We start from the raw sequence: 72089 nt of genomic DNA on the forward strand, positions 1-72089 counted from the left end.
TATTTTCTGTAGCCTTCACCTTAAGTGTGAGTCAGAAGTCATGATATGCCATCACTAATTATGACATATAAATGGTTCAAGTTTATTAAAATATCTTGAATAGCTTAAAAATTATAAAATGCACGAAATCACATAATAAAAATTCCCTTGTCTTGCTTTGAACAAAACCCCAATGGCAGGGAGTCTGTATGCGGAATGTAACACACCATCTAGTTATGATATAAATATAAGCATACTTTCATGAAATCTCTCAAGATGTCACACAATTATGGATAAGATAAGCAAATGTTAATACAACGACGGAATGATGATGTGTTAACATAATATATCTAATTTAAGATGGTTGTAAAACAAAAATGCATCAAAGATCACATAATAATTTTACATGACACAATAAGTGTTCTTGGCGTGACCTTCAAATTTTTTTAAATTCTAGATTTGGCAAGAAATATATGCATATTGACATGTTACAACAGCTTTGTGGCTACGATTATGAAATTCACAAAACGTTAGTATGTAAAATTGTACAGTGTTGGATAATACTACTTGTAAATAATTTCAGTTGCAGTCAAGACATCACAAGAAAGTGACCTTGAAATGACTGTTACCTTATCTTTCTAGATAGGATCTTGATAGTGGTAAAAGGCGCACCATCCAAACATTTTATTTTCATTGCTCAAAACAACTTCTGAACTACATCCATACCATGAAAAATAATCTTTAATTTGCTACATAAAAAGTGTGTTAATACATATTTTATCTCAGTATCCATGAGAATTTGTTAGCAACCGGTTAGGAACAAAAATAGATAATGTAGATTTATGGTCCAAATCTTAATGAAAATGCAATGAAATTAAATAGGACCATGCTATTGATACATATGACTTTGATATAGCTGATAAGACCATGCTATAGTAACATATGAATTTGATCTAACTGATAGGACCATAGTATTGAAAAAATGACTTTGATCTAGCTGATATAACCATGCTATTGATAGATATGGCTTTGAACTTACTGATTGATCCATGCTATTGATACATGACTTTAATCTAGCTGATAGAACCGTGGTTTTGAAAAACGACTTTGATCTTGCTATTAGGATCATGCTGTTGATACATATGACTTTGATCTTGCTGATAGAACCATGCTATTGATACATATGAATTTGATCTTGCTGATAGGACCATGCTATCGATACATATGACTTTGATCTAACTGATAGGACCATGCTATTGAAAAATGACTTTGATCTAGCTGATTGAACCATGCTATTGATACATATGAATTTGATCTTGCTGATAGGACCATGCTATCGATACATATGACTTTGATCTAACTGATGGGACCATGCTATTGAAAAATGACTTTGATCTAGCTGATTGAACCATGCTATTGATAAATATGACTTTGATCTTACTGATTGAACCATGCTATTGATATACATGACTTTGATATAGCTGATAGGACCGTGATATTGATACATATGACTTTGCTATAGCTGATATGACCATGCTATTGATACATATGACTTTGACCTTGCTGATAGGACCATGCTATTGATACACATGATAGGTACGTGATACACCCTTAAGCTATGATTTACAAGGGGAAACATTTAGTTAGCTTCTGGGTGACAGTTTGGACAAACAAAAATGATACTGACCTGAGAACAAAAAGCTGTACTTACAGATAGGTCCATGAAAATTCCAGAGGTGACAACCTCAGATCATGATGTACAGATAGGTCGATGAAAATACCAAAGTGACAACCTCACATCATGATGCACAGATAGGTCGATGAAAATTCAAAAGTGACAGCCTCACATTTTTTTTGATAGGTCGATGAAAAGTCTAAAGTGACAACCTAATTTAATGATCTACTGATAAGTCCATGAAAATTCCAAAGTGACAACTTGATAGATCGATGAAAATTCCAAAATGACAACCTCACATCATGATGTACAGATAGGTCCATGAAAATTCCAAAGTGACAACCTCACATAATGATGTACAGATAGGTCCATGAACATTCCAAAGTGACAACCTCAAAATCTTGATGTACATATATATGTCTATTACTTCATTTAAGAGTTTGAAAGTTTCCGCTTCAAAACATAATGACCACTTCTGAACTGCAAACGAGAGCAATAGAAATGGCAAATTTGTACACCAATGTCTTACATACAAATGAAACAAAATTTTCATATCACTAATTCTATCAAATTATACCAGTACAATAAATGTAACTTTAATCTGTGAGCTTAACTTTCAAGAACGCACTCAAATAAACTTCAAGAACACACTTGCTAGTTCCGGTGTGTACATTTACAAAACATCACCCATCCAGTAGGTTAGTTTCAGTAAACCTTCCAAGCGGAATAACTTTGGAAGATTTTGTACAAAATTACACAATTATTCATGCACTCTGATTCCAATTTCCTTCAAGACGCACGTAGACACTGTGACTTGTACAGTTTTAACGCTGAATGAATGTTTGTGTAAACATCGAATTCAGTGTAATACACAGTGAGATACAGGAGAAGAAAAAAGAAACAAGCTAGAATCAGACAAATGACATGCCACTGCATATCAACACGCTTCCAATCTAAACAGCTGCGGGTGTAGCCTGATCCAGGGGCAAATTTTCAATACCGTAAATATCATTTTCTATTTTCCCGTCTAGTTAGCGTATACAGGATATATCCGATCTGTGTCGGGCATATATCTAATTTTGTTTCCTCTCGCCCTTCAATCCTATATTTTAGTAATAGGCTGGAGATCTCAACAGTTTCCAAGTGAGGACCCAAGCCCAAGTCTCCTTCATCAAGGTTAGTACTGGGTACTGGAAATGTGTCTGATTTCTTCCCATGTCCTTCAACCGATACATGGTTAGAAGATGCAGATTTCAACTTTTTCTGTGCTATGACTCGGAGGCAAGTCAACAACCATTGTGCCATGACCCACTGTCTGTATTAGATATACTGGTATGTCTAGTTCTGTCTCATGTCTTACAGACCCATATATGGCTGTTGACCAGAGATCTCAACAGTTTCCAAATTGTGATCCAGTGGAAGCATACCTACAGGTATTATACCAAGCAGGACCAGGGATTATATCCCTAAGCTCAATGCATGTCATAGCCCTGGCCGTGACACAAACCGACTTTTAATTTTCCACAAACTATGCTTTAAATATTTAGATTTTTAAAAAAAGATCTATCCATTTTAAACCATTGTGTACATCTTAACACTACCACAAATGCAATTCCAAATACACTACATTACTAATGGAGGGACAGAGTCAAAGAGACGGGCTAAAAATGTATGGGGTTAAAAGTCAGTGTTGTTTTTTATACAAATACTATGGCTCTCAATGATAATTATAAAAAAGATTTCAAACAGAATCAAAACTTTAAGAAAAATCTCTAATTGGTTGACAAGGTACACTTTTTATGAAACAACTTTTCTTAAAATGAGAAACACAAACCAAATTTACATATATTTAGATTTGAATATAATGACATAAGTAAAACCACACGCATCACGATCTCGGCAAGACTTAAAAAAATAAATAAATCTAACAAATTCAACGCTAAGCATACTTTTGATAACTATAAACAACAGGAGATCTACCTAAAACATTATTTTCCATCTACCCTATTAATATATGTTCCAATATTCTTCCAATTTGTCATAAAATGTACATTTTCCATTCAATTGTCATTAGTGTAGAATGAATGGTTGTGAGGTACATACAAGTAGTGAATGGGAAAAGTTAAACCGCAAATTACACATTGCACTTCATCATTATTATTATTATTATTATTATTGGTAACTCCTGATACATGAATTTATATAATTTGTAACTTTTATTCATGGCTTTAAATTGTACAGATTATCTTTTACTTACATTTTTCCTACGTGACTAGTGTCTGTTTTAGAAATATTAAGAGCATAAAATTACATGGAATCTATAAATAGATGCCGACGTATGTGTTGACAATTACTAATATTAATCATAATAATAAGACTTAATGACGAATTTGGGTTAATTTCTCATTGGCTGATGGAGTTTGGACGGTTCTAGAAGAATTATATAATTTCACATTGGTTGGGTTAGGTCACATGAATAGGCAATTTTGAAATAAATTGAGTAGTAAGATCGGTCATTTGGAGTATGTTGTGAAATATAATCGTAATAGAAGGTGTATTTAAGCTGAGCAATCAGATTCATTACTTATTTGTAATCATTCTTTATATTTTGTGCTTCTGTTCTAAGTCTGCAGACGTGTTTTTTATGTTGTACTTAGATATTATTCGAGAGGAAAACATTTGCTTGGACTTGTCAGTGGAAATAGAAAGCGTTCCTTATTTGGACTATAACAGTATCCTCAAACTAGTGTGAATTATTCAAAGGAGTTCTTGACAACGCCATCTTGACAACGTCACGATTCTAAGCTGGCCTTACATTTCCGGTTTTGAAATTTATACAGAATTTTTTATCCTTCAAGACTTTCATACAAAGTTATTAGGATTATTTCGGATTCACTTCATAATAAAAAATTCCTCTCACATTTGCATTTATAACTTTGATAATTAAATTATTTGTTAAGTTTTACAACACTTGCTGGTTTTACTTATTTCTGTTACTCAGTTTACTACCACAGAATCGTAACAATTATTATTATTATTATTATTATTATTATTATTATTATTATTATTATTGTTGTTGTTGTTGTTGTTGTTATTATTATTATTATTATTATTATTATTATTAGGTGATTTCACGGTATTTGTATCAGCAGGGTACCTCGTATTATTAGGTATTCAAAGACTACTAATGTTGGCAAACAACAAAAGTTATCTTCCCTTATGATGATAATGTTTAGGTACAGAATTATGTTCTATATTACGACCCTGGACAGCATCACGTTTTTACATGCATATCTCCATACAAAACATCAATTCCTCTTTCCAAGAACACAAATTTAAATGTATTTTGAAAACAGTAACTGAAGCCATTATTTGGAAACACTGTATGTAAAGTATAGATCTGATCAGGGAAAATAATCCTTCTCCGTAATAGTTACACTTGTGTCAATGTAAGCTAAGTTTACAATGAGTCTAAACAGAATGGTTTCTGATATAAGAGATAAGTCTAAACAAAGTGGTTTCTGTTATAAGAGAATTACTGCCAGGCCTCTGCTAAGCTGGCTTCTATTAAACAATGGTTTTAAATGTCTTTTATGTGATGTGATACCTGAAGAAAAAAAAAAGATAAGGAATAAGGAACATAAACTAAAACAAATTTATAAAGTACGATACCCTGCTGAATGACTCTGCAGTCCATACAATGCGCAGCTAAGAGATGTTGAATAAAGCAACTGAATTGTGGTTTTAAAAGTAAACAGTTATCTGAATTAAGCAATATTAATGACATTATAAACAGTTTCTGGTTACGTAGATAGCATTAAATGCAGTGATGCACTCAATTAAAAGGTCAAAAGGATGAAATTATATATGACACCTTCACTCTCCATGTTAATCTCCAGTAATGATGACTTTCTTCATTATATCGAATGCATATCCATTCCTCATTATAAGAGTAAAATGTCATTGTGATTTTGAATTTGCTGCAAGCATCGACTTTAACGTATGGTACCATCTAGGTTCTATACATTAGCAATCCATCGTTTGTATAATGTTTTTGAGATGCCCCTCATTCTCTCATATCAACTTACTTTAAGCCATTTTCCTTATATATTGGAAGAATCTAGCTCCAATGTATCTTTTTCTTTTACTGTGTTCTATTTCTTCTTTTCTCCGTCTTCTAGATGAACCAATACCGACTATACAGGAGAATTTGCCACAAAACAAATTTCTTCTTATGGGGTATGCATGGGAAATGGAACCATAATCTTCTACGGTAACATCCCCATTTGTTTGAAAATGTTGTATACATTATTTAAGTGCGCTATTTATACAACTCAAAAACGTCGTCTCCTTTTTCTTCCAATTTGGAAATCTGACTTAGAATATCTAAGCAAATCTAAATGCTTGGCATGTACTTGATGAGGCAGAAAGTTGTGTTTTTGTAAGGAAAACATTCCGTTCGAGATTCCTGAAATTTTATATTTCTTTCATATTATGCAGTAGAGTTCCTTTAAGGGACGAGGGTCCTGGGACTAAATATAAATGAAAGGTATAATATACATCGGCTGCGTCCAATATTTGCACATAATCATAAAGGGAAAACGGTTTTACTGTGATGTACAAGGGTTCAAAGGGAGGCAACTCCCATAATTATAGAAACTTACCTTTTTCGGAGTTTATCCAGGACGATTAACTAAATTAGTCCTGTCGTCTGAAAATATAGACGCCATATTAGTAAAGAAACTCTTCTCTGGTATGAAACGCAAACAGTATGACAGTGTTAGTGACAATCCACCCACCCCTGGAACAATTCAATTATAAGTTATAAGTGATTAATGAAATTACTAAGATTGTGTGCATGTCTTATTTCATTTTTAAAATCGGTAGGTGGGCACAAAACTTACCACAAAATGTCAGGGGAGTAGGCGAATTCTATAGTTGGTTTTTCTTGAAGCTTATAAAAGGGAAACAAAATATTGATGTATATCAGATATTTACTGCAATGAGCGGCACTTCCAACGACTGTGAACATCTTAAAACATATCAAACGAAGCCACTTAACAGCTCATCTCACAGAACATACCAAATTCCTTAAAATCGAACTGGATTTTCAAACTGGTCTCGTTGCTTAATTGGACAATGTTAAAAAAAATACCATTGATCCGCTCGCTACATTGCTGGCAAGCACAATATAGAATAGGTGATATGTATGACTGGTAGGTATGAAAGCACTTTATATCGTAACTTGTCATTTACTGAAGCATAACAAATTGTTGACATATTTTTGGACAAGTAGTTGAGGGGAACAAAACTTACCACAAACGGCATGAGACAGCTGATTATGAAACTGCTTTTAAAATATTGTTAGTTTTCCTTTTACGTGTGTTACGAAAAATGCGCGCTAAATATGTAGGATAGTTCCTATTGGAGAATAATAGGGAGCTGTTTGTGTCCTTTTTGTTTGCATTAATTGGTTTCCACCCCTTATTTACATACATGCGGACAATGACAAAGCTATCCATCCATCCATCCATCCATCCATCCATCTATCTATCTATCTATCTATCTATCTCGGAAGTCGTTACTGCGTGGATCTGGAATGTTATCCACTGAAAAAAGTTGGAGCCAACGTATACATTTTACCATTTTGAAAATATGTTAAAGAATGGTCATCAGTCCCTTTTTATATATGTGACACCTTTTATTTGACTAGTCACAATCGAAACAATCGCTGACTTTCCTGTCGTAACATATATTGGTGCTCTCCGCCAGAAGTGAGTCGCCAAACATCATCTGTATTTCTCAGCCACTTCGGAGGTTATTTCAGGATATGACGGAAATACTTGAGTCAGTTTAAAGAGTGAAGCATGACGTTTGATTTTAACCCATTTTTTTTCGTAGAACAGCTTCCAGAAGATTTAGTATCAATGTCTGGTGTCCAAACCAGGAGCGATATTCAAGCCGTGGGGGTACTTTAGCTTGTGTATGCAGCAGATTATGTAGCTTTCGAATGCATCTTTATGTTTCTTTTGAGAATCAATGTCTAAATTTGCCTTTTCTTTTAATGTTCTTTACATGCGAGCTCCACGAGAGCTCGGCTAAATAGCTTACATATAGTTGTTTTTTTTTTTGCAGGCGGTACTGATTCCAGTCAAATATTGCACACTAAGATGATGTGGAAAAATTTTGTCGCATATAAAAAAGAAAATAGAAACAAAGAAAAATGGCTTGTAGTTATCATTAACAGATTTTATTTCATTTAAATTACAAAATCGATTTGACAAAACAATCTTTGTATCCACATATCTCCGTCAAAGCGTACTGATGACGATCGCTACGTCAGAAAATGTCTATCAGTTTTGTTAAAATATGTAAATATGCAAGGCAACAATGCAATTTTATAAAGAAAATATTTCCGAAGCTGTTGCCCTCGATTATTTTTTTTACCTTGCATAATATAACAACCTTGCAATCTGATTGGAAGATCACAGATATATTTTATAAATTGGAATCTCGGAAGCCAAAGAGTCCAAAGGCGTGGCACTGTCAGTTTATACAAATAGCATCCAGGCTAAGTTGTCATCGAGATCGAGAGCGTTAGCGGCTGCGGCGCCCATCATCCAGTTTCGGCCTCCCAACGGTGAACCCCAGTAGGGATTGGGATATTCAGCAGGTGGCATTCCGGCGACCGGCCCTCCACCTACCATGGGGCCCCTAGGACCAGGACCAGATGGTGCTGGTGCATTTCCCATGAGACGACGTACTGAAATATATATATATATATATATATATATATATATATATATATATATATATATATATATATATATATATATATATATATATATATATATACAAAGTAAAGGGATCAGCTATTTGGAACTATTTTGTTAAGCTCGTAGCACACATTCGTGTCGGCCCAGCTGATCCGCGTAGGGATAATATAATAAAATTATATCAGGGAGGGACGCATGCTGAGCGGCGATTGTGCAATGGACCATAAACAATATATTATTTTTTAAACAGTACCACTAATTCAAATAAATCTAATATGAGAAAAGTATGGTTTATGTAAGCAAAACAAAACAAAAAGAGTCAAGCAAACAGGAAACAACAAGAACAACAAATAACAAAAACAAACCCCAACTGATCAAAACAAATAAAGCACTATTTTAAATCAATATTTTGTGTACGACGGAAACCGCATTTTCAAGTGTCTCGTTATGAAATAAGGTACACATCATGGATTGTCCAGCTTAACTTTATTGACCATTGAGGTTCGCTTTACCAATTAAAATGGTACAGTAAAGGGGTGCCCTCATATATGAAAGTGGGACTTAATGCATTGCTCATCTTGTTACACCGGGGGCCCAAAATTCGAAGTGCTTCAACCTATAGCGCATAATATAGTAACTGTACTTGAAAATCTGACATTTATATTGTAATATATAATAATTTAAATTCGGTAAATATGTTACATAATTAAGTTTAGATTTTTCAAAAGTTTAAGGTACATGATAAAATGAACACGTGGATAAATTTAAGAACGAGAATCCGGTCAACAGAGAACGTTTGATTTAATGTAGTTAGTTTGTCTTGGCATACGTCCATTACAAGAAGATTTAGTGTTTAATGACTGAAGGTATTAGGAATAAAATTCCATCAACTTGAGGAAAAATGTTCCTCATTCCTTTTTACTCATGTTTGTCATCAAATATCTCAATTATGATAATGCATGACGGAGACGGTTGCTGGCTTTATTGCTAACATTTTGCAATATTAACCTTCCCCATCTCTCACGAACATAAACATATAAGAATACACAGATTATCGAACCCAATTCACCTTCTGAAAGTGTAATGACCGGAAATGCCAGTTATACGTCACAAATTGATCGGCCCGACTTAGACGCATGCATGAGTACATATCCACATGCACATATTCGTTCAACAAGCGCAGCTCGAGCTGGTGAGTTCCCAACACCAAAGAGTTCACCAAAGAGACAAATAGTGTATACTTTCGGTATTAAATGAATGCGCCCACAAGATCGTGAATCTTTTGACTTTTGACTAAATGTGGTACGAAATACCAAATTTGCGAAGTGACTTAATTATGGATTGCGTATGGTAAGAAAAAGTGCAGCTTGCGTGTTGTGCCTCTGGGAAGCTTTCATCTGAATAAATGTCATCTCTTTCACTTACCGCAGACGATGACTCATTAACTGGCGACTAGTTGTCAGACCGCCCTTACATTTTTCTAGAATTCAAATAAATTAACTCGGTGTGCATGATCGCGAAAACTATCCACTTGTTAAATTGGCATAAGAACGTTTTTGATGTAAGCATCCCGTGACATGAATATCAATAACAACGACTCATTTATTGACGATTTTCAAAACAAGTTCTTTATTTTTTAATAGCCAATGTGCACAATGGAAAAAGAAGAAGAAGGAAGTATCAGTATGTATTGAAATACACAATTACAAATAAAAAGGAGAAGTATTTTAAAACATCAAATTCATAAAGCTAGATGACTCACTTTAATTTTGAAGAGAAAATATCATAAAAATTGCTGACATAAAGTATTCTGACACAATGTATTCTTGAAAATATTGACAACTTTTAGCGTGGGTGGAAGTATGATTGCCCAACGTCGTTTTTAACTCGAAAATTGTTTTAAATTTAGAAGATACCGCGTTACATTTTTAAATATACAATGCATGCAAACATCTTGCGTAAATTGTCAAACTTTGCACTGAATCCCGCATTTGATACTCGAAATATATAAATTAGGAGCGAAATGCTTTTGAAATTTATGACGATTTCATATTTATAGACTAGTATATTGTCTAACAATATATCTATCTGTACGAGTGTTTAGTTATATGTGAGTCACAGACACGTGTATTCTGATACAAGTACATTTACGATTGCAAGCAGAAATTTAGGTCAGAATGTTTGGGTCAAATATAAAATGTACAGTATTTCTGTTTGTTTATTTGCCTCAGTAACGTGTATATTGTTTGGTACTATTTGGTGTTTTACGGCACATCAGCACAAATAGATTATTTAATACCAAGGCAAATTACCGCTCCGGTGGCCTACTGGTTAGAACGTCCGCCTAAGATGCGGGAGGTCGTGGGTTCGATCCCCGGCCGAGTCATACAAAAGACTTACAAAACTGGTACTAACGGCTGCCTTGCTTGGCAGCTCAGCATTAAGAGATTGGTGTTAGGACTGGTCGGCCTGGTGTCAGGATAATGTGAATGGGTGGGACATGTGCGGCATGAGGCCCCAGTGCTAGACATCACTATAGCCCATTTCATGCAGACTTCAGTGAACTTCGTAATTTGGTGGCGCTCACCAGATAATATGTACTTTTGAGAGAGTGACGTATGTAAGGTGAAGTAGTTCGCATTTAAAACATGCACAGTGGAGAGAATGTTTGCATACCTCTATGCTACATTAATGTAATGTGGATGATATTTCTTTTGGATATTGTACTTTTGGAAATTTTACATGATTTAAGCACACTGCTAACTAAAATGACTGCTCCCTTGTGTTAAAAAATCAGTCTGAATTAGTCTAAAGTACACTATACATAGCAGCTATTAAAATAGGGAAAATGAATTTTGCCAGACTAGACAATACCAGCTTCTGAAAGTGCAATGAATGAATTACCAAATATATAAAATGTGAAAAAAAGTTATCGGCTCTTTTTTATACAATTTACCTCTGAAGTTCAGGAAGTGAAAATGACCAAGTAGAGCTAGCACTTTTTTGAAAGGTACACATTTGAAGTAAGGCCAAGCTGTATACTCTATAACCCATAGTATACCCATCAATCATACACCAAAATAAAGGGAATTAAAGGTTCTTTGCATTATACCTAAGATATACAAGGTCTTTTTTAAATAGCCAGTATAACCAGTGAGGAAAGCCGGGGACATTCTTTTTCTTTAAATTCCTAACCTATGCAAAATGCGAAACTGTATAGCGCCACCTTTGCTCGGAATTTTGATCACGAGGCGGGTGGTCAGCTGACTGTAATAGGTGGTGGGCAAAATATGGCTAACGCTTCAGCATCAGCGTCAAGTTCTGTAACTACTTCAACATCTTTTATCGATTTGAAAAATGCATATTCAACAGCGATGCTGCCGCAGATATTTACGAAATTTAATATTGGAACCATCCTGTCTTATTTTCTGGAAACCAGGGCGGATTTCAAACCCATACGAGAGAGTAGCTTTGGGCTGTTTACATCTGGACATGTACATGTAAGTAAAGAAACGGTGTCGAAGTAAACAAATTTGATCCTGGCAATCAAAAGGCAAGTTGTTCAAACTATTTTTGTGCATCCGAAACGTCACTATAATAAAATGCGTTTCATATGAGTTTATCAGATTTGTTTTTGAAAGTCTGTGGATAATTTACATATAAATTTCAATCATTTAATTAATTTTATTTCTGAAATATTTCTAAACAACAATGGACGCCATTTTGTTATGTACATGTACCCACCAGCGTTTGATTGGCTGGAGTATAAAGTAACTCGGGAGGTTATTCGGATAATTACGGAGTAACTCGGTTAAATTCGGTATGAAATGGACTATAAACTGCCACACTGCAGACATCGTAGCGATATGACTGAAAACTTGTTAAAGCTACGTTAAAAATCCAAATCACGCACACACCAAAGCAAATTTTGAGGCATGGCCCTTGCCAAAAGAAACGGTATCTGACTCAAGCTGATTCGATTGTAGTTGTAACGAGTCAGGTGAGCTGACCAATGAATCACCGCGACAGTTAAATAACATGGAAAGATATAACACTCAATGAGATTAGCTATTGTTTCGGTCAATTTGCACACATTAGGAGAGGGTGAAAGGATTAAGTTTTGGACTGGAACGGAATCTGAACAAAAAGTGTTAAAGAAGGTTCACATGTCCATGTACTCAAAAAGACTACACTCAGTCACTGTACCTTTCCTAGCGAGTCCCGCTAGAGATGTTGCTTCAGTTTTTAATCGAATACCCATCTCATTCATAACTTTAAGGGTCGATGAAAACGTTCCATTTGCTCAAACTATGGTTTATGAATTATTTGACATAAAGTTCAGAAAATCAAAGTGAGAACGCTAATCTGTATTTCATTATACTAACTTCTCCCACAACAAAAATTATTTCAGGTGTGTGTGTGTATGTGTGTGTAATATGGATTTTTAACGTAGCTTAAAAAATGTTTCAGTCATATCGCTACGATGTCTGCAGTGTGACAGTTTATAGTGATGTCTAGCACTGGGACATCATGCCGCAGACATGTAGCATGATGTCCCACCCAGTCACATTATCCTGACACCAGGCCGACCAGTCCTACCACTAACCTCTTAATGCTGAGCGCCGATCGAGGCAGCTGTTAGTACCATTTTTGTAAGTCTTTATTTCAGGTGTCTATTTATCAGTGATGTCATCTGACGTGTATGGATTGAAACTAAAACGTCTTCAAATGAAGAATTGTCGTTATCTGATGGATAATACAAATAATAATGTCAATATCTGAATGGGCAATGCAAGTACTAATGTCGATGACAAAATGATTTTTAAAATAATTTCTGCATGAGACTAGATGAAATCACAAGAATATATCATACATTTAATTTTTGTACAAAGTATTTATGCTCAGGATTTTTGGATAGTTTGCTGCTATCACAGAGTCCTCTTTGATAATACCAGGAACAGTTTTGGTAAAAAGTAGAATCAGGGAACCTTTAAATTTGGCAATAATTACTAATGGCTACAAGGATCACTTTGGACTAGATTCAATATTTATTTGCATCAAAATGTTGCTAAATACGCAAGTAGCTAGAAATTATTGTATGTAAACAATTGTATTGTATCAATCATTGGAAGGATTATTAATTTTATTAAATATGTTAACGTCTAGAATAGTGCCCCCCTCCTTAATGGTTATAAGTGTATCCCGCATCAGCAACTCCCGAGATAACGACTATATTTATCTCCATCTTTCCTCACCCCCTACCTTTTGTCTCTAAAGGATTGAGTGAATTATATTTTCTTATTTATATTTGATTAACAGTCATTCCCAATCTAAAATTGATGCATTGTTAAGGTTACACTAAATCTTGTTCCATTTTTATCTCAGATGAACGTGTGTGTGTGTGTGTGTGTGTGTGTGTGTGTGTGCGTGTGTGTGTGTGAGAGAGAGAGAGAGAGAGAGAGAGAGAGAGAGAGAGAGAGAGAGATTTGGAATTTTAACGTAGCTTTAACAATTTTTCATTCATATCGATACGATGTCTGCAGCGTGGCAGTTTATAGTGATGTCTAGCACTGGGACATCATGTCGCACATGTTCCATCCAGTCCCATTATCCTGACACCAGGCCGACCAGTCCTAACACTAACCTCTTAATGCTGAGTGTCAAACGAGGCAGCTGTTAGTACCATTTTGATCAGTTTTTGGTCTGACTCGGACAGGGTTCGAACCCAGAACCTACCGCATCCGAGGCTAACCCGGATGAACATAACAATGTTTTCTAACATATCAAAACCTACACATTTCTTAATAAGTCTCGACAGAAATGCTATGGATCTCATATTGTATGTTCGTATGGTATTCGAGACACCGTGTCTGCAATGGCACACAAGAACTACTACATGCTTGGACAAATTTTGAACCTAACATTTACACTTACATAATTCCATGTTGTTCTGCCTCCTCATATCTTGTCCAGTCACATGACAGGCTAGAGCCAAGGTCACCAGAAATGCCAGAAGTGTCTTCATACTGAGGTTACTGCCAAATGACCAGTTCGTAAATAGAAGAAAAATAGTTCCGTTTAAAACTGACACAAATGTTTCAGGGAATCTCGTGCTTGTGCATATTAAAGTGTGTATTTGTAATTTTATATACATAATTCACATTCTTTTCACAACCCTCAAGATACAGACATAGAGGGTATAGCTTGTACAAAGTCACTGACAAGGTTTTATAATGTTAGTTTTAAAGAGCGTTAAAAAAACGTATTCATTAATTTAAATCTATTACAATTGACGCCATTGACGCAAGAAGAGAAGTAAGAACTTATTCGGCAGCTCACATAGTATGCATGCTTATATGAAATAAAGTTTAGTATCGACTAAGAACAAATATAATGAAAAAGGTTTAAACTTCAAATTTTTCCCAAACAGTAATCTGTCCCAATCATAATTGCAAATAGGCACTTGCATACAAACATAGCCAGTGAGTTTGTGCATTTAGCTGAATTTTATTTTCCACTTGCCCAGCGAGTTGTTATACGTGAACGTCAATCCGTTTCCTTGTACATTGGTCATATGTATCGTGGAATAAGCGCATGGCCGAGCGGATCTGAGCGTTGGCGCATGATAAGTAGGTGATGGGTACAGTTACTTAGCGACGCGAATTAGATTTTTCCTTGAAACAAGTTATACTTTTCTAACCTGTTTGATTTTGTTTGTATCAGTCGCTGTACGTTTGTTTCCTGCATACACATGTGCGATGTGAGTTCTATCGCTTTATTCTTCATTTGGTATAAGGTACCGACTTCGTAATTATAATGTTGATGTCTATTCCTCGCGTTTCTAAATAAATTATGCCATTTCTGTCACCATTCCTCATTCTTGTAAATTTGTCAATCAAATGACTTCGAATGGAAGCCTACACAGAGTTCAGAGTTTCACTCTTTCCGCAGTTTTGTTTATTCTTTTTACCAGAGTTTTGTGAGGAATTCAGAGTGATTATTTATTACTACAAATTTTTCGGCCAGTCCTAAACTCCTGAGTGGCGAATTTGTTCAGTTATATTTTACTGACCATTAACTACTTGAATTTGTTTCATTTTCTCTAGATGCCTACTTACGTTTCACCAATCAGTCTTTCATAATTTTGTCCTTTTTATTAAAATGAAATAACATGGTAAGGGTTCTTCAACGTAAGAGAATAGGATATAAATTGTTCCAGAAACAGACTCTCTCTCTCTCTCTCTCTCTCTCTCTCTCTCATTTTTAACGAGACAATTAATCTGTATAATATCTCTTGACGTCCTAAACATTTCTCTATGCGTTTCCTCAGACTGGAAAATATCTCTTTCAGCTTCATTTTTCATAATGTAATATATTACCTATATAATACACATTTCTGACCGCGCCTCACAGTTCTCATGCAAAATATTCCGTCAAAATCTTGTTTAAATAAACTTACATAGAAAAAACATACAGTGCTGTACTTAACATAAATTCAGCAGCAACATCAACAAAAAAAGATAAAGAATGAAATGTTATAATTCTTAAACGGGCCGTATTTGCAAATACAATTTCGGTCACAAGGGTGGTTGTTAATCTTCAACAATTTTCCACAAAAAAGCATGAAATTCTTCACATTTCACTTTTTTTTCTTCAAAAATATTATTGGCAAACAAATCTTAAGATGCATTCTATAATTAATATATCCGATTCTAAATGTATGACCAAATAATTGTATATATATAAAAAATCAGTAGCAATTAGGCATTTTTAAGCTACGTATATTTAAATACTTACCAGTCGGTAGAGATGTTTGTTCCAACTATTAGGTGAAAGGGAAAATCCAGTATTCTCGGTTGTCTCTTCTTAAATATCGTGTACAGTGTGTCAAAAGTAGCCTTCGGGTGAAAGGAACAATGATGTGGCGTCACTTGTCAGAGTCTTTGCAGCTACCCCCTTAAGGCGGCTATATCAAAGGCGACAAATAATTTATGTTATTTCATATCTAATGTAATTGGGGTCATTAGAGGTCATCGTTCTGCCCCTTGATAAGTATACGTTTGAGTGACACACAGTTTGTAAAGTAGTACATAACTGATTAAAAATGTTAATTACAAACCATAATTGGGGTTCTGACTAATACTGTGTTCAATATATGTTTAATTATTGACTTATTAGACCAGAACATTTGCTCAAAATGTGCACTCTACTAAAATGTACTTGACCATCACACTTCAGATTCTTTCGCAAATTCAACAATTATCCAACACGTCAGACCAAATACGATCAGCGCAGTGGTTAACTCTGAAACGGCGAGGAGCAAGATTAAAATCATAATTTGACATTTTGCACACGATATAATAGTTTGTATATCTATCTCGTCTGTTTAATTTGTGTCCATGATCGTTGATTGTATGGATCAGTTTGCAAACAATAAATTATATGGGTAACTTTTGCCATGATTGTAAACTGAACTGAAAGATAATATCTGCAAACGCAAACTTGAATACTTGAATCTGAGTTCAGAAAAATGGGTTTTCCCTTCGAAATTCTATGGTCTACCTGATTTCTGCCAGGTAGGCTGCTGAAACGTTAGCAAACAGACCTGACCTTGTTTGCAAATTTGATGGAAATTTCCTTTCAGATGACATAATATTTTAAAAAATGCTTCTTGCGACATAGATCAAGCAGGGATTTAAATAAGGCTGTTTACACCAGAATTATTAATTACTATTATAACATTTGTCTAGTGGAATCAGTCTTTTAGTTATGTTCAGTTATAATTTAAAAGGATCTTTTTATTAAAGTTTTCATTGAAATTACAAAGTGTTTATTGACTTTAGGGATAAATCACTTTGTAGGAATTATTGTGAATTCATTTAAGGACATTCTGGGTCACATCGGTGAGATGCGTCAATACTCTTAGTATAATAGACCATGACATTTATTTGCACATTAGCACATTCAAGTTTATAATTCATTTTGGAACACCAGTGGAATTTATTCGAAACACTCTGTACCGTTTGGACTTGCGATAGAACTTTTAGGATCATTCGGAACTTAATTCATAATATTGTTGTTGTAGGGTTTAACGCCATTTTTCAGCACACGATAGGCTATACATGGCTGCCAGTATTAATAGTGGAGGAAGAACCCGGGAAATCCCCGGAAAGAACCACCGACCCTCGAGAAGCTACTGGCAAGCTTTCTCACATACCCACGTGGGCCGAATCCGAGACTCGAACCTACGCAGACAGAGGTGAGATGGCAGTGATCCGTAACGGACAGCGCTTTAGACCACTCGGCCACTCGGGGCTCCCCATAATATTGTAATTTATCTTTTAAATGTTTACTTTGTATTCTAGGTAATTACATTATTTATCGAATTTTACTAAACTTGTTGGCTTCGCTTTTTTGTGTTACGTCAGTTACAACCATGGAGTCGTAAGAATAAATAATAACAAAAATATACTCAATATAATCACGTGGATGCAAATATTTAACGAGTTTTAATATGGAGGAAACATTGTCGGTATCAAGAGATAGTCCTCATTTTTTTTAAAAGTTTCGCGGGGATGTTGAAAATTTCTGAAATTAATACCTGTCGTAGACGATCTACTTGTTGGATTGTTGATGACAAATAGAACCAATGTATAGGGCACACATTATTGATAAAAAAATAATAACAGTTACAATAGACTGACAAAGACTATCTCTGTCTCTTACACAAATTTTAAACAATCGTGGCAACAAATTAAACAGGTCCAAAATGAAATAAAATACACTGGATTGAAAGAGTAGCTATCTGAACAATCTACTTACACATTGCACATTCAATCAAGGAAAATATATATACATACAGTTCTTTGTTATTCCACAGACAATAATATTCCGGTGTTTGAATTTCCGAATCAAATTTCAAGAAATGTCTTTGTCCAAGAATTTTGTATGAGCATTCAAATATTTCCAGGAGAAAGAATTAATCTTTTAGAATCTAAATAATGGGAAAAAAATGAAAAATTTGTCTCAGCTGGTAACAACAGAAAAAAATAAATCACCTTACCTTCCAGTGTATAGAGGCATTACTGAGATTATTTCTGTATAGACAAAGGTATTAAACATGACTACTGCGCAATTCTGGTAAAACCAGAATTTCTAAATAGAGGCTTTATACATTTAAAGCCATTCCCAGTATGAACTTGACAAAAGCCAATCATTTTACTCTGAGAATAAAAAAAAAAGAAGTTGTTTACTACACTCAGTGATGTCTGAACCAAGGTCGGGAACAAATTCAAAAATAGAAACAGTGTTTATATTATTAGATGTTTATGAAAAGAGTCAACTCAAACTGAATTTTCTGAAAATGCCAAATCAAGTAAATAAGATCACGTTACAATAATATGTAATGGAATAATTATTGAAAAAAAAAACAAACAACTAACGAACAGAGAATTAATTAAATCAGATATAAATTAAATCAGATACATGTAACAATATATATATAAATTGTTAAGTATATTTGATTTGATTTCTATTTGAGTTAATTTGATTGACTGTTTCTTAATTTTAATTTTTGTTATTCCATTACATGCTATTATAATGTAACTTTATTTACTGCGATTGACATTGGCCAGAAATTCAGTTCAGTTCTGTTTGACCTGACTGTTTTTCATAAATAACTTTATAGAGACATTGTATCTAATACTGACCTAGTTCATGACATTGATTCTGAAATCAGTGAGAGTTGTAGTAAACAACTATTTGATCATTTTTAGTCTTTCTCAGAGTAAGATTCATAAAGTGAAATCGAGGTCATACTTGGAATACGTGACAAATAACATGTATCAATTAAGTTTTTTTCCAGTGGATTGATTCACATCCGGGCATCTGTTTTGCGTTTTGCGACAAATGGTCAATGTTCAGTGGCCTAGCCTTTGCAAAATAAAAGTATGTTTTGTAGTCAATTATCTACAGAATCTTAAGAGAACAAACAACAATTTAACTCAGTTTTGCAAATGGAACATGCAAAGAGATAACATTCAAACGTTTGAACTGAAATTGAGTTTGATCAAAATGACCAGAAACAAAACAAGAAGACATACGAATTATTTGTAAATGGGTCTAAATCCTTTGTCATAAGTTTAATTCTTTGTACGTTTTCGTCTGTCTAATTAGCAATTTTCCCCGACTGACAACTTGGACAATTTATAAATGAATGCATGACGATTACATGACTTCAGACAGAAGATACTTCACTGTATGTTTGTTACTGTAGCTGTATGTGTCTCTTATCTGCCTTGAGTATAAGCTTCATAACATTGCGATATATCGATTTCAGAAAGACTGCGCTCGAAGTACGCGTGCAGAGAGGAAGAAAATAAGATAAAGAGGAATAACAATGGGTAATTGCTTAATAGTTAAACAAATCTAGGCCGTCTTGTTTCCTACATATAATTACCCCAAATGTGAGCCAGAAATACCAGATAACTGTATAACCTACATTGGCAATAATGATTATTTTATAATGAGATTAAAATGTATTGAGTCAGAGGGGTCGGACATTATGAGGGCTTAATAAAGAAATACACAGTAACAAATTAAAGTTTGGACTGAGTGGAGTTATGCATGCTAAAGTTTCTGGTTGAATGGGCATATAAGCGGCTCAATTAGGTGTTGAAGGTAGTTAGCTACTTGTGAAGTTGATCGTTGGAATTTTAGTGGGTTTGCCTCAACATTGGCAAGGTCACGTAATTAACAGTGACTGCATCGATAGCTCATACAGTCAACAGTGACTACACCAATAGACCATACCGTTAACAGTGACTACACCAATAGACCATACCGTTAACAGTGACTACACCAATAGACCATACCGTTAACAGTGACTACATCAATAGCTCATACAGTCAACAGTGACTACACCAATAGACCATACCGTTAACAGTGACTGCATCGATAGCTCATACAGTCAACAGTGACTACACCAATAGACCATACCGTTAACAGTGACTGCATCGATAGCTCATACAGTCAACAGTGACTACACCAATAGACCATACCGTTAACAGTGACTGCATCGATAGCTCATACAGTCAACAGTGACTACACCAACAGACCATACCGTTAACAGTGACTGCATCAATAGGCCATACAATCAATAGTGACTGCATCATTAGACCATAAAATTATCAGTGACCTCATCAATGTGTCATAAAATCAACAGTAACTGCATCAATAAGCCTTATAATTAACACTGACTACATCAACAGACCATACAATTGACAGTGATTACATCAATAGGTCATATATTCAACAGTGACTGCATCAATAAGCCGTACAATTGACAGTGACTGCATCAATAGACCATACAATTAACAGTGGTTGCATCGATAGGCCATACAATTAAGAGCGACTGCATTAACAAACTCTACAATTAACAGTGACTGCATCAATAGGCCATACAGTTAACGGCGACTGCATCAACATACGGTACAAATAACAGTGACCACATCAATAGACCATACAATTAACAGTGACTACATCAATAGACCATACAATTAAGAGCGATCGCATCAATAAACGAAACAATTAACAGTGCCTGCATCAATAGGCCATAAAATTAACAGTGACTACATCAAAATACTATACATTTAACAGTGACTGCACCAATAGTCCAAGCAATTAAAAGTGACTACATCAATAGACCATACAATGAACAGTAACTGCATCAAAAGGCCATACAATTAACAGTGACTATATCAAAAGACCGTACAATTAACTGTAACTGCATCAATATGTCATACAATTAACAGTGACTATATCAAAAGACCATGCAATTAACAGTGACTACATCAATAGATCATACAATTAACTTGACTACATCAATAGACCATACAATTAATAGTAACTGGATCAATATGTCATACATTTAACAGTGACTATATATTTAACAGTGACTACGTAAATAAACCAAACAATTAACAGTGACTACATCAATACACCATACCCATACAATTTACAGTGACTTCATCAATAGGCCAGGCAAATCACAATGACTACATCTTTAGACCGTACAGTTAACAGTGACTACATTATTAGACCATACATTTAACAGTTACTACATCAATAGATCATACAATTAACTGCGACTACATCAATAGACCATACAAATGACAGTACCTACATCAATAGACCATACAGTTAACTTTGACTACAACAATAGGCCATACAACGAACAGTGACTGCATCAATAGGCCAAACAATTAGCAGTGACTACATCAATAGACCGTACAAATAACAGTTACCACATCAATAGTCCAAACAATTAACAGTGACTACCTCAATATAGCGTACAATTAGTGTGACTGCATCAATAGACCATACAGTTAACAGTAATCACATCAATAGGCCATACAATTAACAGCGAATATACAATTGGCAGCGACCGTTTGAATAGGCCGTACAATTAACAGTGACTATATCAATAGACCATAAAATTAACAATGACTGCATCAAAAGGCCATACGATCAACAGTGACTATATTAATCGACCTTACAATTAAGAGCAACTGCATCAATAGGTCATAAAATTAACACCGATTATATAATTAACAGTGAATACATCAATGGACCATACAATTAACACTGAATACACCAATAGTCCATACAATCAACAGTGACTACATCAATGGACCATACAAATTTTACTGGTCCTGGTAATTTCACTGACGCTGCCAGCTGGTGGCTTGTACAAAGAAGTGTTCATACGTAAAACTTTTGAGGATACAAATTAATATATATATATATATATATATATATATATATATATATATATATATATATATATATATATATATATATATATATATATATATATATATATATATATATATATATATATATATATATATATATATATATATGTGTGTGTGTGTGTGTGTGTGTGTGTTATACAGAGTGGTGCTGAAAGAGATACAAAAAGGAGATTGATGGCAACAAAACAACATAGTTTAGGTGAATAAGATTTGTTTAAACATCGATTGAACAAATTGTTAAATCCCATTCAAACGTTGTAGACAGTAAGGGAAGAAACAACGCAATATACAGACGTATTTTACGACAAATTGAACAGAGTTTAAACCGTGAAATAAATGGTTTAGAAAGCGACATGCCAAATATTTTTAAAAAAAATACAAACGTAATTTAGAATCTCAGCTTCAACGGGTACGCAAGACTACACGAATCAGATCAAGCAAATTGCTAAACAGATTAAATGTCTAAGTAATAATATTTGGGACTAAAAATACTCATCCGAACAAAAAGATAACTGCCAACGCTAATGTCCTGTCAGAGTTGCAGGAAAAAACTATATATCAAAGATATTCCAAAAGATTTCGGATAATAGGATAATAAGAAGTCTGAATATAACATTGGAAGCTATGAAATTTAATTACGACGGATCAATTAGAAAATGAAAGGATCAAAACGATAACATATGTTACATTTGCCTAATGTCCTGTTTTAATTCATCATGCCCCTGCTTAATTTACTTTTGCATGTTTGTATTTTAGCGTCTATTTCCGTTTAAGTCGTATCAGTACTACCATCTAATGCAGTCTTCTTTGTATCGATTTCAAAATTTTAATGTATCTGTTTTCGTTTGTTAATAAAAAAATCAGTTACATCATTTCGTATACGTTTCATCCTTTTGGAGGTTTCGTTTAATACCACGTCGATATTTTAAATTATTCAATTATTTGTATATTCAATTATATCGTATGTATTCGCTTAAAAGTTTAGTCCAACTGCAAACCATACAAAAACTCAGATCTGTCCTTGTATAATGCATCTGTGTATATGCAGTTTGTTAGGAGTAATCAGTGGAACAAACCCAATAGACGCATTATGCAATGACACTACATAGTCTATGTTGTTTTTTGTATAGCTGGATTCGACTTATAAGCGAATGTGGACGATATATTTGTTATTGCTCAAACTCAAAATTTAATTTCTTGTAAATGTAAAGACTGCATATTTTTTGAATTTTCTTTTACTGATCTATAATCTAATTAATATAAGACATTATCAACGTATCCATGTGGGGTTTACATGTTTCGAAAAAATGAAGGAGAGTTAGAGGGGACGTTGTTTTTGAAGCGGATTACAAAATTGATGTCAGCAATAGGAATACAAAATTGCAAAATAGAAAAATGTTATTGAGTGACACTCTTGCTTTTGCAAACAGTATTAATATGGATAATTATTTTAAAATAATTAATTGAGCAGGGTACCAGACTCGAAGTGGCGGTGTTGATAGTGGTGGTGAGTGTGTGGGGTAGATATTGGATACCCTGGTTCATATTTTGAGACGGGGTCATTGATTGTGTAATCATCATGGGGTGTTTCTTTTTCATTTTCCCAGACTTTCCGCTTTTACGTAGATTGTGTTTTCTACTGGGCCAAAGAGTACACATGATAATTTTATTTTGTCAAATGATAACATAAATGTTTATGGAAAACCAATTAGTGTTCTCAGTGGATTAGAGCGTGAGTACATGACAGCTAAGATAGTTGATGGATGCTGATATTCGTGTATCGGGTTCGATTTCAGCTGGGAACGAATTATAACTCTCCAACTTATTCGAATGGCATCTGTTATATTATATTATAATATATTATATTATATTATATTATATTATATTATATTATATTATATTATATTATATTATATTATATTATATTATATTATATTATATAAGTGAGCGCGTTTACGTGTATATATTACGATGGTCATATTCAACACTTTTAAGGAAACTTTTATGCATCATGTTTTGTAAATCAACACTGGTGTCAAGTCGTCATCAAGTATTACTAACTTCTATTTTAAGTACAATCAACAGACTAGGTACAACACTCATTTAATTTTCTCAGTTTTAATAATGCTTGAATGATACACTATTTCATTTTCAAATGTAATGTTTAAAATATATTTCAGCATACAGCAATACAGTACTACTAGAATCTAAGAACGATAACTACTTCTTGTATAGAGTTATCTTCTCAAGTTTGTGCAATTAGATTTTTAAAAAGGAAAGAAACGTGTGAGTTACATGATGTGTAGCGTTGAAAATAAGAGAAATAGTTAACAGAGACAACAACTTAAATGTAGATCAACTGGCCTTAAACACTGAAAATACTGAAGAAATAACATTCCGCTCATGGCAAAATAAAGCTGATATCAATAATTGAATATCAGATAGAAAAAATGAATATTTAGTTATCTTTTCATAAAAGAAGTGCAGTGGCATGCAAATGACATATTGAAAATATGCTAGGATGGGATCCATGGATATGTCCCCACCCCTTAAATTTTGACAATAGTTCTATGAGAAATATTATGATAAGAGAACTGGACTAATTTATGGCAAGGCGACGGATAAGATTTGACAGGAAAGACGGGTCTAGCCCTGTGTAATCCGGATATTAAAACCCTGGATAGACACGAAACTATCTGCACGAAATTAATGAAAGTACACATAAACACTAGAATTTGCACCACCAAGAAAATAAATAAAACAAAGCAAAAAAAAAACAAAAAAACAAAGCACAACAACAACAAAACAACCAAGCGAAAAACGCACAAAACTCACAACATTACTAAACAACAACCCTTAAAGCCTGTAAGTATTTTAATATCAGTGAATTTTTGTTTTGTACTTATATACATCTATTATTAAAAGCTGTTTTAAATTATAAAGGCTTTGGCATCACCTGAATTGAAGTTAGTATATATTTTAAATTTGTAAAAAAATAAATACGAGTGGAAATGTGGTGCTTAAAGCATTTTGTCACTCTTGAATCAGAGGTTGTTTTTCAAACGCTATAGTCCCACAGCTATAATGTTATGTATCATGACTAATGAGCCAGGTGTGATGTTGGTTGTTTACTGGGGAGAAGTTATTGCTTACTGGGGAGTAGTTATTATACAAACCGATGAGTTAAGGGTTAAGTCTGGACAGAATGTTCTGAAGTAAAGATCCTATAAAATACCAATTATAGTATCTTATTAAACGCATGCAATTGGTAATTTAGCTTAGTAAACCCAAAAATTGGTTTAGTACAGTTTTAAATAGCAAACTACCTACCATGTGAGGAAAATGCCGGTGAGTTTCAGTAAAAATAAGTAGTGTTATTATTAATTGTTCACTAAGATTGCTCACGCCATATCATGAAAAAAAAAATGCAAAATTTTACAGCCCAAGGAGATAATGCAATCTAGGTTGAACATACTTTGATGTTGACCTTAATGGGCTAGGTTAAAGTGACTCCTGAGCCAAGTGAGAGGTTGGGGTCTACACAGAGAGAAAGCTACTCTCCAAACCTAGTGTAAACGGGCTACATTCAACAATTATATCTGTCCTATAACTTTAAGAAAATTACACAAATGACATCCGTACGACGAAATGTTTTGAAATTGTAAATGAAAGAAATGAATCAATCATTTGTTAGTTTAACATTAGAACTTTTCTGCGTTCAGTTCCATATTTTTTATATTAATGCTATAAATACTAAAGAAAATTGACACAGAATCATTCTTCAAGAACTAACATAGATAAAAAGATCTAGCGCATTCCGTTAAGTAGTTGGAAATTCGAAACAATCTCTCCCTCCCCCCCATATATATAAAATCATTTATCCGTACGTTGTTAGACCGGGATGACTGTATTCTCCTTTTTATGTTCCTCGTTGTATGAGACTCATTTTACGGTCCTGTTTCCAATATAAAAGCGTTGTACAGTTTAACGCAGCAGGTATGATTTTATAATTATTAGTTTTTAAATCGATTCATTTGAGTCGGAGACTGTGATATCTCTTCTACGTTTTTAACTGCGTTCAAGTATCTTTTCATTTCAATCATGAACTTGATCTTTTTGTTGATAGTTGTGTTTGATATATTATAAAATCGTGTGAAAGCGACGGTGCAAGGCGATTAAAGCTAAATTTTCTTGTGTAATGTTTTATCTGAGGAAAATACCACCTGCAGGCGAGTTGTAATTTATACCACCAACGTATCTTACGTGCCAAAGTACTGAACTGCGCACTTTTAAACGTGTTTTTTTTTCTTCTTCTATCCTTTGGGGGAAATATATATAAAAAAGAAAAGAGAAGGAGCGTCCAGGCAATGAAAGAGCAACGACATAGAAACGGTGAGTAATAGAGAGATAGAAAATGAAAGTAACCAGAACAGCGTTGTAAGGGAAAAATTTCAACGGAAATAAACTAAACCTTGCTCCGATAAAGCGTCTCATGACGAGTTCATTAAGTCAAAATTGCCCCGATTACGCATGCCATGTTCATAATTGTATACGCTGGTAATTGCTCATATCTCTGTTGAACTCTTTTCACCTTGTCAGTAATGATCTATGCAAATTTAGACTATATACATTGTTGAAGGAGAATAAACGCATTTGTACTGGTTAAAAATTAAAAAATTCCCTTGGTTTAAACAATAATATAACTCATCTAGAAATATATAAGTGTAAAATAAAGAAATAACCTTCTGAGAATCGAGGAAGAAACACATTTACTAGAAGATGGGAGATAAATGTCACTCAAACTTACGAGAACGGTAATATGGATCGGGTATATCATTATTGTACGACGAGTTTTTAACGGGTCAATTGAAGCCAGGAATGAAACAGAGATGAGATTTAAAGGAGATAAAACACGTTTAGTGACAACATGAATTCTTCAATGAATACTTATATATGTTCTTATCGGGTGGGTTCACACCATACTAATGCTAGGTATTCAAAATCACAACGTTTATCTTTAATTGGGTGTAAAAACCCTGCCTGGATAAGATAGGGGTCCAAACCCTCTATAGTACCCTCCCCCCACACCACTAGCATGAGTGCACCCCTCCCCCTCTCCGTGGTAATAATAAGTGTTAAATGCGAGATTCTTTATCTTCAGTTTAACTGATAATAATTTAAGTGTTACGTACAAACAAAAGTTAACTTGTAATAGTCCGAGCGAGACCCACGATCAAAATTTAAGCTCTTTCTAAAAAGACAAGTAATGTAAAAATACACGTGGAGGAAAACTGTGCTGTCTATGATACAATGAAAATGATGATAAAATGTTGTAGATGCAAACAGTGGGTGGGACGTAAATGGAGGAAGATACACACACTGCCACAAATTAAGTCATGCCATTTTCCGAAATACTCCTAGTGCCACAAATCCGGTCATCCCGTTTTCCAATAAACTTCGATTTCTTTTTTATTCTTATTTGTTCAACAGAACCATGATATCATATATGTAACTTATAGAAAAAAGATTACAACTTAAGCTACGGTAGGAAAGGTTATTGGCATTCAATTATTTACCACTGTAGTACATGGCGCTTGAACGTCTCGAAAATTGATGGATATGTACGTTTAGGTAATCTGTATTGCTAAAAAAAGGATGTAGTGACATACAAAAAATCTTAAACATATTGGTATTTTAATGAAGTACTAGGAATATAATTTCGAGACCTTAAAAGGAAGCACATGAAAAGCAAACAAATAAAAAATTCTTCAGTACTGAGATCACAAACTCATCTTTAGTGTGCTGATGGAATTTTAAAAGGGTGCTTTGAATTAGGATGAATACAATGAATTATTTCATCTTATTCACTTCTCGTCGTCAGTTCTCGCCCGAATAACAGCAACCTGATTTTGAATGACGTATTATTCATCTTTGAAATCTGACTCCCAGTTTGGACTTTTGTCTTCTGATTTGTGACAAAACGACCCGAATGTACATTTCCACGAGACACTCCATTGTTTTCGAAAGTATTTTTACATGCTCGGCAATGGTTCTTAAAGACAATGGAGCAGCCATGGTTGAAGAAAACTTCCGTTCAGGTTGAGTGAATTTTCTTTAATAATTTGTAAGTCAGCCAGAATGATCGCTGATTAAATCTATGTGAATTATTTTTATGTATGTATTAATGTTTTGTCAGAATATATTAATAGGATGCCTCGTAATGTGTTTTAATATAAGACATTGAATTCGTCCTCGTTACAGTAAGTTTTAAATTTACTGTACAGTTAAAACAACATTTTATTTCCTCACTCTTCCGCTTTGTGTGTAATGCATTGAGATTCTTGTTCCAGGTAAAATCTATAAATTTCATATTGAACTCAAAATTTAAGACAAAATCCAGCAACACATTTATTCTTTAAATTTCATTTATTATTTTTGTGATTGAATATAATATTGATAACAAGGAAAGTACCGTACGAGCAAGCAATTTAATACTTTCTTTTTTCTGAACCACAATTGGCCCCAAACCGACGCTTCGAGAGTGTACACGGTTGGAGCACGTTGCGGAGTTTTTCAGCTTTTCGACGGTAAAGTGCTCAACTAAGACTAAAGAATATCAAATATCCAGCAATGAGTCAAAAGAGAACAAACTTAAAAGTTTCCAAATCATACAAAAAAACCCAGCAATAGTCAGAAAAATATTATCATTCCTCTTCAAGAACAATTGGAAATCAGAATTTAACCTTTTCCTGCTACGGTATCGCCATTTTAAACTCCCCAAAAAATAAGGTGTCAGTTCACTTCATAAAAGGATATATTAGATGATTCTTAGAGCGAAAGCTTTCTGTCTATGCATGTCGATGATTCAGACAATTCCAAGGAATGACAAACAGAAAGCACGGTAAACATACTTCTTTTGAAAATTGTAATGTATATGCAAATCTAGTGAGACATCACTCCAGGGTGTTAAAGCATGTGCTGGAAGCCTTACAAGAAAATAATTATCATTACAAATACCTTCATTAGAAGAAACTTTTACGTGACAAGAACTTCAATGAAAAATATCACATATTTGCTATTTCTTGATAGAGTAGGATAGTTCTCACAAAACGACATTCATTAAATGATGTATTCACCGGAAGTAAACAGTAGGTATGAAATTACTTAGGGGAAATGTCGTACCTGTATGTGAGGATGGGAAAACCACGGCCAGTCTTTCCGGAGAATACTTGATCCAGATTTATCCGCAGCAAACTATATGGCACCAGACTGAAAAAGCCTTGAAGATATGCACTGGCCGAGTTAAACAAGGTCCAAGCATTATTTTGTCAGGACCGGTATGTAAACATTCAACTCCGTCCAGTGCCTAGATGGCCGTTAGAGAGGCATGACAAAAGAAAGCCCGGTTTCGTGCAAAACACCATAATGTTAATGCGTGGAGGGAGAGATGTTAATATGTGATATAATATGATCCCCCACCTGCTATGGTGCTTTGGTTATCGATCTCTAGGAGATGATCGACCACGAAGTTATTGCCCTGATCGAGTAATTAATAAAATAAATATGAAATTAATGGATGGAATAACAGAGATCTGATAAAATATATAGAATAGAACAACACGAGTCACCGTACGTAAAATACATTAATTTATTAAATGACATAAACAAAATGAAATTTAACATGACATTTGTATGACTCACATTCTCTAGAAATATAACTAAAAATTTATGCGAAATGCAATTAGCCGTTCTGTTATAGCGATGAAACAAATTTCATTATAGTATCGAGTGTCTGATCCAACTCAAATTGCCGGCATGTCAGCATAACCTGGTTGCTTCCGGTTCTTTTCAACTGACTCTTGGTGACAGGTTAGCGTCGCCGTATTTCGTTCTCTCTCTCTCTCTCTCTCTCTCTCTCTCTCTCTCTCTCTCTCCAACCTCTTCGGGTCATCAACCGTAACTTGGCTGTCGTCTGTTTTTTTTTCCCCACTACGTGATGCACAGGTATGGAGATATTTGCTTTGTGCTTCCCGGAGACTCGCTTCCTTTTCTGTGAAGCAGAATTTCTCTCTGGTTCCGGGTCTCTTAAATTCTTCAGATCCGCATCTCTTGGACGATTTATTTAACGACAGAATTACTTATTAATTTTCTCTGAGTCTCTCAGATTTCACTTTCGACAGACAATTTTGGACTGACTAATTTCGCCATGGAGATTGCTTAAATCCTTGGATTCCGCCTGGGACCCCCATTCGTTTAGCTTAGCCAATCAGGATTAACTTTTTTTAACCACAGACATTTTGACACTCAGATCAAAGTCAGAATAATTCTCTCTATTCCGCCTTTATTAACAAGTATTCAGGAAAATATCATTTTATGACACCTATTTCAAATGGTTCCAAAAATTTCCAAAATTTTGTCTCTGGCTTGTCTCAGCTTTGTCAGTTCCTCCACTTGACCTTACATTGACATATTTGTCGGACCGTTATTAAAATCCACACATGCTTCCAAACAAGAAACTCTCGCAATCTTATTGGTTACGTGTCACGCTGACCATGACAAAATGTACTGCGAAAATACCTAAACAAAATTTGCACCATCAAACATAAGAACATATATTACTATTGGTAAGTCCAGACAGTAGCTTTAGACAAATTGCTGATGATTTAGCCACCTTACGTTAGAAAGTTGAGTATGATATTGAGGTTGACAGTCCCTTTCCAAGCAAGACATCCATGACAACAGTTTATCACAGACTTTCTTTGTATTATGCCAACCTCTCTAGGCAAGACAAACACGACACTAAGTTTATTACATAATGCCTTGGTATTATGCCTTCCAAATACTGAGTGAAATAGCTGATACGAAGACTAGTCCAACAAGTGGATCTCCGTTTTTTTTTTCTGACTTTACGGGTAACGGAGACTGACTGTGTGGGGAACAATTCTGAATGAAGCTTTCAGCCTCCCATCAGTTAGGACTATCGACCGCTCGCTAGTAATGGATAAAAAAATTTTGGCTGACCTTTGTATGTGTATTGCAAATAAAACCCCATTTCTTTTGACCAATGAAATTAAATCCTTCAGGACATTCACATTATTAGTATTAATTCTGTCAGAGCAGAACACCTGTGTATCCATCGGTCACTGGCCTTTATTTTTTTATTGCTGACGCATGCGTGGAAAGCAGCACCATCACGCCAAGGCAAGATTAACGCATGGGACCGTGTAGCGGTTTAATATATCACGGTGAAAGTGCTGGCAGAACATTAAGTAAGTATGATTCGTTCGTTGACAAATTGGAAAATGCTTAATAAATATTACTCTTCGTCTAGGTTAGCCACAAAAAGAAGAAGAAAATAAAAAGCAGAGACACAGTCTGAACGTGTTGATCCTTTCCTTAACATGTTATTTTACTTATTTTCGTTATTTGTATTTTGATCGAAGCGCAAACAAACATAAGCTTGTGCGCATAAAACTATCATATTAAAAACAGCAATCTATAGCAACTACTGGTATCATTAATATGTTTCTTGATTTTATCAAAATAATGTTGGATTTTTTCTAAATCGTCATGTGTCATCTGAACGTCCAAGTATCGGATGGCATCTGTATATATAACCTTAGACTGAAATCGTCATAATCGTTCTTCTCTACATAGTTTTTATTCTGGGCCTTTTTTAACACACACTTTAGATTAAAAGAAACATCACGGAATGACCTCAACAATACATAATAAATTTGATTTGAGTAATTCTGGTATATTTGAAAAATTCAAATCTCAGTCAAATCTACCGCAACCAGCTGTAGCTATCACCATAGTCCGATTCAATTGACTGAGTGGTTCGAGGCACTCGACTTTACAGATCACAGACATATTGTCTCTGTCCGCGTGGGTTCGAGTCTCAGGTCGGTCATCGCGGGACTGTAAGAAAGCTTGCCATTAGCATCCCGTGAATTGCTGATTCTTCTATTGGCTCTTCCTTCGCCAAATATACTTCCCACCATGTATAGGCTATCAGATGCTGAAAATGGTGTTAAGCCCACAAAACTAGACGAAAATTGCAACTTTTTTTCTCAGTTCTTTTCAATGTATGAAATATTTTAGATTTATGATCAATGTTCCATTCTTATACCTAACGCTGCTGAAGCTACATATTCAGAATACCAATGTACAATTTTAGATCAAACTTTGTTTCCCGTAAATTTCCGTGTTTATTGGATCGGTTTAGATTCATCTTGCATAGTTATGAAAACTTCACCTTCAAACTGTATTGTAAATTTAGCCGAATTTAAATCAATGTATTTGTACACATAAAATATTTAATTCTCATTCTGCATTGTATAAACTTTTCCCTATCAAGGTTGATGATTTTATTTCAATGTTAGCATGATTAAAATAATTTGTAGATCTGCATCGTTTCTCAAACATGTCGTACACCTTTCATGTTTCAGGTCGGCAACTTGACACCATTATTCTTTTGAATGATTTCTTCAACAAAACTAGCTTTGACAAAAATATTATCCCGTCAAACTTGTACACAAATATGCATTATCTCTCGATACTAACAATGCTGCTTTCAAGTTAGAATCTCCAAAAAGGTCGAATTCAAAACAATGTAGCTTTTTATGCAATTATTTATGTTGTGTTAAACAGTTTAAATTTTGTGTTCATTAATTGTCTTCATAGACTTCCTGGTCTAGTAATTTTTAATGTTTTCTTTTAAGGTTCTCGGTCCTCTCCAAGAGAACAATTAACAAGGTGAACATAAATGGTCAGGTGATTTTAATTTGCTTTTAAAATAAATCAATCTCTTTAAAACCACACAATTTTACGCGAGGACCAGTAATATTCAAATTCTGATCATCAAAACCATTCCTTGTTTTACATATATAGCAACTTCTGAACGTTGATGATTTTTTATGTCCTTGTTGTCGCACTCGAGTATATTTACCCCTCTTCCCAACAAACAGAAGAAAAAGAAAATGATCGGTCTTGAATCGACATAATATATCTACCTACATGCACTTGTATATATAATAAAACATGCAAATAAAACGAAATGAAGAACACAAAATTAAAGAGCGATAAGTGGGCATAAATGTCTTCCTGACATTGATATGACAAATCCTAAACAATAGCATGTACGTGTCTCCAATTATTGAATTCACTAAACTCGTATTTCTTGCTTAGAATCTGACCTTTTTTTAATGTCAAATGGCTGCCATACCATTAAGTCTTTGTGTTCGCTAATTGTTGTGGTAAATGACATGTTCAGCTGTTTCCCTTGACCTTCCTTTATCAGATTTGTTTAATTAGCAACGTTGTAATTACCTCCATTCTGCGAGTGTTCTGACAATATATGGTCAGATATCCACAAGCTGTCACATTTTATTGCAAGTCTTCGTTAAGTACCTGACAAGAAATATTTCTAGGCTGGCTGTCCAGCTCCCTTCTTGTATATCGCATATGACAGAAGCCAAGACTACATGTAGTGTGTTGTCTGCTGTGAGATGAAGTAACCTCGCATCAAGGTTGTCGTTTGAGGACCAAATAACTGATTATCAGGAAATATCGGAACCAACCCATTTGATACGTCTAGGTAAGCGATTCTTTCTTTTTTACCATTATTGTTTGTATATATTATAACCTTGAATTCAAACCGTTAATGGAAAAAGACATTTATGTCTGGATACAAAAGTGGATATCAGAGGAGCGATAATTAAAGTCACGAAACGTTACTGTCAGTAAAGCACACGCAGCATAAACACGAGCAAAATATAACTTATATATGACACTTCGTGTCGTACGTTCATGCTTAGTATTATATTTAAACTGGGACAATATTAATTACAACAAAAAAAAAAAACAAAACAACAAATATTGTGAATGTGAATACAAATATGGCCCTTACACTATGTTTATTGATGAAACCGATTCCTGCCTTCCTATTCTCTGCCGATTTTTGCACCTGCTTCCATATGCACATTTACATCACCATGAACCGGCTGCCTATAATTTAACTACCGCACGACGATGGAAAGGCGGTTGCTGATCACAGCACGGCGGCATCGGGTATGAATCTTGCTGCCCTGGAAATGCAAAATGGAGGAATTAGCCAGCTATATACATGTATCGGCATGGCGTAAATAAGGCATCAATTATTCTAATAAACGTGGTTTCTTTTGAGGAAAAAGATTCCCCTGTTTCAGCACGAGGTATCACGATTTCATAACTGTTTGACAATCGAAGCATCATCATCCTTTTTCTGTGAAAGTTAACGCTGCACTAATTGGGCTAATGCGCTGTTCTTGCAAACTATATCATACTTTTACTTTGATCTTTACTGGTGGCTTTCATACCAGTGAAGAACGCTTGCATTAAATAGAAAACATCAAAAAAGTCTAACAGGACAAGTGTTTTAAAGTTCAGCTTCTTGGCATTTCAGTTGGACGAATAAGCCAACACATGTGATTTGTCCAGTTCAAGAAAGGTTGCTTGCACCAAAATCTGCATTCATTTCTCAAATGCCATTACTGGGCAAAAACTATGTGCAATTTGCTTTTTTTTTTGTTTCACCCAAAATAGGGGAAATCAGTCCGCTTTTCACATCCAAGGTTTCTCTTCTATTTTTGCATTTCTCTGAATGACCTCTATGGAACTGAATATGGTTCGTTAAAGTCAAAACCCCAAGGTACCTTGATAAATATTGTGGAAGAGAAACCAAGTAGGAAGGTTTTGACTAACACTTCGCCATGGTGAACTTAATATCATGCTTTTATCTTATGATAAGGAATTTATGAAATATTTAATTAGTACATTCAGTTAATTTGCCTTAGTTGAAATAAATACAAATAAAGGCAAAATATGCATACAGTCAGAGTTGATCAAATTGTATGACTAACGTTTCTCCAGGATTTAATTCTTCTTTTTATCATGCCTAAATATATGCACTTATTTTGCTTAAGAGACAATCTCAACAAAAGTGAAATAGTTTGTGACATTGGTGAAATCCTATTATTTTAGCTGGTTGTCACAAGAAAGTACAAACCAATCTTCGGTATAGTCTGTTTGTTACGTCCTAAAAGACCAAACTAATACCAATGAAAATTACAAGGGGTCTGTTTGTTACGTCCTAAAAGACCAAACTAATACCGATGAAAATTACAAGGGGGATACAATCAGTTCTGAATGTCATGAAAATTTAATTAAAAAAATATGACCTCTTACACGTGAATTTTAAACATTCGATTTTTATCGTTTTAATGCCTCTTTTACAGGTAGTCATCCATGCGGATGGAACGGTCTTAGTAGGTCTGGTCAATAACAGTCACCATGTTATCCTATAAAAAAAATTGTTTTGATCAAATAGAATTGGGCTTTGGTGTTTTCAATGCTATTTTCATTAATTTTATACAACGAGGCACTTTTGAGGCATAGGCCACACCAATTGTCCACTCTATTGTTTAGACAAGTTGTGGGCTCTTGCAGAATTCCTTACAGAATATCTTCACCCAGCAATAATAAAAATCTTGTCAGGACAAAAGGTAGCTTGAATGTTTGTTACTGTCTGGCTCAGGGCGAAATACATTTACATCCATATACATTTCCAGGCACTGATTTGGCAAACCGTCTTAATAAACATATCCAACAATGACCAAATGAGAAGTACCTGGTTTGACTGGAGATAGATTGCTGCCTCTTTTGGTCAAGACATAAATGATTTTGGTAACATTTGTATAATTTACAATTTGTAATTGGAAATTTACAGTTAAAGTAATGGATAAAACGTGCGGAGGAACTCTACATAAATTAGCAATGTAAAATTGAAATAAATTTTAACTTCTGCGTAAGTGAACGTTTCACCGATTATGACCAAGAGGCAATTAAAATGTCACTTACATGTACGTTTTTATTCATTATGAATGCTAAATTATTGAAGTCAAGTGTAATTTGATGGTTACGGCCATATTGTAAGGTTAAGAAGATGGAGATCATGCATGAAAAACAACGCATAGATAATGTACCGTAATTTCTCAGGCTACGCATGTTTACAGTCTATCTCAAAACTGGTTATGGGATTAATGAGTTCATTTATTATTCTCAGGTCTGCATTATTTGTTTAACCATGATAACACAAATTGTACCTTAAGTATGGCGTGTGTGTGTGACTTGGATTTTTAACGTAGCTTTAACAATTTTTCAGGGGGCCTCGAGTGGCTGAGTGGTCTAAAGCGCTCTCTGTCACGGATCACTGCCATATCACCTCTGTCTGGGTGGGTTCGAGTCTCGGACTCGGCCAATGTAGATATGTGAGAAAGCTTGACGGTAGCTTCTCGTGGGTCGGTGGTTTTTTCAAGGGTTTTCCCCGGGTTCTTCCTCCACCAATAATACTGGCCACCATGTATAGCCTATCTTGTGCTGAAAAATGGCGTTAAACCCTACAACAACAACAAGGACAACAATTTTTCAGTCATATCGGCTACGATGTCTGCAGTATGGCAGTTTATAGTGATGTCTAGCACTGGGGCATCATGCCGCCGACATGTAGCATTATGTCCCACCCAGCCATATTGTCCTGACACCAGGCTGACCAGTCCTAACACTAACCCCTTAATGCTGAGCGCCAAGCGAGGCAGCTGTTAGTACCATTTTTGTAAGTCTTTGGTATGACTCGGCCGGGGATTGAACCCACGACCTCCTTAAGCATGGTAACACGAATTGTGTGTTCAGCATGGTAACACAAACTGTGCCTTAAGATGGTAACTCAAATTGTGACTTAAGCATCAAAACACGAGTTGTGCTTTAAGCATGGTAACGCGAATTTTGCTTTAAGCATGGTAACAAGAATTGTGCCTTGAGATGGTTAACACAAATTGTGCCTTAAGATGGTAACTCAAATTGTCCCTTAAGCATCAAAACACGAGTTGTGCGTTAAGCATGGTAACGCGAATTGTGCTTTAAGCATGGTAACAAAAATTGTGCTTTAGGCATGGTAACAAGAATTGTGCCTTAAGATGGTTAACACAAATTGTGCCTTAAGATGGTTAACACAAATTGTACCTTAAGCATGGTAACACGAATTGTGTTTTAAGCATGGTAAACACAAATTGGGCCTTAAGCATGGTAACAAGAATTTTGCTTTAAGAAGGTAACACAAATTGTAGCTTGAGCATGGTAACACGAATTGTGTTTTAAATATGGTAACACGAATTGGGCCTTAAGCATGGTAACAAGAATTATGCCTTAAGATGGTTAACACAAATTGTACCTTAAGCATCAAAACACGAGTTGTACTTTAAGCATAGTAACAAGACTTGTGCCTTAAGATGGTAACACAAATTGTGCCTTAAGCACGGTAACACAAATTGTGCCTTAAGCACGGTAACACAAATTGTGCCTTAAGCATGGTAACATGAATTTTACTTTAATCATGGTAATACGAATTGTGCCTTAAACAGGGTAACACAAATTGTGCTTTAAGCATGGCAACAAGAATTGTGCCTTAAGATGGTAACACAAATTGTGCCTTACTGATGGTAACAAGAACTGTTTTTTAAGCATGGTGGCACGAATTGTGCTTTAAGGATGGTAAGGCGATTTGTGCTTTAAGCATGGTAAAAAGAATTGTGCCTTAAGCATGGTAACACAAATTGTGCCTTAAGCACGGTAAGACAAATTGTTCTTTAAGCATGGTAACATGAATTTTGCTTTAATCATGGTAATACGAATTGTGCTTTAAGCATGGTAACAAGAACTGTGCCTTAAGCATGGTAACACAAATTGTACTTTAAGCATGGTAACACTACATGTGCTTAAGCATAGTAACACTATTTGTGCCTTAAGCATGGTAACACTAATTGTGCCTTAAGCATGGTAGCACTAATTGTGCCTTAAGCATGGTAAGACTAATTGTGCCTTAAGCATGGTAACACTAATTGTGCCTAAAGCATGGTAACACTAATTGTGCCTTAAGCATGGTAACACTAATTGTACCTTAAGCATGGTGACACTAATTGTGCCTTAAGCATGGTGACACTAATTGTGCCTAAAGCATGGTAACACTAATTGTGCCTTAAGCATGGTAACACTAATTGTACCTTAAGCATGGTGACACTAATTGTGCCTTAAGCATGGTGACACTAATTGTGCCTAAAGCATGGTAACACTAATTGTGCCTAAAGCATGGTAATATGGGTTGTGCCTAAAGCATGGTAACACCAGTTGTGCCTTAAGCATGGTAACACTAATTGTGCCTTAGGCATGGTAACCCTAATTGTGCCTTAAGCATGGTAACACTAATTGTGCCTAAAGCATGGTAACACTAATTGTGCTTTAAGCATGGTAACACGAATTGTGCCTTAAGCATGGTAACACTAATTGTGCCTAAAGCATGGTAACACGGGTTGTGCCTTAAGCATGGTAACACTAATTGTGCCTAAAGCATGGTAACACCGGTTGTGCCTTAAGCATGGTGACACTAATTGTGCTTAAAGCATGGTAACACTAATTGTGCCTTAAGCATGGTGACACTAATTGTGCCTTAAGCATGGTAACACTAACTGTGCCTTAAGCATGGTAACACTAATTGTGCCTAAAGCATGGTAACACTAATTGTGCCTAAAGCATGGTAACACTAATTGTGCCTAAAGCATGGTAACACGAATTGTGCCTTAAGAATGGTAACACGGGTTGTGCCTAAAGCATGGTAACACGGGTTGTGCCTTAAGCATTGCAACACTAACTGTGCTTTAAGCATGGTAACACTAATTGTGCCTAAAGCATGGTAACACGAATTGTGCCTAAAGCATGGTAACACGAATTGTGCCTTAAGCATGGTAACACGGGTTGTGCCTAAAGCATGGTAACACGAATTGTGCCTTAAGAATGGTAACACGGGTTGTGCCTAAAGCATGGTAACACGGGTTGTGCCTTAAGCATTGCAACACTAACTGTGCTTTAAGCATGGTAACACTAATTGTGCCTAAAGCATGGTAACACTAATTGTGCCTAAAGCATGGTAACACTAATTGTGCCTAAAGCATGGTAACACGAATTGTGCCTTAAGCATGGTAACACGGGTTGTGCCTAAAGCATGGTAATACGGGTTGTGCCTTAAGCATGGCAACACTAATTGTGCTTAAAAAATGGTAACACGAATTGTGCCTAAAGCATGGTAACACTAATTGTGCCTAAAGTATTGGTAGCACTAACTGTGCCTAAAGCATGGTAACACTAATTGTGCCTAAAGCATGGTAACACTAACTGTGCCTAAAGCATGGTAACACTAATTGTGCCTAAAGCATTGTAACACTAATTGTGCCTTAAGCATGGTAACACTAATTGTGCCTAAAGCATGGTTACACTAATTGTGCCTAAAGCATGGTAACACCGGTTGTGCCCATAGCATGGTAACACTAATTGTGCCTAAAGCATGGTAACACCGGTTGTGCCCATAGCATGGTAACACTAATTGTGCCTAAAGCATGGTAACACCGGTTGTGCCCATAGCATGGTAACACTAATTGTGCCCATAGGAAGAGATTTTACGTCAAACTCAGAGCTGCATATTATCCCCACATACTTCTAGGACTATATCCGGGACGTGACGTAAAATAACGCTGTTACTCCTTTTTGTCTTTTAAGTTTAGACTAAAATTGCTAGTTTAAGGCAATAAATCTGCATCCCTTATTTCTGAAACCAACTTACAACATATTTCAGTCTAAAAATGATTTTTATGTTAAGTTCAAGAGCAGCTCTATGCAAAACATCTACCGATGGATTTTGCACAATGCATATGTTTTTTCGTCGTCTTGTCAGCCAATATTGCAGTCATTTTTTTCACATTAACAAGGTGCAATCTAATATCAACCCATCGCTCTTTTAAAGAAAACTGGCTTTACAACGCCTGTGATATAAATTATGCTGAATCATACAGTATATATAATGCATAACCAATTACTTCAAAAGAAACACCGTAACCTAGATATATCATATACATGTCTGATTTCTCATTGATAGTGAAAATTGGCACTGTAAAAGTTTTGTCTTGGGTGTCAGCTGTGATCATGTCATTAGAAAACATCTCTACATATAAATCAATGTTCATTTCCGACAACATTCTTTCTCTCCGTGTCAAAGAGTTGGAAAGGGTCACGTGTGATCCTTTAGAGCTATTACAAAGTTGCTCTTTCATTCGTGTATTTTCCTACTGGATAGATAACAGAGTTTACGTCACGTCCTGTATCAGAATTTCTGAATTTAGTATGGCCATTGACGTTTCCAGGATAGCAAAAAGAGTCCCGAGGAAACGCGTTCCGTTGCCCTTGAAATGACCCGACTACATTAAGCAGCATTCGTTCATTGGGAATTTTGTTACTGTGTGGGGTATCGATTTTCTGGAGTTGAAAATATCGATCATATAAGGAATATACAATGGAACACACACACACACACACACACACGCACACACGCACGCTGAGAAGGAGGATGAAAGCTGAAAATGTAAACCTTCTAAAATGTCGAAGTGCAGATAAGTTGCGTTATATCCTCAACGGATTTCGTAGTGCATTGATGTGCATTTGTTTCGAAAATGACTGGTATATTTACAATAGTTACCTATTAAACCAGAGACGTTCAACCTTTTTTGGATGGGGGCCAAAACAAAATGATTATGGTTGCAGGCCGCATGAGCAGGAACTGTAATTTATAACTAATTATGCATATTAATAAAAATGCATACTTACAAAATTACTGCCTACATGGCCGCTGGCCTGACAATATTAATACGTGTAACAGTCCTACATATGATCCATGTTATAGTTTAATGCCTATTTATAGAAACACGTGGAATGTCTAGACAGAACGAATTTATTAAGATTGAGTTAGCTTCATTTATGCGTTGCTAAGTAGGGTTAGTAGGAATATTTTCTTATTTTTTTTAATTGAAGCCATTCAGACTTATCGGGAAAAATCTTTACAATTAGTAAAATCTACTGGTTTAAATATGTGGAAATTACTAAGTACTGTTCCATTAATCAAATTCCTATCTCAATTATATAGTCATTATAATAATTAGAAGTTATTACGTCAGGCCAAACTAATTAAGAGTCTAATTGAAGCAATTATATGCTGTATTTAACATATTTTTAATTTCCAGTAACAAAAGATTAACAGACTTCAGTGGAATTTAAAATTAAACATTTGTTTAATGCACTAGGAAATATTTCATGTACTTATAAACTTACAAAAACCTGTAGAGAACATATAAAAACATAATTAAGTCTGTTAGCAAAACAGATATTTTGTTTTAGTTTGTTACATTTATGGGACACACAAATTTCATTTTAATGAAAATTATACAAGAATAAAAAAGGAACGTAAAATTTTCTATCTACCAGTATTCACAGTTTCTTTTATAGTTATCTAACAGAATCAAACAGTGTAATACATTTTCGATTCAATGTTTAGTTACGGCAGATCAGGTCTTGTTAGAAAACAGTATCCATGTTACATTCATCTGCAAAATTGGCACTTCAAAAGAACATGGATATTAGTAAGCCTATAAAGTTGCTAGATTAATTCGATGCACACCAAGATTCAATAGCAATTTTCAAAACACATTAATGTCGGTAACTGTTATTACCTGTCGTTTCTGGAATCAGTTTGTTAAAAGGGTTCATTAACCTGGGATCTTGGTGACATTTCACTCAAGAGTTGTTGGATTGGATACTACATGCCTTGACACAGTTATATAGCTATCTATCTACAGGTGCACTCGAGTTATGTATTTTTTCCTTCTGAAATAGACCATTCTCGAACATAGTACAGTTACTCACCTTTAATAACGGTGCATTGTAATGATCTAATTAGAATTTTTTTTTGTTTATTAATTTATTACATGTTGGTGGTTTGATTAACGTCGTCTAAAAGATGATCGACCACGGTGTTATTGCCCAGATCGAGTAAATATAAAAAAAATAAAGTCTGGAATTAGAATTAATGAAATAACAAGTTTGAGCAGAGACATAGAATAATATAACCAGACGAATCCCCGTATGTAAATTATAATAATTTAATCAATTCATAAAAAAAATTGAACATTGCATTTGAATGATACACTTTCACTTAGAAATAAAATTAAAATGCTATACAAATTTAATTAGCCATTCGGTTTATGCCGATAAAACAAATTTCATATGAAATCGAATGAGTGATTGAACTCATTTGTCCAGCATGCCTGTATAACCTGGTTGCTTGCAGGTTCTTCTAAATTCCACGTTGGTGTCAGGTAAGAATCGCTGTATTCCTTTTCTTCTCTCTTCATCTCTCCAGCGTTCTTCGAGTCGTCAACCGTAACTTGGTTGTCTGCTCTCTTTTCCCACTGTGTGGTGCATATATGGAGCTATTTTCCCCTTAAGATAGATAATAAATACGCAGCCTAAATAATTGTCAGACTTTTCTCTTCTGTGATTGAAACATATTTCCAATCATGCTACGTCAGATATCGTCTTATCATAATTCAGCAGAAACTAAAGCTAATATGGGTCGATTCAGCTGATGTACAACCTTACCACGAGGAGATTTATGTCTCCTAGCGACTACTTGGTATCCCTAATTGAACTAACACGATCTAGACGTAACAAACTGTACCCCCTGCTATGGACTATAAATCACTAACTGGACTAAATGTCGGACGGCAGGCGCACGATTTCTCGGTTAAAAGAATTCACAAGTTAATTATACAAATGAATTAATGGAATTCACTTCTTGTTTTTAACTACAGTACATGCTAACTAGCAATTCATTGGTATGCATGATTTATAATAATAATAATAATAATAATGAGGACTTTGTATAGCGCTTAATCTTTAGAAGCTCAAAGCGCTTTACAACATTAGACAACACCTATAACATAAATATACATATATAATGATATGATTACAAAAGACAAACACCATGAAATTGGAAAACATAATAAAATTTTAAGAAAAGACAGATAAATTCACAATTCACAAACATTCGCTTCAAACGTAATGCATGAAATTCATAGAATACATGATTCCTATTACATACAAACGAGTAAATTCAAACATCTTATCAAGGGAATAATATACGACATTCTTAGAATAAATGAGTCATATTAAGATAAATGAATGCAAATAATCAACTTCCAAATACATGGAAAATTGCTGATACATAATAATAATTACAGACTTTATGAACTAAGAAATCGTATGAGATTGAGACAATACATTATGTCTTCTCGAAAGTCGTTTTTTTATGGAGCTGAATTTTTCTGTTCCTTTCAGTTCTATGGGACCGTCCATAAATGACGTCACGCACCTGGGGGGGAGGGGGTCACACATTTGTGACGATGTGTGACGAGGGGAAGTAATTTGTTTAAAAAATGTGTGACGGGGGTGGTGGGTAGGAGTAAAAAAAATCGGCCAAAATCGCGTGACGTCATTTATGGATGGCCCCTATGTTCCTTAACTTCAAGACATCCGTCCCTTGGACAATTTCTAACGAGAAAATACTTGTTATTTTCCGGGAGATAACTTCTTGCCTATCTAGATTTGAGTAACACTTAATATTTCCGCGCTTGCGTAATAACTGTTTCTGGAAAACCTCATTTTATGGCACTTATTTCTTATGACACAAATTGTGTTTGGATTGTCTCCACTTTGTCGTTCTTCCGCTACTTAACACATATTAACACTGCTCCGTCTATATATTTAACGTTTATTTCAATTTAAAATCAACCATGCCCCAACTAGTGATTTATGCTGTGACAAGGCCATACGTCAATATTAATTGTTATGTGTCAAGATTCAGTCAGATATGTGTTGCTAACTTACAAAAATTAACAATGACATAATTATTGTTTCTTTTTTCTTTATTATGACATCGGAATGCTGACACCTTTAAAAGCTTGTGCAAACATAAAATCTTCCGTAAATCAATAAAGAAACTTTAGAGAGTACTTAATCTTTCTAAACCATCGCCATTTTAAAGCTGCTATAGTATTCGTCTACCCCACACCACCCACTTGCGACTTTAAAAATGAAAATCTAAAATAAGATACACAAAACTTAGTAATTTCTAACTTAATTGTAGCCAGAGGGAATCTAACACAGTTTTCATGTTAGCGTGTCAAACCAGACAGGAGTGTTTAGTTTGATGAACCAGTCTGCTCAATGTCCTTTCACCGTTCATGGAAAAGTCCATTTTGTGTAAGAGGTAATTTTCCAAGGACTACACATATACATATACAGAAGGTAAGAACTGTGTCGTCTCGATCCAATATTTACAATGTCTAGTTTCAATATTTCAACAAAATTTGAACAATAATAAAAAGGTCGATAAAATGGATGGACCTCTTGTCATGAACTCCTCTACACGGATTCAGATGCTTGAGATAGGGAAGAGTGAATACTTAGGACAGACTACAATCACTGTATTAACGACTACTAAAATGAGACAAACAACACAAATAATATAACATTTATTAACATATAACACTAATATTGCACACACTCACATTCGCACTAGCACTACCTCTCGTGATGATAACGAAATAAGTAATGAAATAATAAGTTTATTAAAAGCTGATTTCAGTCCCATTATTCAGCTCACTTTTCTATTGCTCATTTCTGTTATTTCTGTGTAATTGAAACTCATCAATGTCCAATTTTCACCACGTGTATCTTGATCCGAATATCACACAAAAGATTAGCAACTTGAATTTTGCACAGTTTATTATCCATAAGCCACTATAATATATTTGTATTTAGCAAGAATTATCATCTATACGTGGCCACAATTCATTGCTATTTTCTTGTTCCATAATTCAACGTAATATCGTGCTTACATCTGAAACTTTCATCTCCACCGGCCAGAATGTTCGGCAAGTCTGTCTTGTGGATTCACTGGCCTTTTGTCTGTGACTGGTCCTATATCTTTGTTTTATTTTCAAAAAAAATACATCAATTTATACATAGCATCGTTCTTTTCAGCACGGCATGGGTATTTTCTAGGAACACACGCTTTTACTTAAACTTCTATCGTTAGTATTACCTAGTGAGCACTTTCTTTGTTCACTCTAGGCAATATGCTACATTAAAACTGTTAATATGTTGGGTTGGTGTGACAACTTTTTAACAGATACGGAACTTTACGGAATTATTCGAAACCTATTGAAGGCAATGAACTATGTCACTTCTGATGTCTATAAAGACTGACTAGTTCACGCATATATGGCTGCATTGTGAGTAATATCTGGTTTTGTTGGGCTTAATACCATTCTTAAGGCTATAAATAGCGAGCAGTATATTTGGTGGAGGAAACGCCTGGAAAGACCTCTAGAAGAAGCAACGAATGACGCGGGAAACTATTGGCAAGCTTTATCACATGCCCACGTTAGTCAAGCTGATACTCGAACTCACGCCAAAAGAGGTGAGATATGTGAGTGACCTGTAATGGATAACGCATTAGACCACTCGCTCCACCGCTCCGGCCCCCGGGTTGGTAAAGAAACTCCCGTTTGGATTGAAACACACAACAGATGACTGTGTTAGATACCCGTTAACGACAATCAGGTTAAAAATTATAAACCGATGAATGAAATAGCTAACTTTTGTACATTTTTTTATGTTTGTGATGCTTTTCATTGTTTAAATCAGTAAGGGGTACATACTGCTCCGTGGGAGGGGGATAGGAGATTTAATATAATTTGCATTTCACTTAACAAGGTTGTGTTTTGGATGCTCCTATTTATTCCTCACTTCATATTTATCGTTAATTCATAATGATTACATAGCTATGTTTGTTATCACTGATAAAGGTGTTATAGTAACGAAGGACAGTTAATTGTTCATTTCAGCGCATAAATTATGTATGCAACATGTTGTCATAGAACGATGATCTATGAAGCGCTTTTCGTGACAAATCCATTGTCCACCTTCACATATGGGAACCATAAAACAGCTTTTTTTTATACTTCTCTGTTTCTTATGCAAGGTTGGTATTATTAATTACAATTATTAGTATTTCGCATCAAGCAATGATATAGATAAACAGGTTACGCCAAGACCAATATGAACATTACAATACATCGAAAAGAAGACATCTATATCATAATGTCGGTTTTCAATAGCGTTTTCACTTAGCTTTCAATTTCTTAGTTAAAGAAAATACATGCATGCAAGAGTTTTATGTCGACAGTCCGACACAACCACTTTAGTATGAGCTCCATTCTCCCACTAAATCAGCGCGATCATGTATATATGAAATGTCTAAAATAATGAAAACAATGTCACGTTTGCATCCTTGCTCTCCCATAGACTGTTATTGTTGATATTGTAATGTATTAAAAACTACATTTGGTTTATCGTCATAATGTTATAAACGCGAAAGAAAGACAAAATAATTGAATGCAGATGACTCAAAATTGCATTAATTCCTGGAAAATTTTGAAGAAGGCAAGGCGTACGTGTACTCCAAATTATACAGTTAGAATCGTCAGTGAATCAATTATTGTCAATCATGGGGCTAACTGCAGATGCATTGTCCTTAAAACACTCAGTTCTATCATGAAGACAAACGTGTACTTACATCAGATAGTTACAAGTTTGGTAAAATAAAGATTGCAGACAATCTGATTAAACTCAGGTCTCCATTTTCTTTCATGAAGATTTGACTGCGACCGCTTAGGATGATACTTCATTTAGCCAATAGAAATGCAGCTTTAAAAAATCTAGAAGTGAATCAATCGCTCGGCACACATGAATGCTCTTCAGCCACACAGTTCAGTCTCCAAACGCGACGATATAAGACTTTATCTGATTGGCTCATAAAATTGTTAATAGCATAGATCACAAGAACATGCCCCAACAGCGGTCACTGTCAGATCTTCACGTAGGACAGTGGCTGTCTGATTTTAACCAGATTGAGAGTGTAGACAGCCACATGACGAACCTATGTAGCCTACTTCAGAATGTTAGATCTGTGTTGCTCATAACTATAATCTCTTTTACTCCCTTTTTCTGTAGCAGGTATCTTCCGGACACCGATGTCAAAATGAAGCTGATGCTGGTCTGCTGTCTCTTGTCCTTCATCTGTTTGTACATCCCACGTGTCATTTCACAATGGCCAGCATATGAGTCCGTACCAAGTATGTCCTATGTCTGAAATACAGGTTTAAAATATGCATTCGTCTATTAATTTAGCAACTGAGTTTAGACATGTATTCAAGGTACGGAGTCGCCTAATTTTGCATATTATAAATGATTATTTATTATTATTTAGTCGCTTAAAACACACTCCATTTAAAGAATACTATAACAAGGTTTATATATATATATATATATATATATATATATATATATATATATATATATATATATATATATATATATATATATATATATGAATCTGTCCATGTGTCAGATATTACATAGAAAAATTAGTTAATGTAACAGATGATCAGAAAAATATCCATACTTTATTCCTTCGAGCGCTTTCGCATCATCTGTATATCAGTCAAAGCAGAGAAAATGCATTTTATCGTCAAAATTTCTTTGATATGTTTGGTTCAGAGAGCTTCCAATGATTAATTTGGTTGTAGTAATATCTGCAGTTATTGGCAACATTGTCTTTTTATTATTTATTTCGAAATCATAATGTTCACGTCATGGTAAGGGACATTTCGCAATGTTAGCCACGGTAATTTCATTGTAAAGACGATCAGCATTTTTGACTTAGTGCCGGGGGGGGGGGCATTTGAAGTCACTCCATTCTTCGCGCTCTTAAGCTTTGTCACATATTTGTTTCACCCAAGTGAGACAGCAAAGAGAACTTTTCTGAATATTTAAACATAATGTAAAGGACATATGTATACATGTACCTATGAGTTCGACTCATTCTAACAACTTGATCAGAGCGAAGTTCGAACCCACATGATAAGTAAATATATGCAATCTTCGAACTTGCATAACTGGTTTCACACATAGATGTTAATGTCATACCAAACCTCCAGGCTTGAGACCAAACATTGTATTCTGTCAAGAAAATTAAAATCTAAATAGGGTCAATAAACAAAGAAAGTAATTTAACGAGTGAATTTTTTCTCTTGAATTTATAATTAAAAAAAACATAAACCTTTTGACTTTTTCAACATTTGAGGTAAAAATGAAGTTGACGTAAACAAATCTAATTAATGTGCTATGTTTTAGGTTGCCCGTTGGAGCCACATCCCCTAGAAGAGAGGATGTTTATCATGCGAGGTCCTACTGGAAAGCCGCACCCTAAACTCTGTCCAGCCGAAACAATATTCATTCAATCCATGTGTTCGTGTGTGTCTCGCCCTCCTAGTTAGTAGCTCTTATTATTATACAAAACTATTGTCTACACCGCCATTTACTTGATGTACCTTTTTTAAATAACGTATTGTGCTTTGTTTTTAATCATATAGTTGAAATTTCAAATTTGTTGTTTAAAATCATCTTGCTTTAGCAAAATAAACATAAGGCAGACAAGACTTCTAAGGATCAGTACGGAGATTGGAGGAGTAGCTAATTTTATTATATTTAACTGTTTACATTGTTTAAACAATCATTTGGACAGCATATTTTGTTACCGGTTGCATTGACTTTTTTCTTTTGAACTATTGGTTACGGGCATGTCACGTCCAATAAAGCTCTGATAAACGGTAAGTTCATGAGAGAGAGAGAGAGAGAGAGAGAGAGAGAGACTCAAAGTGCGAACTCGTATCTCTCAAAGGAAATGTGAACTCTGTGTGAATAATGAGATAGAAGATTAATACCATTTTGTCTTAACCTGTTCTTGATACCACTCAATTAGAAAATTGTATCTTGATCCCTATTATTGGCAGAAACCAAGCAAGTATAAATTACTACTATTACTCAATAACGAAGAGTTAAAATAGATAATATACCATGATAAATATGTGTATAATGTTTTCCAACTTAGATTATCTTCTCTCTCTGAAAATTTCTCTGCATACAGATTTGTATCGCAATTATTCATTCATCTATTCATTATTTATGCAACAGTGAATTGTATATGAATCATGTATTGTAATGACTATATGCTTTATGCATACGTTGAATCAATTGTTGCAACTCTTTATGGTCTTGAACTAAGTAAGAGAGAAGAGCGAAAGCGAACATGTTTTGTAAAATTCAACAAATAATTTATTTCCCTAGAAATAAGAATAACCTTCAGTATTGTGTATTAATCTCGAAATAGTCATACAAGTTAAATCACAAGTCCAAAATTATAGAGTATTCCAAATGAATTCCAGTGCTGTTCCGAACGATTTCTAATATTGAATGTGCTGATGTGCCAATAGTCTCGAATGTGCTAATGTGCCAAATGTCTTAATATATCCCAATGATATAATCCAAAATATCTTTGGATGAATTCAAAATAATTCCAAAATATTAATAAGCACTTTATAATTCCATTGAATAATTAAAACAAAGAAATCCTCTCAAATATTAATTGAAACAAAAACTTATTCCACAGTGGCTGTTGTTAAAATATGAAATGAGTAATTATGAAGTAAACAACTTTATATCTTTCTACCGCAGATAATAATTTGCATTGTCTAAAATTAATCTCTCGTCTGAATTAAATATTTCATCAAGTCAGTAAAGAAGTTCATGTTTGTTAACTAAAGTTTTACCAAGCTAAATGGGAAAGGTCAGAAAGACCATGTTTTCCCTGGGGAATGCCAAAGTTCTGAATCCAGATCTAACTCAACAGGTATATTTACTAATAATAATGATCTTAAAATATAATCTGAAATTATGGACAAATAGCAGTTATGTAATATGTTATTTACAAAATAACAAGACATTATTCAGGTAGGCCCTAAACTCAATCACAGATTAAGGTCTACCTCACAGTATAGATATACATAACATATAATCATGGAGGAAAGCCAAGACACAATACAAATTAAATATACCTGACCAAAAATTATATTCTGTTCTGCTTTGTTCTAAAACTGTCCGAATTGATTTCGAAACTATCTTCGGAAAGTTGGTAACAGCTATGGTGTGATAGATTATGTGTTGGGGACAGGAAATGCCAGCATGCATTACAGAATTGCATATTATATATATTTGCGTGTTCTTTGTGGTCTGAAATAGTGTTCCAACATGTTAAAATATTTCTTGTAGAGTGTACGCTGAGGCCCTCCAAAGTGGGGCCTCAGTACTATGAGGAATATCTGTTTGGGCACTGGATCATGCGGCCGTGCGGACCGGGATCAGCGTTCAATCCGGTTACGTGTGATTGCTCAGTCTTTTACTAATAGTGGAAGTGGACGCATACGCACACACATAAAGGTACATTTACAACTCCACTTTTAAAGGTACATATACAAATCCAGTTTCGATTCCATCTTCGATCGTAGTTAAACAAACCATCTCCAAAACAGCACTTATATGGTTTGCTATTTTCAAACAAACTTAAATATTGTTTCGGTATACTAATAGAAGTTAAAGCGTTGATTCCATTCACAGCTGTATGAGAAAAGGTCATATCATTGGAAGTCGTTGAGTATCGCTTTATTTTCTAATAACTGTTGACAACGATATCTTGGTGTTGCTTCATCGTTTTGTTTTAGCTGGTGTTCTCTCTGTCTGTCTGTCTGTCTGTCTCTCTCTCTCTCTCTCTCTCTCTCTCCTTGCATGGATGGAAGTATTTGTTCCAAATTACTATACTACTCGGAAGGAAATCGTCAGAATTTAAAAAGGGGAAATACAGATTTATTTAGTAGCTTTTTTTTATAGCTTTTGACTTACATTAAGAAACTGCTGTTAAAAGTGAAATTCTAAACATAAAATTTTGATAATAGAGCACCATTAATATAGTTTATTCGCTCACAAGTTAATGATGCCTCCTGTTCAAAAGACCAGTCAGTTAATTTTACACGTAAATCAGGAAAGGAGAAGTAAAGGAGAAATCGGAAACACACGTTTTTCAGAATAGACCGCGAACGCTTTAAGTCTTCTCTTCAAATTCAAACAGTCTGGTTGGCAAGCATGAGAGAGAGAGAGAGAGAGAGAGAGAGAGAGACTTTGCAATGCATCATAATGTAAAAGGTGTCTTTGGAATAATTGTTTATGTACAAAGTTACAGATTAAACAATGCGAAACAGTTATTGAAAACCTGATATGATAATCAAATCAGTAAAATGTTTTGTGTGTAATATAAATGATTAAAATTGAAACTACGCATATACGTTTTATAAACAGGATGATAGTTCTATCTGCTAGTATACATGAAATAGAGAATTTATATGCAATGTAACTGCATGGTGCACTACAACATCACATGCAATTTTTTAGTTGTTCGGTGCATCATTATTGTGATACAAGCAAAATATATTGCTTTTAATTTCTTTTTCAGATATAGACCCAAGACAACTATTGCATCATACAATTTTAAGGGAGTATTAACCACACAGTTTATATTGCCTCATACAATTTTAAGGGAGTGTTAACTGCACATTTTATATTGCATCATACAATTTTAAGGGAGTATTAACTATACAGTTTATATTTCAATATATTTTAAATATGATAATAAGTTTGCTAAATACTGTATGTGTCAAGAAAACACTCCTCAAAAAGTGACAAAAACATCATTTGACTGAACAACGCAGATTTCTAACCGAATCTAGCCAATCATCCCAGATGTGTACATGTGTACAGATAGCCTTTGCCTTAGTTGTCTTCATCGCAGGTTATTTTATTCACATGTTAAATTTGATCTGATTTCTAGAATTAACGATTCTTTAGTCACCGGAATTATAGTATTAATTTCCTAGTATAGGTTTGAATTTCGAAATTATGTGTTCATTTATATGTGTAGTGTTGAATTGGAAACAACGTCACGAGTTTGTATTTCAATAGCCAGCATGAACTTTATGAAGTTTCAAATTCGCTTGAATGCTGTTTATGGGCAAATCACGGATGTAAACCTGTACACCACTTTTAGCCTACAATTAATAAGATATTGTTTTGTTCTTCTATGAATTATGAATATAATTCATAATATGGATACCTATGCATCATGTATTGATCACCGTCATATATTTTCATGTACGCTATACTAAGTAGGGCGGTGTATTGCCTGGTGGACAATAAACTTACCCAAAGAAAAAGATATTTTGCAGCAAAAATGTGGCAAAGGTAGTTCCAGTTTTCCATGCGGACCTAATATGTTTTGTAAGAACCATACCATTGAACAGGCTGAAAAATAAATACTTCTTTGACAAAACGATATTTAGATAAAATGTTGCAACATTGTTTAAAAATGATCGCCTGCTCTGCTTGTTTAAAAAGAAAAGGAAAGAAAAGCCTTTCAAGATGTTCCAATTCAAATATGCAATAACTACCATACGCCATCTACATTTATTATTATCTATGCACCGACGTTGATCAAACAAAATTGGCTCTAGATTTCATCCTTTTACATCTCAAACTCAAACACACTGAGGGCCGCATAAGGGCATTTTCGATGGCCTAAGGGCCGCACCACCTTTGTTATCTCTCATGACAACTTGTGACGCCAATAATTTTGCAGGCCACATGATGCAGTTTGGCGAGGAACATGCGACCCGCGGGCCGCGTGTTTGTGACCCCTGTCTTACGTCCATATGTTTCTTTTTAAAAAAATAAGATTTTGAATTCCATGATTTTTGCTTTCAGCAGAGGTGCAGGTTTGGTCTGGTACCATTTCCGTTTTTTTTTTTAAAAACTAATTACGTGCAATTAACCACTAAATAAATTGAAGACTGCGAGCCAGTATAAACGTTTGTCTTCTAATGTCTTGATTACTGACATCACTAAATAATGGTGGAAAATGTAAATGATTTATTATATTCGCTATAACTGACTTGGAAATCGTTTGCTCTTTTTTTGTTTTGATGTCTGCATGTGACTAACAACCTGCCACGATTACTCACATGTTCATAGAGAGAAAGCAAGGAGTACCTCTCAAAAGTTTAATTTCGAAACCTCTTCTCGAAAATCACTAAATTTAGCTCACGATTCTCGTGTCCTTGCATACATTATTTTCATAATTTCTTTATTTGTCACATCAAGAGTTCAATTACATTATAGCGAAGAGTATCATGAAAGAATTAAAGTTTAATCAAGAGAACGATGACTATTGTAATAAACGTCTGGGGTTGGTAGGAGCTCGATGACTTTAGGAATAAAGGACCGGTGTCGATAGAAGCTCGTACCATACCTATTATGTGTCCAGGCATTGTTCGTGACTACATCTTTCCGACATACGAGTAATGTAATGATGAAATACTAAAGCACGAATAAAATCAGTAATTTAGACAGAGACGAAACTGTTTTATCTGGAGCATCTTAGGGAATAAACTGTATAACGTACACTCGTATTAATGCCACCCAGGGCCGTAGAGAGCGATCACCGGCCCTGCGGTGATAAACACCCGGGCCTCTCCTAGTTCTTGTTTAAACGAAACTTTCCTTTAATAAAAATAAAAAGTGTTGTCCCGGGTGCCCCCCCCCCCCCTTGTCGGCCCTGATGCAATCTTAGTATATTGCAAAATAAAAATATACTCAAACTTCCACTTCTTAGCCAGTCTAATCACTTTCTCATCACACAACCCATAACAAATCTTGTTCACTTTTCCTTCTTAACCAGTCTAATCATTTTCTCATCACACAACCCATAACAAATCTTGTTCACTTTTCCTTCTTAACCAGTCTAATCATTTTCTCATCAATCAACCCATAACAAATCTTGTTCACTTTTCCTTCTTAACCAGTCTAATCATTTTCTCATCACACAACTCATAACAAATCTTGTTCACTTTTCCTTCTTAACCAGTCTAATCATTTTCTCATCAATCAACCCATAACAAATCTTGTTCACTTTTCCTTCTTAACCAGTCTAATCATTTTCTCATCACACAACCCATAACAAATCTTGTTCACTTTTCCTTCTTAACCAGTCTAATCATTTTCTCATCACACAACCCATAACAAATCTTGTTCACTTTTCGCTAAATCAAAGACATATCGTGTGTATGTTTTCTTAAGTGTCTATGTTAGAACCTAAATCGTAGGCCATTAAAATTAATACTACATTGCAACTGAGTCAATGGAACCTATTTCTATATGGTGACAAGATACAAGTGCGTTATCATGTATATGATACCTGATCCTTGGTGACTGCAATTGAGAATAAAATGACATTACAGTTCTAGACAGCTTGTTATGTGATTGGTAAATAAAAATAAAAAGACATTAAAAGTTCTAGGCAGTTTGTTATGTGATTGGTAAACAAAAATAAAAAGACATTATATATTCTAGACAGTTTGTTTTGTGATTGGTAATTAAAAGTAAAAAGACATTAAAAGTTCTAGACAATTTGTTATATGATTGGTAAATAAAAATAAAAAGACATTACAGTTCTAGACAGTTTGTTATGTGATTGGTAAATAAAAGTAAAAAGACATTACAGTTCTAGACAGTTTGTTTTGTGATTGGTAAATAAAAGTAAAAAGACATTAAAAGTTCTAGACAGTTTGTTATGTGATTGGTAAATAAAAAAAAAAGACATTACAAGTTCTAGACAGTTTGTTTTGTATTTAATAAATTAAAATAACATTACATTGTAGATTCTAGACATTGTATTATGTGTTTATATTCGAAAATAGCACCATATTACTGATTATATACAGCTAGCTATGTGTTTGAGGATTAAAATAACGTTACACTACACATTCAATACAGCTAGCTATGTGTTTGAGGATTAAAATAACGTTACATTACACATTCTAGACAGCTAGCTATGTGTTTGAGGATTAAAATAACGTTACATTACACATTCTAGATAGTTTGTTATGTGATTGAGGATTAAAATAACGTTACATTACACATTCTAGACAGCTAGCTATGCGTTTGAGGATTAAAATAACGTTACATTACACATTCTAGACAGCTAGCTATGTGTTTGAGGATTAAAATAACGTTACATTACACATTCTAGACAGCTAGCTATGTGATTGAGGGATTAAAATAACGTTATATTTCACATTCTAGGATGTTCTGATATTCGATTGATGGTTTAAAATAACGTTACATTACGTATTCTAGTCAGTTTGTAATGTGATTGATTAATTAAAATAACGTTACGTTACACATTCTAGACAGTTTATTATGTGACTGATGAATTAAATAACGTTATATTACACATTCTAGACAGTTTGTTATGTGATTGATGGATTGAAATAACGTTATTTTACACATTCTAGACAGTTTGTTATGTGATTGATGGATTAAAAGAACGTTATATTTCATATTCTCGGCAGTTTGATATGCGATTGATGGTTTGAAATAACGTTACATTACACATTCTAGACAGTTTGATATGCGATTGATGGTTTGAAATAACGTTACATTACACATTCTCGACAGTTTGTTATGTGGTTGATGGATTAAGGTAACGTTACATTACACATTCTGGATAGTTTGTTGTGTGATTGATGGATTAAAAGAACGTTATATTTCATATTCTCGGCAGTTTGATATGCGATTGATGGTTTGAAATAACGTTACATTACACATTCTAGACAGTTTGATATGCGATTGATGGTTTGAAATAACGTTACATTACACATTCTAGACAGTTTGTTATGCGATTGATGGATTAAGATAACGTTACGTTACACATTCTAGACAGTTTGATATGCGATTGATGGTTTGAAATAACGTTACATTACACATTCTAGACAGTTTGTTATGCGATTGATGGATTAGATTAACGTTAAATTACACATTCTAGACAGTTTGTTTTGTGATTGATGGATTAAAATACTGTTATATTTCACATTCTAGACAGTTTGACATGCGATTGATGGATTAAATTAACGTTACGTTACATATTCTAGACAGTTTGATATGCAACTGATGGTTGGAAATAACGTTACATTACACATTCCAGACAGTTTGTTATGCGATTGATGGATTAAGATAACGTTACATTACACATTCTAGACAGTTTGTTATGTGACTGATGAATTAAATAACGTTATATTACACATTCTAGACAGTTTATTATGTGATTGACATTACACATTCTAGACAGCTAGCTATGTGTTTGAGGATAAAATAACGTTACGTTACACATTCTAGACAGTTTGATATGCAACTGATGGTTGGAAATAACGTTACATTACACATTCCAGACAGTTTGTTATGCGATTGATGGATTAAGATAACGTTACATTACACATTCTAGACAGTTTGTTATGCGATTGATGGATTAAGATAACGTTACATTACACATTCTAGACAGTTTGTTATGTGATTGATGGATTAAGATAACGTTACATTACACATTCTAGACAGTTTGTTATGCCATTGATGGATTAGAATAACGTTACATTACACATTCTAGACAGTTTGTTATGCGATTGATGGACTAAGATAACGTTACATTACACATTCTAGACAGTTTGTTATGCCATTGATGGATTAGAATAACGTTACATTACACATTCTAGACAGTTTGTTATGCGATTGATGGATTAAGATAACGTTACATTACACATTCTAGACAGTTTGTTATGCCATTGATGGATTAGAATAACGTTACATTACACATTCTAGACAGTTTGTTATGTGCTTGATGGATTCAAATAACTTTGCATTACACATTCTAGACAGCTTGATATGTGATTGATGAATTAAAATAAAGTTACATTACACATTCTAAACAGTTTGATATGCGATTGATGGTTTAAAATACCTTTAAAGTACACATTCTAGATAGTTTGATATGTGATTGATATATTAGGCAACGTTTTATTTAACAATATAGACAGTTAGATATGTGATTGATGAATTAATGATGGATTGATGGTTTACCCGTCGGACAGTCATTATTTTGTTTGATTTGTAAGGGTTGGCTCAACCAAAATAATTTTTAAATTACGTAAGCACAATAAAAACTCCAGTCTGATTTTCAAAATTACCAACACAGACAATAACACATCCGCCAATATGCGGGCGTGAAGTAATGCTGTCATCATCAACAATGCGGTATGTCATCATCAACAATACCACCTCATAAAGTCGTGCACGAGTATGCAAGCAGACAGTCCAACATGTTAAACAGATCTTAAAGTATAATGGTGATATTTACGGAAGCTCTTCTCTGAGTAAGACTCAGAACAAACATCAAGGCAACTTATCTAAATATTCAACCCTTGAGGAGGTCAAAGATGAACTCGCTAATCTTTTTAGTCTTGCACATGTGGACCAAAATAAAGTCGTTGTTTTCCAAGATAAACAAGGACAATTAAAGAGGAGTAATAACCTGTTGACATATATTTTCTGCGTGTTCCAGATACAACAATAGATAACTAGTGGTGTTTAATAAAAACGGTAAAATTCAGAGAAATCAGTTCCATCAAACATGGGAGAAATTTCTGCACGTATCAGAAGAATTGGGGATATTATGTACGGCAATCTCGATATGAGTAAATATACAATTATTAATGTGAGAGTACCAAAATCAGATGATGATGAGGTAACAAAAAGATATGTAGACAGCAACAACAACACAATCATAATTGAGATCAATGGTCGTTTATTAACCGCAGGTGATACAATGACTGGTTCTCTCAATATGACTAATAATAAAATTACTAGTCTAGGAGAATCATAATCAAACGATGACGCTGCAACGAAGAAATATGTCGATGAAGCAACATTCCGATGATGAACTCGTTAATTACAATCAATGATGGAATGACGACGTTTAGATCTGAATATACTAATCATGTACAAGCGTTTACAATTTTTCGTAGAAACACAAATAGAACCACTAATGAATTTTTTTGGAAATCCAGCGGCTATTGATATTAAGCTCTCTGACATAAATTTTTTACCGACAGTATAGTATATACGGTATCATCTGGATCAACATTAAACATCGTGCTGAGGTTACCGGGTTAAACAGATTATCAGTACTTCGTATTATGACATTTACGATATCTACCGCAATCTCATGGCGTTATCCACTAACTGGATCCTCTGGATATATGTTAGTGATGCAAAACGACGAGTAAACATTTGTGGTGGAACCCGAAGAAAAAGGCAACCTCGTGTTGTACTATTGGTGTCTTGAATTAGTTGCTAAACTACCAACTATTTAAAATATAATGAGCTCCCCAACAAACGTTCAACATTACAGATACAATCAAGCACGTGAATGGCAAACACAATTAAAAATATCGCTGACGAGTATACAGTAAAAGTTACAAAAATAATATCGAAGATGTGTAGTTTTTGTTGACTTGATAGTTTATTCGGCGTCTGCTGCTATCGCTGGAACCGGTATATTGCTATCAACAAATAACAATAACATCACCAGCAGTTGTAACAATTTGTGTTTCAGCTGTAACGACAATTGCTGGTATTCTTAATATCATAGGGAAAAAAATATGCACGTGTACAAATACAAAATTACATGAGTATATCATAAAATTACTTGCATCGACTTTAGCATATTCTAAATTATCTTCGTTGATAACATCAGATAAAGAGTTAACGGAGAAGATTAAGATGTACAAAGAAGTAATGACTGTGATAGGATCCACGTTCGATTTAAATAATGATGATAATAATAATATAATAATGTCAACGTCGAACGAGTTACTACAACATATTGCCGTTAATACAACTCCGTTAAAAACTACGATGATATCAGCAAGCTCAACCAATCCTGAATTTAGTGTCAACTTTCCAACTGCAATTCCAGCGAAAGAAATAGTACTAGCACAATTACGAGTACATCATAGCTGGCCAAATATTAGATCAAATTCATTCGGTGGATTACCAGCAAATAATTCACTGGTATTTGTAAATAAAAATAAACCAGATAGAACTCCCGATTGGCAAGTTTTGAGTATACCTACAGGTAATTATCAGATTGAACAAATCAATGATGAATGTCAGCGCAGAATTAAATCTATTACGGAAAAAGATTCAAAAATCGCTATCACGGTTCACGAACCAACATTATCAGCCGCGATAGAAATAAACTCTCTAGATAATGCTGTAGATATTTATCAATCATCAGTCCTTTCGGTGTTAGGATGGCCTGAAATTCCACATGAAGATCAAAGACCGCCAGAGCCAAAACGTGCTGATTTCCTTAAGGATAAGAAAATATTTATAAAACTTCCAGAGTATCAAAAAGAATAACAATGGATTACGATAGGACGAATAAGAGGAGACCCTTCTCGTCCGGAAGATTATTTTACTACATCTGATGGTAAAACACTTCCTAAATTAGCAAGAACAATATAAAATTTTGAAGACGAAACCTTTCTTCCAGTTATCGTTTTTTTTCTTCAGACGTTTATCTAACGATATTAAACCTGAATACACGCGTGTGCTTGGTGACATACGAAATTTATTTTCTAATATCACGTAATACTATAATAACGATGCAAAACAACAAATCATCGAACGAATACATCTAAATCAATCTAAATCACTAAAAACATACTTCTCGATCATTATAAAATAACCGAAGCAGATCTGTTAAAATTTGCAATACTAGTACTTTCCACTGACTAGCTAAAAAATCAAAGATCTTATTAAAAAAACTTTCCAAAAGATTGTTAAGTCATGGAGAAGAATATCCCCACCAGCAGGTATTCTGAAATATAACAATGATTCGCACGGTGGCCGCCGACATATTTCACCGGGAATTGTAAATATAACATCAACAATCGCACTTAATCTTGTATGTGATGCAATTGATGGCAGCTATCAAATAGATCTTGTAAAATCTAGTCAGGCTCAGCAGGGGTATATTTTATACACATTTATGCCTCAAGTACCTCATGGATATTTGATCGTACAAGAACTGATTTAATCCGGTCTATTTGCGATGTCATAAGCCGCTATTATCAAGGATACATTTCAAACTTACTGGCCAATCCGGACATTAACTTGATTTACAAAATGAAAACCTGACTAAAAATCTGTATGTAAGGTCATAGATCTTCATGTTCGTGATTGATTTTTAATATTGATTCTTAATAAGGGGAAATACAATATATCATAACAGAATTTGTTTTTTTTTTAAACTTATTCTCATTCAGATTATAGATAAATAATACTCAAAATAACAAAAATTAGTTAGATTCTCTAATTTGATGGGGTATATATTACTAGAAATTATGAAAATCATTCAGATTTTATAATTTGATGGAGTATATTTACTCGAAATTATGAAAATCATTCAGATTTTATAATTGATGGGGTAAAATGATACTCAAGATAACGAAAATTAGATTTTATGATTGATGGGGTAAAATAATGCTGAAAATAACAAAAATCTCATCGAAAACATTTTTGTTACATAATAATTTCATCCTTGACTATGTCAAAAACAAATATATTATAACATAATTTATGTTTTAGTGATTATTAGTCAATTTCATCAAACTGATGGGCATATTACCCATATTTTTTCAGATTATCAAACAATTTGATGAAATCGATAAGTATATTACCCATAATGTATCTTTATTAATATTATTTCAGATTATCAAACAATTTCATCATATTGATAGGTATATTACCCAAATTAAATCGGATTATCAAACAATTTCATCAAATTGACGGGGTAAATAATACTCAAAATAATAAAAATCTCATCGAAAACAGAAAAAAATAAAAAAATAAAATAATAATAATTTCATCATTGAATTTGTAAAGGAACAAATAAATATATTACAAAAATATTTTTTTACTCATTCTTGTTTAGTTTTCAGGTATATAGTACTTAAAATCATAAAAATCAGTCAGATTTTATAATTTGATGGGGTAAATGGTACTTAAAAACGATAATTAGTTAGATTTTATAATTTGATGGGGAAAATTTACGTAAAATCGCAAAAATCTTATCGAAAACAGAACACATACAGATATTATTATCAAAATTAATAAAATAGCATTATCCGAATAATTATCATAATCTGAATAAATATTATTATCAGAATAAAAATATAAAATCTTATTCTTCACTGATTATTGAATTTGATGGGGCATATGGTACTCTTAATTGTGAAAATCAGTCAGATTTCATGATTTGATGGGGTAAATGTAGTCCGATAAATTAACACTTCACCCATGTTGATATTGATTTTCGCATGAGGGGATGATGTCACCTATTCATTAAAAGCTGCAATTATCTGCATGCAAATTTGGCTGCACACATCAATGTATATTTTATTCACTTACCGGGTTTTCTCGTGGCTGTGCAGCTAGCGTCGGCTGGTGACATGTAGATTATATTTCCTGAGAAAATTATATGTTTGGTGACTTGTAAATCCACCTGGAAATAGCACAACCATCTGTCATGTGGCCATTGAGTTTCGCACTTGATATGGCCGTTACCAATTACCGGTATGTGTCTAAAGCAAAATTACATATTTTAATGAACAGGTGACATCATACCAACAACATCGTCCATCAGTATCAGCACAGATTTGTGGGGTTGATTTATCGGACTAGGGTGAATGACACTTAAAATCATGAAAATCAGTCAGATTTTATAATTTGATGTGGTATATGGTATTTAGAATAATAAAACTCACATCGAAAACAGAAAATTACATAAAAAATATTATTATCAGAATTAAAAAATATTATTATCAGAATAAAAATATATTATTATCATAATAAATATTATTATCAGAATAACTATTAGAATCTTGTTTTTCACTGATTCTAAAATTTGATAGGGTATATGGTACTCGTAATTATGAAAATCACTACGATTTTATAATTTGATGGGGTGATTGGTACTTAAAATCATGGAAATCATTCGGATTTTTTTTTAATTTGTTGGGGTATATGGTACTCGAAATTGTGAAAATCAGTCAGATTTTATAATTTGTTGGGGTATATGGTACTCGTAATTGTGAAAATAATACTGAAAACAGAAAATTACATAATAAATATTATTATCAGAATAAATATTATTATCAGAATAAAAATAAAACCATCTTATTCTTCACTGATTTTTGAATTTGTTGAGGTATATGGTAAAATAATCCCCGTCATTTCCAGAAATCACCTTCTAGTTATGAAAATCCCTTTCTTTCTAGAAATCACTATCTATTTATGGAAATCCTCGTCATTTCCAGAAATTACAATCTATTTCTATAAATCCCCGTCATTTTCAGAAATCGCCATCTATTTCTGGAAATCCCCGTCATTTCTGGAATATTCTAAGTGGGCGTATTCATGACTATAAAAGACACAGCCTTTATCTATCCCAGTGAGTCTGGAAGTGTATTCGGGAGTGAACAGGTGTAAGTGAAATATTTTCTTGAACTGTGTTATGTTAACTGTCACGTAGACAGTTAAATTATTTTATAAAATTAGTTACGATGACAAAAATTAATAATCGCGCTAGTTAGTCACGCAGTAACAAGCGAGATGACTACTTAATTACTCTAGAAGAGAGAACTTAGCTTGACAGAGTTAGCTCCCTTCAACAATAAATGAAATTTTTTTTGTTGTTGTTTTGTTTATATTTCTTTGAAACAGCCGATCTGGTGATAGTATCTGCGACATATTGTACAGAACTCACTGAAATATCAAAATATTTTTCAGGTGAATTCAATGATTGAAATATATTTCACCTGTCTCTGTATTTACAGATTTGATAGTTTTTGCAAATTTGCAGTGTTTACCGGTTTTTCCAAATTTGCTATTTTGACTTTGTAACACAATGTAAATTACCCAAGGAATTATCGAGGCTCCTACCGTTGATATGATTAATCGCAAGTCCATTATTTTATTAATCCGTGAAAACACTAGTAGATAAATTTATGACCAAGATATATTTTATTTCCCCCCGTATTGAACAAGAGATAACCAATATTAGTAATAATACCAACTGGTTTTTTTATTAGACAGTACCTGATTACACCATCACGATATACCTCATAATTCTTGATGATAGGATGTTTTACAAATTCATTTTGCTCCATTTTTAATAATAATATTTGTTTAAATGTTTACTTTGAAAATCTGGCGAATTAATCTTCTTCGCTTTTTATGACCTTGTCATTATTGTCGGTTTTATTTTTTTTATCATAATATCGTTTTAGCTCTCTGTTTTTTTTAACCACCACACAGCACACACAACCGCATTTCTCCTCTGACATCAACATCACATTTCAAACACGGTTTTGGCCATAAACTCCCTCTTCGTACACTTTATAAGTGAAGTCCACAGAATTCGTTTATGTAAGCTTTGTTACAAAGAGTTGTGGAACCTATCATAAGCAATATCTATATATGCCATAATTAGAAAAGGAAAGAATGTGAGAGGTTATCTACAACAGAGCCTTCTAAATCGAGATTCGATCTTGATAGAAGAACCACTGAGGTGAGCTCTGGTTAATCAGACGGAAACTCTGATTAAAAGTATTCATGTGTGGTCAACATTCAAAATTACTAACGATAAAAAAAATGCTATTGGTGCTACAATGAATGAACAGCGATCATTATACTTGGATTATCAGTGACAAACGTGACTCTGTCCTTCATGATGAAAAAAAATTGCCGTATTGAGTAGAAATTCCAAACCAGGAATGTTGACTGGTGTTGACAAATTGTATTATGAACTAGCACATCATGTAACCACGGTTATTTATGCAGTATATTCGATGAATGATAAACCAAGCGTTCATGATCTAAAACCAATGAAATTTTCGAAAATAAATTGTGTAGCCGAACGAGTAACGGAACACTTCACAAAAACTTGGAAATGGTTTAACGGATCTAAGACGTAAAAAAAATAAACGAGTGGGCAGCAATAGTTAAAGATACCGGAGAGTCTATCAAAGATGTCGTTGAGCTAGGAAAGAAATTAAAATTTCCAATAATGGTAAAAAATAATACCGGAGAGATTTTGTACGAATCGAAGTATAAATCGAAAGGGGCTTCGATTTAAATTATTGATCATAATGCGCATGCCTTGACTAATGCAGTAAAATTATTTCCATGAAATCAAATTGTTAAATTTTACCAAGGAGATATATTTGATTTTATTAACGAAATAAGTAAGAACGATCCTGTATCATTATGGTTTTACAAGTTCTAAAAACGACGATGAATTGATTAGATCAGATGGAAATATCTGTATCGAAGAAAAAAGTAAGTTTGATCAGTTTGTACGGACTAATGATGACATAGATCGTAAAGAATCTCTTCATACAAAAATGAAAAATCTTGCGATGAAATATACCAACGATGATGCTGAACAATTACTGATTAATTCTTGTACCGTTCCGTCAGTCGCGGCTCATTTAGCTCAGAAGAAAAATTCGTGGAAACCAAAACGATTAGAATACAAAGTAGTTGTATAGAATATGGACACGGTGGATTGTGGAATAGTAAATACGATCATAAAGCTGTTATCTCGGTTGATATGGTTACATGTTATCCCGGAAGTTTTCTTGGAATAGATGAATGTTAGGAATATTTTAAGAGCTTTGGACATCCAACGCATCAAAAGACCAGAGTTGCGATAAACGGACCTTTACCGGTTTTTGACTTGACTGGATTCGCCTTTATCGAGTCATTCGACTTTGCTAAAGGTCTTCATCCGATTTGTTATGTCTGGTTTGGTAAACACTTTTCAGAAAAATGTTGGGTACCAATAGTATTATTACGATATATGACTTATGTAAAAATAATATTTCTGACAGTAAGTGAAGCAATCATATATCGTCCGCAGAAAGAAGTTTGTTTACCACAACAAAAGAAATATTCTGATGTTAAAAATCAAGATAACACCGATTCTGAGAATAAAAACGCCCAAGATCTTGGCAGAAAAATACTTGGTAAATTCACCCAAGGAGGATCATATGATCATAAACGACATTGTACAAGATTAATTATAGATGATGCTGAACTAGATTTTATAATTGCTGATACAACAAATAGAAACATATTTATAAGTCGAAGTAATGTTAATTTATCAGACGGAACTAAATTAGGTACAATTGTGAGTTATATTAATGGTGAGTCACCGCAGTATGCTCATTTAAAATCTTCAGTGCTCGCATACGTTTCGATAAATCTATAATCGATGATAAATAGAGTATCTGAGTTTGCTGTCAGAGTCGCTACGGATTCATTTTATATCAATACCAGAAATACAGGATTGCTAGAACTACATATCGGCACTTATGCATCATGGCATGAATGAACGATAAAACAAGAAAAATATATTTCATTATTCTGAATCTGTCGACGTTTAAATTAAGGTTATTTATTACAAAAAAATCAAATATTAACATTGTCATCTGCGCCATCGGTATATGATCATTTGACCAGAAAAAAGACTGTTTATCTCAATGGACCAAGAGGTTTTGGTAAAAGAACTCGTGCGATTGAGTTATTTCGGAATTTTGGTATAGTTGCATTAACACCTACACACAGACTCGCAAGATAAATGAAAGAAAGTAATATTAAATCTTGCACTTATCACAAATTCTTTCGATGGAAGGGAGATAAATTGAACGAATGGGGGAGAAATATATTCCAAGGATTATTGTTTGGGATGAAATATGCATCATTTCATTAAAAACGTTAAAAAATATTTTTTGATTGGTTATTTCCAAAAATACTGCTGTAATAATATGTGGTGATCATGGTCAACCACCGCCTTTTCTTGGATTGTCTCCACATAAATGGCTGAAAAAACTTGTGGATTATTATGAAGAAATAACTGATGATCATAGAGCATTTGATCCAGAATTAAAAGAGTTTAAGAAATCAATTGACTACAACAGAATAAGTTCAGTGTGAAATAATGCGCGAGATAATTTCAGAAACTCCTAAAAACAATGTTTGAAATTTATGGAGACCAAAAGATATGATAGTGGCAAGTAGAAAGATAGTTCATGATACACTTCAACAACAATTACATTTGTTACATAAATAATTTTTTTCCTCAAATCTACACGTACCAATGTGTTATCGACGTTGATATACCAGGCTCCTTGAAATATTCACCGTGTGTTATTGATGAGTAAGCGGACAACATTGTTTGTGACAACCAACAACCGAATTCATAATTAAATATGAAATAGTCCAAAACCTAGGTAAAGAATGAGCAGTTTTATTCTAGTGTGCACTGACATATTGCATGAACTGAATTAGTGCGTCTCCATAATATTGCTCTGAGTAAGAATTTCTTCGATAAATATAAAAAATATATTCAAAGTAATTAATTGGTATTAGGAAAAAGTAATTTACTCTGTATTCTTTTATTCAAATCTCGGATATCATCAGTCCCTGCTGAAGTATTAGTACGGAACAAAGAATGAACAGAAAACCGGAACGAAGGATTCACAGTTGGACCACAATGACGTAGATACATGTGATCAAAAGAGTTCACAGTTACAGCAGCGCTTGGTATCAGTGCCAACACCACAAAGATAGCAACATCGAGTTATATTAATTATGGCTCTTTTTAGAGATCGATTGAACTTGTACTTTTCTTGATTATATAGAGTACCAGTCTTTGTCGCTGACAATCAATATGCTTATATGATGTGATTATTCTCCTCGGACAGGAGTGAATGTAATTATTTTCTCTTGATATTGCAGTAACTTAAGAAATGATGAGAAATACTGTAATAAACAATATGACACTCATTATTTGTCAATTAGTGTGAATATCTAATGAGACATAATGGAAGAACTACTTTGTGAAATGTATTGCATCAGGCACTCCTTTGTAAAATCTATCTTGTGCACTTTTTTCCATTTCTTGAATATCATCAATGGTTTGGTAACCTTGTTTGGTACCTGACATAGTTTATATCTTGAAACTAGTAGGAAGTATTGTTGCGGATAGATACAAATATCGACATTGCTAGTCACATTTTTTAAATCTAAAATAACATGCAATCAAACGCTTGAATAATTATCAGCATCACTTTCCCACCGTATACATTATGAATGTAACTCATTTATAGGGTCACCCTTATCGCTCTTTTGAAAATGGTTCTTACAATTGTATTGGTTTTTTTCGTCATATCTTAGGAAAAAAAACCATTGTTTCTTCGGGGATTTGGTGGAAAGTTTTACAGTGTGTTTTACAAATCATAGAATCTGTGCCGTTAAGCCTCTGGTTGCTAACTGTGGCATAAACACTTGCCTTGTGAGTTTGACTACTACATAAGAAATCATACATATCTTGGTTTACAATATAAATAAACGGAAGCTTTTAGTTAGTTCTGATAAATGAGCATAATTATCATCTACAATCGTTATTGAAAGGAAGACGACATTTAAACAGCTAGCATTTTCAAGACCTGAACAAGTATTAAGTAACATACTTAACAAGTCTTAGATGCTACCGTATATACACGCATATAAGTTGAATCCAGCTGCACAGACCCAGATCTGCTGTCGCGCAATGTGTTGGCATATCTGGGTCTGTGCAGTTTGTTAGGAGTAGTCAGTAGAACAAACAACTTAGACCATGATCTGCCAGTGCATTATGTGTCGGCAGATCAGGATCTATGTTGTTCGCAATGATAGTCGACTTGTAAGCTAGTACAATCTGTAATTAAAGGAGGAATAAAGGAGAAGCTATTTTTCACCAAACGTCTTATTTGTTTCCAGTACCCTACAGTATAATTAAGATAACCAATATTTTCACTATTTACAGCAAATTATCATTTTACATACTTCTGTAACTACCGTTTACATAGTACCTTATCTTTTCACATTTCATATTTTCTCGAGTGTCTGAGGTTGCCACTTTAGAATTGTCTCCTATTCTCTTGGTCCATTGCCCTATTAAATTTTAGAATAAGGCTGTCATATTATTTGACTTGACTGTAACGGATTTTCTTGAAATAAAGAGCACTAAGTTTTAAAAGAAATAAAGAGGAAAACAAATCGGTTGCTGATTCCATATCTTGGGCAGAAAAGAAATAATCCCAGTCTGTTTCATTAAAGATATAACATATTTTATTATAATTAGCCTTCTTGTATAGCCATTTTTTCTTACATAAAACAGTATACATAAACCACAACTCTGTCATTATGTAAGTCGCCCTATCATCACTAATATAGTCCTGATCATGTAATACTTTAGGCGATAAAACACTTTGAAACGATTTTAAGAAGAAAAACATCGAAACGATTAGAAGATCAAGGCAGGGCCGGATCAAGGCTTTGGGGGCTGAGGAAGCCGGGGCACTTCAGAAATAGGGGGCCTTTATAGATACACATTGAAAGCAGTCTAGAAATTGTCCGTTATTTGTATACTTATTATAGCTATACGAGACTAAGTATTAGAGAGTTTAGACACATGTATGGTTGATTTAAACATGTAATTCATCCACGGCAAAATGGGGGGGGGGGCATGGAGGGCAGTATGCACACCCCCTCTGTGCCCCACTCTCATTTACCCGGCACTGGATCAATGAGTGTTTCTGAAGCAGCCGTCACACGTGCGATTTCGTCTGTGATATTTTCCATCATATGTATGGCTATTATGTCAACCAGATCGTGTAAACGATTATCGTGCGGATCCTCATTTAAGTCAACCAGATCGTGTAAACGATTATTGAACGGATTCTCATTTAAGTCAATCAGATTGTGTAAAACGATCATCGAGCGGATCCTCATATAAATCCTCATATAAGTCAACCAGATTGTGTAAAGGATCATTGAACGGATCCTCATATAAGTCAACCAGATTGTGTAAACGATCATCGAACGGATCCTCAGTTACGTCATCCAGACTGTGTAAACTATGATTGAGCGGATCCCCATTTAAGTTAATCAGACTGTGTAAACGATTATTGAGCGGATCCTCATTTAAATCAGGGTACATAATACTATTTGTACAAATAATTAGGGACTGTTTACATAATACAATTTCCAAAATGTTGGTTAGTCTGAATGGTAGCAGTAAGCTATTATGACAAGGAAAGATCAACTCTTTACCAAAATCGCCGCACATAATGATTCAGTATTTATATAAATGAGACCATAACGACCTGTGTTAGTTTTATGACCCCCTTAATATCTATCACTGTGATATAGGACAGAATCAAGTAATCACTAAACACATCTGAGACACGGTGCGATTCCCCAAGTACAATACTATCAAAATCAAGTAATTGAATTTCAGTCTGATCAAGTTCTTTATACACTGATCTACTACTGTTATGTACTTGGATCTGTGTTCAGGACATTGGTTTTCCCCTTAGAAATTCATCGTTCTCTCCTCCTGATGTTTGTAATGTCCTCCTGATGTTTGCAATGTTCTTTACCAGAATTTGAGTAAAAGATCTGGCCTTCTTTTTAAAAGTGATTTGTGAAAGTCTTTACATCATTTATTGTTATAAAATACAACATCTAAATGGAAAGGGATAATTGGTCTGAGCGGTGTCATTATATCTAGCTGTAACTTTTAACATAAGAACTTTACACATTGAATTATACCTTGAAATGCAAGGACAATTCATATTGAGACCATATTTAGCTTTAAAGCTATCAAAGTCAATAATAGTTGCCTGATCTGTAAGCACATCACTAATATAGATTATAGTATGTTCAAACCATTTCCTTGTTCACCCTTATAACGGAGTTCATCCATAAACTTGTTTTCATAAGATCTTCTCTTGTCCGAGGTATATTTTTCTCCTTTAACAGTTTCCAAGCCAGTAAAACATCACTTAAAAGAGCATACTTTATCTTTTTGGACAATGTCATCACATTTTCATCTTCTAATAGGATCAGGTACTTAATCTCGCATATTTTGTATATTTCATTTTCAAAAAATTAACCAATTAGGTACAAGAACTCTACGAAGCCTGTTATTTTCATAATATCATCTACGGTCCTTGTATTTTCACCAACGTATCTTCCTTTTATAAAACCAATATGGTAGTCAGACATTACCTCATTCAGTACTGCCTTCATTCTTTTGACAATTTTTCCTGATTTGGTAGTCAGATATTACCTCATTCAATACTGCCTTCATTCGCTTGGTAATACATCCTAATTTGGTAGTCAGATATTACCTCATTCAATACTGCCTTCATTCTTTTGGCAATACATCCTGAGGCTAATTTGTATACAACATTAAATAGAGAAATTAGACGCCAGTTCCTAGGTATTGTTTTGGTTTATCCTCATTGGGTATGCAAACTATAACGCCTTGTCTCGAAACAGTTGAGAATGATCAAGTTTCATGTTCTTCGTTAATTATTCTAACTACAAATTCCCCAACAACATTCCAAAAGACTTTTTGTTTTAAAATCAACCAAATGATCCTGAACTTTTGATATTAAAAAAAAATACTTTTCAAACAATCAAATATTTCTGTTTTGGTAAGTTTGCCCTCTTAAGTCGAGAAATTGGAACATGTCTGCAGCATGATTCCCCAGTGCTAGACATCACTATAAACTGCCACACTGCAGACATCGTAGCGATATGACTGAAAAATTGTTATAGCCACATTAACAATCCAAATCTCACACATATACACATATGATGTCTGCAGTGTGGCAGTTTATAATGATATCTAGCACTGACGCACCATGCCGCATCATGTTCCACCCAGTTACATTATCTTGACACCAGGCCGACCAGTCCTATCACTAAACTCTTCATGCTGAGCACTAAGCGAGGCAGCTGCTAGTACAATTTTTATAAGTGTTTGGCACGACTGGGCCGAGAATCGAACCCGCGACCTCCCGCATCCGAGGCAGTCGCTCTAACTACTGAGGCCACCGGATTGGTCTATCTAGAAATTATTCATTAGTGCACCAAGATCTGAGTAGAATCTGTTGTATTATTGTTGTATCCGATATTTACATCTGGGCTGGAATTTATTTATTCAAATTATTTAATTCAAGTTATCCTTCTTTGGAAATACAAAGCGCTAAACATTAACATTCTTGGAAATAGATACCTGGATTAATGGTGAAGTTCAAATACAGATATATACTTGGAATGTATCATTGTGATTCAACACAAGATTGTTGGCACCTCACTACAACACAGGCCACCACAAGCACATGAACACTTCCAGCGTTGGATTTTGTTTTGAATACCACTAAAGTTTGTTCAGAACTTTAATCATTCGGACTTGTGTTAGAAATTCTGGGATTATTTTGGATATATTTCGCAATACCGTACATTCGTTTTACATTTTTCACCTTTGTATTCTAGGGAAATAAATTAGTGGTTGAATTTTAAAAACTTATTGTTTCTCACTCCATTTTATTACTTGTTTTAAGACCATAGAGTCGTAGAACTAGAATATCAAATTGATTAGTTATAATTTCATTTCCATCTTTAATTCATTTTGTAATCATTTTATTCACAAAGCTTCTATTTTCGAAATGGTAAAAGCATCTTGTTGGTTTCTCATTCACTTCTAAAGCAATAAATACAATACTTGTCGGGGCCCCGAGTGGCCGAGTGGTCTAAAGCGCTCATCGATCCGGATCACTGCCATCTCACCTATATCTGCGTGGGTTCGAGTCCAAGGCTCGGCTAACGTGGGTACGTGGGAAAGCCTGTCAGTAGCTTCTCGTGGGTCGGTGGTTCTTCACTGGGTTATCCAGGGTTCTTCCTGTCATTTTCTAGCTTACTTGTGTGATGCATAATTAGGTTACACAATTAGGCATTTGTTTAATTCAGCGTATTTTTATCTCCTCTGTGCCGTTTAACTTTTTCCCTACA

At 34.3% G+C, this 72089-nt stretch overlaps 1 protein-coding gene and 1 long non-coding RNA gene across 3 annotated transcripts; one reads left to right on the forward strand and one right to left on the reverse strand.

The window, feature by feature from the left end:
- Nucleotides 1-16233: 16233 nt before the first annotated feature.
- LOC149779452 (uncharacterized) lies at nt 16234-41046 on the reverse strand. The gene is made up of 3 exons (XR_016415655.1): nt 40989-41046; nt 34156-34333; nt 16234-16396 (listed from the first exon to the last, which is right to left on the reverse strand). It is a non-coding gene; the product is annotated as an uncharacterized LOC149779452 (long non-coding RNA).
- On the forward strand, nt 33635-52557 carry LOC149779453 (uncharacterized). Of its 2 annotated transcripts, none has more exons than XM_089940129.1 (5): nt 33635-33843; nt 47295-47416; nt 48477-48614; nt 50451-50618; nt 51685-52557. In XM_089940129.1, the coding sequence occupies exons 2-4, from the start codon at nt 47323-47325 to the stop codon at nt 50582-50584; spliced, it is 366 nt and encodes a 121-aa protein (XP_089796255.1). In that variant the 5' UTR covers nt 33635-33843; nt 47295-47322; the 3' UTR covers nt 50585-50618; nt 51685-52557. The 2 variants fall into 2 exon arrangements, with proteins under 2 accessions (XP_089796255.1, XP_089796256.1); XM_089940130.1 differs by having other exon boundaries at nt 47298-47416.
- The last annotated feature ends 19532 nt before the right edge of the window (nt 52558-72089 follow it).

Source organism: Sinohyriopsis cumingii, chromosome 17 (assembly GCF_028554795.1).
Source record: "Sinohyriopsis cumingii isolate HCF-2022 chromosome 17, ASM2855479v2, whole genome shotgun sequence".
Lineage (NCBI taxonomy): Eukaryota > Metazoa > Mollusca > Bivalvia > Unionida > Unionidae > Sinohyriopsis > Sinohyriopsis cumingii.

Excerpts from the sequence above, each read along its gene's own strand:
- LOC149779453 (XM_089940129.1), top strand. The coding sequence starts at position 47,323 with ATGAAGCTGATGCTGGTCTGCTGTCTCTTGTCCTTCATCTGTTTGTAC. Across the intron at positions 47,417-48,476 it reads AGCATATGAGTCCGTACCAA|GTTGCCCGTTGGAGCCACAT; the intron begins GTATGTCCTATG and ends GCTATGTTTTAG. Across the intron at positions 48,615-50,450 it reads GTGTGTGTCTCGCCCTCCTA|AGTGTACGCTGAGGCCCTCC; the intron begins GTTAGTAGCTCT and ends TATTTCTTGTAG.